Genomic DNA, 70,238 nt, shown 5'->3' on the forward strand with positions numbered 1-70,238 from the left:
ATAGTGTCCTTATATTAAAAATAAGTTAGATAAGTATACTTGGGAGCTTTTTGTAATTTTTTAATCAAAATGTTGAAATTACATAAATACACATAGTGTCCTTATATTAAAAATAAGTTAGATAAGTATACTTGGGAGCTTTTTGTAATTTTTTAATCAAAATGTTGAAATTACATAAATACACATAGTGTCCTTATATTAAAAATAAGTTAGATAAGTGTACTTGGGAGCTTTTTGTAATTTTTTAATCAAAATGTTGAAATTACATAAATACACATAGTGTCCTTATATTAAAAATAAGTTAGATAAGTATACTTGGGAGCTTTTTGTAATTTTTTAATCAAAATGTTGAAATTACATAAATACACATAGTGTCCTTATATTAAAAATAAGTTAGATAAGTATACTTGGGAGTTTTTTGTAATTTTTTAATCAAAATGTTGAAATTACATAAATACACATAGTGTCCTTATATTAAAAATAAGTTAGATAAGTATACTTGGGAGTTTTTTGTAATTTTTTAATCAAAATGTTGAAATTACATAAATACACATAGTGTCCTTATATTAAAAATAAGTTAGATAAGTATACTTGGGAGCTTTTTGTAATTTTTTAATCAAAATGTTGAAATTACATAAATACACATAGTGTCCTTATATTAAAAATAAGTTAGATAAGTATACTTGGGAGTTTTTTGTAATTTTTTAATCAAAATGTTGCAATTACATAAATTCACATAGTGTCCTTATATTAAAAATAAGTTAGATAAGTATACTTGGGAGCTTTTTGTAATTTTTTAATCAAAATGTTGCAATTACATAAATACACATAGTGTCCTTATATTAAAAATAAGTTAGATAAGTATACTTGGGAGCTTTTTGTAATTTTTTAATCAAAATGTTGAAATTACATAAATACACATAGTGTCCTTATATTAAAAATAAGTTAGATAAGTATACTTGGGAGCTTTTTGTAATTTTTTAATCAAAATGTTGCAATTACATAAATTCACATAGTGTCCTTATATTAAAAATAAGTTAGATAAGTATACTTGGGAGCTTTTTGTAATTTTTTAATCAAAATGTTGAAATTACATAAATACACATAGTGTCCTTATATTAAAAATAAGTTAGATAAGTATACTCGGGAGCTTTTTGTAATTTTTTAATCAAAATGTTGCAATTACATAAATTCACATAGTGTATTTATATTAAAAATTAATTCTTCTAATTTAAGTTATGTTAAGTATACTTAGGAGCATTAAGGCCACAAAAAATTAGATGATGTATTTGGAAGACTTCACACATGTTTTTTCCTATTAATTTGAGATTTTTGTTTGACAGCATTATTTTCACATTTAAAAAACTTGCACTGTTATGAAATTAAACTTGAGATTTTTGTAAAAATTCCAAGTTGAAAAATATTTTTGCAAATATACAATCATTTTTTAGAAATATTGTAAAAATATTTTATTATTTATAAACAATTATTTTTAAATTTATTTTTATAAAAATATAATTTTTTGTACCTCTATAGTTTGTGCAACTACCTACAATCTCCAAAAAAAAAAAATCGATGCACCTACTTGCATATAAAAAAAATTAGAAAAGTTAATATTTTCGAGAATCTTTTATAAAACTTTATTACACATTGTATTTATGGTCAAATTAACTAGACTCTTTTCAACAAGACATTTGAATAACAACAGCTAACAGAATATAACCGCCGGCTTCACAAATATCTACAAAATCCCCCAATCTATACACACACGTCACTGTATCTATCCATCTTCAACAACCTCCATGGATTTGAACGAAAGAGAACAAAACACAAAAATGTTCGCCGATCTACTCCTCCAAGCTTTCACACTCATCGTCATAATCTTCACCTTCTTATTCATGTACAAAATTCCTCAAAAATACATCGCTAAGTACCGCGCCACGTCATCAAACTCCGTGAATCTCCAAGCTCGCCGTCACTTCATCACCGGCGCGCAGCACTTATCGAAGTCGCGGCAATCTCGCGACCTCGCCGATGCGAAACTCGCCGTGGAAGAGGCGGAGAAGGCGGTGGCGTTGGATCCGAGAGACGCGGCGTCGCATATACTGAAGGCGTTAGGTTTGGAGATGCTAGGGTTTAAAAAGGAGGCGATTGAGGCGATTGATGTCGCGTTGTCGCCGCTCGCGGTGAAATCGTTGGCGGAGGATGAGAGAGGCGATGCGTTGTTTAAGAGGAGCGAGTTGAGAGTTGGAGTGAGTGGAGAGGAGCGAGTTGAGGAGGTTGTGAGAGATTTAGTTGAGTCGGTTAAGTTGAATGCGAGGAATGTGAAGGCGTTTGTGTTGTTAGGAGAGTGTTATGAGAGGATTGAGAGGAAGGAGATGGCGGTGGAGGCGTATGAGAATGCGATTCGAGTTGATTCGGATTGTATGGTTGCAAAAGAGGCGTTGAATCGATTGGGAGAGTCGTAAATTTGTGATCATTTTTGTAATTTTTGAAGTTTTGTTGAATGTGATTCGAGTTATTTTGGATCATAAGGTAACTCAAGAGACGTTGTATTGATCGGGAGATTCGTGAACTTGTGATCTTTTCCGCAATTTAAAAGTTTTGTTGAATGTGATTCGAGTTGATTTGGATCATAAGATAACTCGAGACGAGATATGTTGTTATGTTGAATTGATTGGGAGATTCACGAACTTGTGATCTTTTCCGCAATTTAAAAATTAAGTTTTGTTGAATGTGATTCGAGTTTATTTGAATCATAAGGTAACTCGAGAGACGTTGAATTGATCGGGAGATTCGTGAAATTGTGATCTTTTCCGCAATTCATAATTTGGCCGTTGAATTTTGAAGTTATCATTTGTTGCATTTTGATCTACTCTTGAAATTTTGTTGAAAATGAATTTGTTATCTGACATTCATTACTACAGAATTCAAATTTTTAAAAAAACGGAGGGAAAATAACACATGAAGTGAGAACATTCCATAAAATATTAAAATTCTGCCCAATACAAGTGTTCCATACTAAAAATTCTAATAACATCAATGTCTCCTAAACAATTTTACTACAACTATCAAGGGGAAGAAGATATAAAGTGATGGACCTTACTCCAGTCACTTCCACATTTTAGAACAACAATGTGATGCTACTTTCTGCTGCTGTCCGTAAATTTTCTCCGTAAAAGCATCAATAAGCTGCCCAGCCAAACTCGAAGGGTCCTCGATTAGGGTGTCTACGAAAACACTGATTACTCTTCTCTCTTGTGCAGTGGCTTTCAAGCTGAACCAAGTTAGAAACTTTACTCTGAAGTCTTTGTCCAGATACCCATCTTGCTCTAACTTTCTGATAACCCTTACTGAATGTTCGTAGTCGCTCTCCTTTGGTTCTTTGTTCCATCCTGCGTAACATGCTTTCTCAGATGTGAACGGAGTTAAAGGAGGATTCAGTTTGGGGCTTGTCGAAGAATTATCATGAGCAGGAGACCTATGATTCTTGCTTTCATTAATACTATTCGACGAGGGAAGCTTTTCAAGATTGGAAAGCAAAGCTGTTTTAGATTCACCACAGTTCATTGTAGGTTTCCTTTCTTTTGGTTTGTTATTGGAGGGGCTTCCAATTGATGTAGGTGTGACCCATTTAGCTTCCCATGGACCCAAAACTTCTGCATCGCTAAAGAAGGATACTTTGAACATGTATTCTGTTGATGGATCGAGATTACTCAGCTTGAATGTCTTCCCTGGCATCAGGACAATTGAGGTTGCTTCTTTAGGATATTCTATGGCAGTAGATTTTCGATGCCATAATCTGCAACCCAAGAAATTTTCAAACATATCTTTCTTGTAGTCTAGGACGACAACTACAGAGTTTGGATCGGATTCTTGGAAATGAATTCTACAGGCTGTAAAATTAGGACGATTAGGCAACGAAATTTACATACACTACATATTGGTGCAGAGGCAGAATTATATCTATTTATTAAACAAAGTTGATATGAGGCTTCCAAGTAGCACATCCAGTAATAATTAATTATGACAAAAAACAAGTTCTCTTTACAATATAACAGTGTAAATAACAGGCTCACTTGTATATAATCTAAAGCAATGTAAAGAAGCGACTCACATCCAGATTTCTTCGATTGTATTTATATCTGTTAGGATCTCACTTTTTAGTTGCAAGTATAATGTTGACAAACTTCTATTTCCAAGTCCTAATCTAAACTTTAGTCAACATAAGATTTTATTTCCACTTCCAAACTTTCCACTTATGTAAAAGATCACTGGTGACTAATTGTACTACTATAGCTGTTAAAACTGAAAAGTGTAAAGGGACCTCTCAAAGTGCATTGGTAAGCAAAAGACAAAGTGCACTCAAAATATTGACATAGATATTAAATCATTAAAATACGAATTGCACTAAATTGTATTCATCCCTTAACCACCATCGACTATCTTCTCTTAAACATTATCTACATATTCCTCGATAGGTAAGTGCTAAGTTTTGTTTATTACTATTGAAGGGATTTTTCAAAGCAAAGAGCAAGATCAAGGGTCAAGGCTTAACCGTGCTTTGGGCAAGTGCTTTCACAACTATGAATTCTACAACCCACAAATTATTTATTTCTCTGTCAACGTTAAACATTTAGCTTGAATGTGCATTCCATTCTCTAGATTAACTACGTTCTACATTTTTTAATGAAAGCTTGTATTTTTCCAACAAAATATGTAAACTGATTGCAAAAGAATAAATGGAAAACTGTGATGAAACAGAGATAAATGTAGAAAGAACTAAAACTCCATTTACTTTCGGATAGCGGAAAAGGAAATCAGCACATCTAAACTGGTTAAAAGAAAGTATTATCTTTAATTGGCAATTAAAGTTAAAATTTCAGTTTAGCAAAAAAAGTTATATATTTGGAAACCACGTCTTATTCATGCAAGGAAACTTACTTGGTGGCCCTTTTTGATCAATATGATAAAACCATTGGTCTGGTGACATGGAATCAAAGACTTCCACTGCATAAGTGCATAACTTCTGAACTTCATTACCGCAAGAGAGCCTGTTGACAATATGGCGATCCATCTTTTTGGCAGCTTCCTCAAGAGCACCCACTTCCTTCTCAAGTGCCTTCACACATGACTCAACAATGGTAAGCAGTTCCTTGTATTTCTCAGTTTCTCTAAGGATCTTGCAGCCAAGGGAGACTCGAAAACAAAGTACATCAACTCTGCGCGCCTCTTTCGCAATCAACAGTTGTTTCTTCCAGGTTCTGGATGCCATAAGATTAGCAAGTTATTTGGTATGGATTCTACTGTATCATGAATTAGCTAACTGCACAAAGGTTTTTGATGCTACAGGAATTCATATCATCTACAACCTACAGTGTACCTTTTTTTTCTTTATGTACAATTTAGGATTTCTGTTACATGTTCAATCAATTGTCATCAGTATTACTAATGAACTATCTGCTCTTCTTTTCAAGAATTAATGCCTGTAACGTCTCTCAACATATGAACTTTTTTACTATTTACATATATCACTTTATGTGTACTGTTTACTGTCGGGTCATCTTTCCTTATTCTAATAGGCTATATATTTCAACGATTAAGTGAAACATGCATTTTTTTTTTAGATTTTGATAGTATGCCCATGCAGTGTTTGTGTCTGCCATTAAAAAAAGAAAAACAAAGTACTACATTTAACTTCTGGTTTGGGTGGAGCATATACATAACTTTTGCATGAAAAGAAACATAGTACCTCATTAGCCCGTTAATTTTTCCACAGGTAAGACAGTAGAACCCTCCATCCAACTTGGAACGATATTCATTTTTATATATGCCTGTTTTTTCATGTTTCAAAGCACATTCCAAATGACATGTCACTCCACAAGATTCCCAGCTGTCTAAAGCATCAGACTCACAGGTCAACCATAGACTAGGGTCCTTATTATCATCATACCGATGACATATGCAGCAAGAGCATCTCTTGCAAAATTTGTCTCCCTGGCCCATTGCAGCTCTGCATGCTAAATTCGCACACAGTGAGATTTTAATTTCTGCTTCCATGTTTTCTTGTGGAGCATAATCAGACTTAACTGGTGCATGACATAGCTGCTCTTGTGTCCTCTGCCTTTTGCATCCATTTTCAGCTGAGTTGAGGGTATATTTATCAGTCCTCTTCTCATAATTCTTAGAAATTAACTTCAGAAGGTGCTCTATCATTTGATTTTTGCTATACCCGCTATACTTTCTCTCTTGACCCATCTCAGCACATATGATTTCAAGAAGCTCTCTGCGAGTCAATGAACTTAAAACCATATGGGCATCTTCTGCCCATAGAGCAATTTCATGAACTATTTGCCTTTTCTCCCCCAAGCTCAACTGGGGATCAAATTTAAAATCTGTAACAATATAAACATGCCTGAACATCATTTTCAAGTTTAATAGGATCTGTAAGAAGGTGAAAATTCATATTGGTCATAGATTTAGATGTCATCACAGTATCCAGATATATGTGAACAAGTTATCAGATAAAACATATAGTGCCCATTTGGAGTTCCATAAAACTCTACCTATTACCAAGTTAAGTAGACTTTTAAAGAAACCCAAACCAGCCATAATCTTCACAGTTCTGCTCCAAGCATGCTTATATATTGAAGGCCCGGGCTACACATTACTTGGATTAAAAACCCTCGACACATTTTACTATAGTATTGTAAAACTGTGTGATAATTTATTGACTTCTCTTAGTCTCTTCGTCTCTTATCTCATAAGCCCCCTAAAGTTATATTCTTTTAGATTAAGGTTACCCACAGTGTGTAACTAGAGCCTGTAAAAAATAAACTTCAGATAATCAGACTTCACACGATGACGGCCAGAGTCACATGTTCCATAGCTGAAGCATACTAAAACAGAACAGTAAACCTAATATTAATTCAGTTGGCTGTAGGACATTGGCCGTTTGGGAAATCTTAAAATAAGTAACTTATGGCTTAAAATCAATAAGTGACTTATAATTGATGAGTCGATGAATAATTATAAGTTAAATAAGGGTTTGGATAATTTTACTTAAAGTCAGAATTTTATTTACTTAAATGAACTAAAATAAATAATTTTTAAATACAATTATCTTATTTCGTGAATTTTAAATTAAAAAACATTCAAAACATAAAATTTAAAACAAAAGTTAATGAAAAACGAAAAAGCAAAATAAGTTGAGAAAAAGTACATCGTTGTTAACATTCAACTTATCAGCTTGAAAGTTGCAAATTTAACTTATAAACTGGGTCGATAAACACTCGTCAATAAGTACTTACGAGCTTATAAGTGAATAAGTAGCTTAAATCTTGTCAGCCAAACAGGCCCGTATCAGCTTATTACAGGCACAATCGACCATCCAAAAATGCTGAGGACACAGGGCATGACCATATCGTAGGCCTAACTTAAATAATAATTATTAACTACTTGTTACCCTCAAACTTGGGCACTGGCATTAGCTTACACACACACACACTACAGTTCATGCCATAACAACACTGCTTTTTAACGGCCGGCTGAGCAACTTCATCACCTTCAGATGATGCAGTTGCTTAAGCATTATGACTCATCTCGCAGGAAAACTTACGTCCTAAGGCTGAAGCTACGGACAGATAACTCAAAACCGAAAACACCACCAATCCCATAACTCACCTAAATTGGAACCAGCATTGTCTCATGCGACAACACCAATGGTTTAATGGCACAAGCCAATTTCTTCTTTAAAAAACGTAAGCAACACTACCCAATGAAACAACTTACCAATTACAACAAGTATAAAAAGGTAACCCTAGCCGTCTGGCAAGACCAGAGGTTCAAGTACTCTATTTTTCTCCTTTCCTCACTCACACTCATTCTCACACTAGAAGTGCTCTGCAACTTCCCAAATTAAGTTTCAGGCAAAAGATCAGAAAATACCTCCAGTTTCTAACTTCATATCAAGAACTTTCTTTCCCATATAATAGTACCAAAAGCATAAAAAAATTAATAATGAAAAGCCTTTTTTAATGTTAAAAGGCAAGTAAGGTTTTTTTACGAGGCCCTATCATGAAACTCACACACATGCCTCCACTAAGACTCGAACTCTCAATCTTGTAACCAAAAGAGTAAGAATACACACCACTAAACTAGGTTACAATGCAATATTACTAAAAACAAAAAATTTTAACAAAAAATTAGAAAAGCATAAAAATTTAACAACGAAAAGCCTTTATTTTTTTAATGTTAAATGGCAAGCAAGGTTTTTTACAAGGCCTTACCATAAAAAACACACATGCCTCCCCCGAGACTCGAACTCTCCAAATCTTGTTACCAAGAGAGTAAGAATACACACTACTACACTATGTTACAATGCAATATTACCAAATACAATAATCTTTTTGACAAAAACAAGCCTTTAAAACTCAAGAACATGTTCAAAGTCATATACAAAGTACTAACTTAACTGACATTATAAACCAGTATATAGTTCCAAAGACAAGATTTTGATCATACAATACAAGTATAGATACATAAATAAGCATGAAAGAACATAGCAAAAACAATTACAACCCATCTTGTATAAACCGAGAAAGACAGAGATAATAGATCCAAAGTGACCTGAGAATGCAGATTCCATACCAGAATGCATCTTTTCTTTGTAAGATTTCCACATTTGTTGACAGAAAATATGAAAGAGAAGAGGGGTGTAGTGAGAATAAAAAGAGAGCACTTTATTAAACCAAGGGCTGAGGGAGAAGACCCATATGTGTGATGTGTGCGTTTGTGTGTGAGAGAGAAAGAGAAACAGAGAGGGAGAAACAAAGTGAGAGGAAGGAGAGAGAGAGAGAGAGAGGTTAAAGGGGAAGAAACATGTAGAGAGACAGAGAGGATGTGTGAGAGAGGGAGAGAGACTGGGTTACAGAGGAGAGAGAGAGAGAGAGAGAGAGAGAGAGAGAGAGAGAGAGAGAGAGGTTAAAGGGGAAGAAACATGTAGAGAGACAGAGAGGATGTGTGAGAGAGGGAGAGAGACGGGGTTACAGAGGAGAGAGAGAAAGAGAGAGAGGAAGAGAGAGGGGGTGTGTAGGGGTGAGAGAGAGAGAGGGTGTGTAGGGGTGAGAGAGAGAGGGTGTGTGTAGGGTGAGAGAGAGAGAGAGGGTGTGAGGGGGATGAGAGGGAGAGAGAGGGAGAGGGAGGGAGAAAGAGAAATAGAAAGAGAGGGTGTGATGAGAGAGAGAGAGAGAAGGGGGGTTAAAAAGGGAAGAAACAGAGTGAAATAAATATAATGGCATGAATGTCAGAGTTGAGTAGCAATATAAATATATAAATAATAATAAAATATGTGTAAATGTATATAATCAATAATGGGGGGACGATAAAGGGCCGTGATTAAAAGATAAAAGCGTAGAAGCGAACAAAACAAGTCACCAAATTTGGATAAATAGTTAAAGATGTTAGATGCCTCCTCTCTCTCCTCTCTCCTCTCTCTGTCTCTCTCTCATATACCTCTCTCTCTCAAATCTCTCTCCCTCTCTCTCTCAAATCTCTCTCTCCTCCCCCTTGGTTGTTAAATAAAACTATACTATCTATCTACTAGGGTTTATTTTGTAACACATGGTTGTTATTTAGAAGAAATATTTAATCCGTTTTAATAATTTATTTTTTAAAACTAAAATACTGGGTCGTTAAATGATCTTTGACTATTTGCTACATAATGTATATGAAGTTATTTAGTGGACGTTTGGAAAATCTTAAAATAAGTAACTTATAACTTAAAATGAATAAGTGTTAAATAAGTAATAATTTGATAAATACTTATAAGTTCTATAAGTGTTTGGATAAATTTACTTATAAGTCATATTTTTTTTACTTAAATGGATTAAAATAAATAATTATTAAATACAATTATCTTAATTCATGAATTTTAAATTAAAAAATATTTTAAAATTTTATTTTAAACTCAAAATTTAAAAAAAAAGTGAAAAAATACAAATAAGTTGGAAAAAAGTACGTCAGTGCTAACATTCAACTTATCAGCTTAAAAGTTGTAAATTTAACCAATAAGTTGGGTCGACAAACGCTCGTCGATAAATTGCTGCGGACTTATAAGCCAATAAGTTGACTTATTAGAATCCCCAAACAGACCCTTATTAATGGGGATCAGACTTAATTTTTTTTGAAGAATATTAAACTCAAGATCCTTGCAATGAAACATTTTTTGCAAAAAATATTTGTAGAAGAGACGTTGGTGTTTGAATTAGATTTTAGAATATTTATTTATAGTGTACAAGTACAACACAGATATTTATTAATTTATTTATGGAACTTGGAAGACCGTTTGTAGGTCTATCCCCAACATTTACAAGACCCAGTAAGGCCCAATCAATAGGGCCAATTTAATAGAAGTATGATAAGGGGCCGAGCAAAATTAACAATCCGAGCCCAATTTCACAAAATTTATAATATTGGGTTTGTTGTTTATTTTATAAATATCACAAAATATAAAACTTAAAGTTTACCGGGTTTACCGGTGAAGAACACGTTACATAATTATCTAGTATAAAATTATAAAATCATAATGCTTAACAAAATTTACTACCTAATTTATTCACGTCTCCTCCTACGTGTTTGTTGGAGGCTCTCCGTATTGATTTTTCGAGTTGAATGCAGTTTTTTCCTTTAAAAAAAAATTACTACCTAATCAACATTTAAGTGGTAGTAAACCAAATACAAACATTTCAATTGAAATTTATAGTTGTAATGTGTTACAAAATACATTTACATAATGATACTTTATATGTATCGTGAAAATAATCATGATATAATATGTTGTAACATACGTTTATCGTATACCAAAAGTTTTTAAATAACAGCTCGACAAAACAACAATCAAATTATTTACAAGTATACTTTTCTTTTATGGTTCAATCAAGTTACAAAAAGTGCAGAAACATTGATACAAGCTAAACAAGATCTGGTTAATTTACAAATCAAAACCCAAAAATCCTATCAAGTTCTTTCAGATGTTTTCCATCTCCCTTGGGGAATTGTTTTATTTACACTGCCACAGAGAGAGTTTGGTCTCAAATACCATGAAAAACATCTACATTCTACATCAAACCAGCAGAAACACATTAACAAACCAACCTCTTTTTTTCATCTGTGCTTGAATCATCCCCTTCTCTTGGCAGAAAAAGAAACAAGAACCAAAGAATGTTCCGAAAAGAGAGCATGTCCGCTCTCAATATCAGCTCTCTCCGTTTCTTCGAATTGTCATGAGGCAGAAACTTTCACTAACAAATGGAATATTAACAAATTTTATCAACTTTTTTTGTCCATTTTTTCTGAAATTATTAATAGTATCTTTTTTCCATTTTCCACGATATAAACAAGTCTTCCATTGATTAGCAGCATTTGGTATAGATTGAAGATTTCTTTGTCAGCTGTTTCGTAGAGAAGAAAGCCACTGTTCCATAGTCCTGTTCTCTGCACATTTTCATGTGATATAATATCTTCAGTCGAAATATACTTCAGAGATGGAACTAAAGTTAATATGACTACTGAAAAGATGATGCAGCACTATATATAGCAAGGGACATAGAATCTATAACAAGTTACAATAATCTGTTCAACTTAAATTAAACTAGAGTTCTTATAAACATTAATCTATATTATTAAGGAATTACATACCATACTTTAGGTAAGAAAATGTTTGTGGATTAATCATAGTAACATGTAATGAAAGAGGAATTCAGATTTTCAGTATAGAGGGTGACTAGAAAGAAAAGGCGGTGATCAACCTACCATAATATAGACTCTACAGTTGCTGAGGGAAAGTGATGGCAAGGCCATTGAGGAATCTCCGTAATTATTTCAAAATGTAAAAGACTAACATTAACCAAGAGCAGGTATGAAGACGAATATCGCCTTTGGTTGATTGGAAGAGAAAGGAGGTTAGAATGAATGAAGTGTCAAAAAAAGGTAGCCTGAAAGGGAATAATGAAGGATTAGAATGAAGATGAGAGAAGAAGATGACATTGCAAGTGAAAGATGTGTAATACTTCACATGTATGATGCATACATTTGGAGAGAATAGTGTAAATTTCACGCCATTCCCACCTTCTTCCTCCCAGACTAACCACCCAAGAATCGGAAAATATCAAACAAATAAAGTTAAAACAATTACAAGTAATGACGAAAGTAACATGAAACATTGATACATTCTGGTCATCAACTTCATCTGAACCTAGACAGTTTATCTGAAAAGCAAAGATCGTGTTCTACAAGGACTTCTGTAATTGGGTTCAAGTATAGTTGTGTGAAATCTGTAATTTAATAGAGGGCCAGAACTCAGAAGTGTGCAACCCGGGATACATGATCACCATTCCATCCAAATGATCTAACAATGATGTGATATCATGTCCTGCCGATGCTTCTTCTCTTGTCCCAAACCCGTGCTTACAAAATTGACATTTTAGTTGCTAAAAACAGTAAGAACTACTGGTTTTTCCCTAATCATTTATTACAAGACATGTGAACAAGAATTTTCACTGCCAGGCAAGGTGATGCTGAGCAAAGATTCAACTATGGCTTCATATCATTATCTTAAATCAGTTATTCAAAAATAAAATAAAAAAGATTTGCTTTCTATCTACGTATATATGTTACCATTCCATGCCATGATTTGGGAAAAGGGAGCGTGTGTTTGCGAATTAAAGACACAGTTATGTCAAGTCCGGATCATGAATTTAGACCAGTAATCAATAAATGATTACCAAAATGTTGAAAGCAAATGAGATATGTATCACAAATAAGAGATATTACAGAAAGTAATTTTACCACTTACCAGCTGCATATAGATCATGGACTTTCACTGCTGGTTTCAACTTGTTCTTTGAACTGCTTTTCATTTCCCCGCGTCCATAACAAGGAACCAATACAGCAAAGCTATCGTCTGACTCATTATCACTGTCAAAATTAGGGCCATGAGGCTCTAACCATCCTATCGACCAATCAGATTTATCTGAATCATTAGACTCAGACTCCGAAGAACAATCTCCATCAGATGGCACAATCACAGCATCATACTCTCTAACAGCTTTCCTTTGCTCAAGACTTTTCGAGTTTTTCTTGACCCTTTTAGATTTGGACGCCGCATTCTTTCCATGGCCCATAGATGATGTAAACATATCTGAATCTTTTAATTCTGCATCAGGTCCAGAGTTCAAAGAAGATATATAGGAGACTCTGGGTTCTTGATGCTTCCCCCTCCGCAACCACCAAGACAAACGGGTAAATGCTACTGCCATATCCAGCGACACCAAAAGACTCTTGATCTGAAGAGAATTTATCCTTTTTCCTGAATTCCTGAACATATGCAAACAGTAGATTTACTAAGCATCAGGAGATTAATAGCCAAGGATCAAGATTCAAGTCAGAAGATTGCTAAAAAGCTTGTGTAAGTTAGAGAACCGTTTTATGATACAACTTGCAAAAAATAAACACATTCTAAACTCGGAGCTTGTCAATCATTTCCGAACACAATTTGCTTTTGCTTCTTTTTTCTATACGAAAAATGGTTCTCTTAGGGCTTGCTCCCGAGTTTTTTAATGGGAAGGTATTCAGTGATTAGGAGGTAAAGTACTTTCATCCCATTTTTAGAGTGAAAGTTTTGAAATGAAAGATTGTCAAATTTGCATTCATTAACACTTATTTTCACTCTTTTTAAAAACTCTGGAGCACGATTACGAAGGGAAGTAAACTGTAAAACTAATTTACTTAACCTCCACGTGCTTTCCTTCCTTTTTAAAACTCGGGAGCAAGGGATTACTAACGACTCGTATTAACCCCACATTCTAAATGTGTAAGACAGAAGTGCTTCCCACCAGAAACCTAGTCCAGAAACAATCCCCAATCAACATATCAAATTTTGCACAATTAATAACTCACCACTTTCTTCGCTTAATTATCACGATCACGATCACGATCTACCGTGAACAGAACATACAAATGATCCAATCCAGAACACACAATCACACGGCCAAGAGGGAAAAGAACATACATATAATTCAATAATGAAATTAACAAAGCTGTTTCTAATTTTCCCTTCTCGGATCAGTACTTTCTAAAACAAAAACTCGACAAATATTACATAACTGCAACTTTTCAGACAACACAGGTACAGATACAGATATAGACAAATAAACATACATCAACTGAAAAACTAATACAAGCAGTCAATATTAGGACAAGAATTCAGTACTTAACACAAGATTCACCATGATGAAGTAGTAAAACACACAAAAGCAATGAATATACCTCGAGAATCGATAACTTAGAATGAAATCTTGAAGGCAGGTGTTTTAGGTGTACTACGAAAGACAGCTTGTTACATATGTTTATAATATTAAATATGAAATAGTACTTAAAATCCTAATTTGTCCCTCAAAAAGAGTTCGATTATCGTTTATCCTGAAAATTTATGAACAGATATTATGAGAACAGATACTAGATTATGCAAACATTATGTTACTTCTGGTTTGTTTATGACAAAGATTTAATATTAGTTTACGTAGTAGTCATTCTTGACAAAAAAAATATTAGTTTACGTAGTAGTATAAATATACAGTTGTTGCTTCTATTAACAATTCAACCCAAGCCGACGCAGACCAAATTCTAAAGTATCTATCCGCTACATGAGCATCTACCATTACCAACGGTCCAACTTAACCAAATTATAAGTAATAAAATCACACGACAAAACTGTTACAATTAGTAATACCGGCTGCGGATCCAACTTGGAATATAAGAATAGAAGAGGGGTCGAAAAAAAAATTAACGAGCTTGAGCCGAACATTTGACATGTTCTGCTTCATTCGACTCGAAATAAGCTCGAGCTCGGCTCAAAAAAGTCAAAAATATGATATTATATATTAGATTATTGAAAATATTTTCGGCTGCAAATTCTCTATTAATTGTTGCAGTTGCAACCGTTAGAATCACCGACAATTTTACCAACATATAAACCCAAGAATATTCATTATCTTTATCAAAAGCTGTAATACGATCTGGGAAACTCGCGAGCTCCCTCGGCTCGAACTCGTTTTACTGGGTTCGGCTCGTTTCGTAAACGAGCTCGAGTCCGGGTAGAGGTTTCGGCTCCTTTAATTAAACGAGTCAGCTCAACTCGACTTATGAAATTAAACGAGCTGAATTTGGGTAGCGTTTTAGGCTCGATTTAGTGTAAAATTGAACGAGCCGGCTCGTCCCGCTCGTTAAAATCGACTCATTTAGCTAAATGAGTCGTCTCGGCTCGACTCGTAAAAATTAACGAGTCAGGTTTGGGTAGAGGTTTAGCTAAACGAACCAGCTCAACTCAATTAAATCGGACTCAATTTACACCCGGCTCGCCCCAACTAAATTACACCACTATCTTTGTGTTTTTCAACCATTTTTTAAACGAGGTCAAAAATACCATTCAAATTTTAAAAAACAACTTTGGTATTTGTCTTAACTATATAGTTAAAAAACTAATTTTCTAGTGATTAGAAGACACATTTGATTAAAAACTGATAAAGAATTATGTGAATTAAGGCATGATAGACAAAAAATCAATTTCATATTGGCCTTTTTCGAACCCTCTTGTATAGAAAACCGTAGAGCCCTTGATTTTATTATAGATTTTCATCAAATTCATTGCTAATGCAGAATAATAATTATATTTAAATATAATAAAACGCTTAACAATTGAAATTTGAAAAAAATAATTGATTTTAAATTTTATTATGTTGTGTAATATTTTTGGATAAGTGTGATTTTACTGTGATTTCACTACAGAATCACTTTAAATTATTTCATCAAATTTTAATGATTTTTTAAATAAAAAAAATTGTGCAACTTCATTTTTAATTTGGTAATTAAAATTTGTAACTATATGCGATTAAATATGAAGTAAATTATATATTTATATTTTTTAAATAATAGTTCTCTACGGACCTTTATCTGAGTGAGCTCTTCATGGATTGTCACTCCTCCATATTAACTTCATTATAATTCTATCAAAATCAAAATTAATGATGTTAAAGTGATTTAACTAAAAATGCTCGTTAAATATCTATTCTTATCATTTTTTGTTATCTATTTCTAACTTCTATTTTCAATTATAACTAATAATTTTTTTTTTTAAAATGTATAACTTTCACTTATAAATGTTATCCCAATGAAATGGCTTTTGAAAGTTATACATTTATAAGTAAAGTTATATAATTTAAATGTACATATTTAACTAAAATTAAGTAAGGTTATTTTTAATTTTTATATAATTTAAATGTACATATTTAAATAAAATAAAATTTAAAATTTAAAATATATTATTGTTATTAGTTATGGGCAAGTTATGTCCAAAATCAAAATAGGTTGGGAATCAATAATATATAATGGAAATGAGTTGGGGTTGGGTTGTGTTAGGAGTTTAAAAAGTTAAAATACGAACCAACCCAATATAATCGGCCCAACGAAAATCTAAGCCAACTAACCAATGAGTTTGGATGGTTCGATTTGGTCGGCACAATTAAGGGTTGGTTTGAGTTGGTTTGAACGAGTTTGCTAACCCATGAGCAGCCCCTGACGCTGTCATGTGTTTCTCCTGGACAATAAACTGTAGCACAGATATGGCTCCAGATATGCAGACTTGCAAATAACCCGAGACTCAAGAGCACTGATTACCGTAAACAGCATTAAGATTTAACACGTAATTTGGCATATTCGTAAAAATGTCTTAATACAGTATTAAGAAAAATATCTTGGTAACATCCTTAATAACAAGTAGAATCTCTAAATATATCCAATGGGATCAGATTAAAATAAATAATTGCCCTTCACAAATTTGATATTAAAGAATCTCCAGACTCAGAAAGCCAGCATCCCTCTATTTAGGCTGACCATCTGGCCTCCCCGAGCAGAATTATTATGGTAGCTTCTACCTGTGCCTATATACGAAGAATCTTGGTATCGAGTGCTATGATAACCCGAAGAATACCCTCCTCGTGCCTGACCACCACCATATCCAGATCCGGTGCCACTAGGTGTGAATGGTCTCCCGCCACCATATCCAGATCGAGTACCATAATTGCCTTGCCTTCCGTGTGAGAAAAGCATGTTATCTTGCCACTTACCTCCACCACCACCAGTAGCATAATCCTGACCATCCCTGCGCCTGGTAGATAACGGGTCTAGACCAACTCCAGCTATTGCTTCCACTGCTCTCTCATTGCTTTCCACAAGGACTGACAGCTTCTCTGCTAAATGGAATGCCAAAGCCTGCAGCCTAGAGTGCTCAACCTCATTAAATACTATGCACCGTGATGGTTGATCCAAACTTGCATGGAGCTCCTCAGTGATTATCATTTTGCTTATAATAATGTATGTTTGTGAATCTGTTAGATCAAACATCTCGGCAAGCTGGTCCAAGCCCAGAGACTGATATGACCGTGAATAAGTGAAAAGGTAGGTCCTCAGTGCTTCTTCCTTTATTTTGGTCTTCAGCATCTCAAGAACATTATCTCGGTCTTTAAGCAGCCTCCAGACATCAAGGGATTTGATAACTTCAAATGCCTTCTGAAAGTCACCTTTGCTCAAAGCTCTTGTGGCAGCCAACACATGGTCCCTGACATTTTCAGGGGGACCGGTGAACGTCTGCCTCTCGCTGCTTTCAAGCAACCGGCGAAGCGTCTTACTGATGAATTTGCGTTTTGCATCAAGAGTGTTGGCTGCAATGTTGGGTACCTCAAGTAACATGGCACATATCAAATGTACAGCCTCTAGAAGCTCAAGATTTATGTGCATGTGATAAGGCATCTGACGCCTCCTCTCCATTCGTTCCTGATGGTAATTCAAATGCAGAGAGTCAATTTTTAAGCAATCAAAATAAATTATACCAAGTACCAGTGTGTGTTAAAATTTTCAGCTAATACTACAAAGATAATCTGCACTGTGTAGAAGAAACAAAATGTTTAAATTCAGTACAAGTAGATGTATGGAAAGTAATACATAAATTAAAGTCTCGCCTTTATAATTACATGTACAAATCATCCTAAAATGTTGGGGGATTCAACAAAAGTACAGGGATTTTAAAGACATCTTGCTCTATCATGGCTGGCAGATAACTATACTGTTACACTTACAAAGGCTCAGCTATAGTGGCAGTTCACACATGTGTACCTTTAAAGGCTAACTTTAATGCTAAAAGAAGTTTCCAACACACTACCACTGTTAAAGTATCAACTGATGGCAAAAGTACTTGATGACAAGTTTAATTTGCAGGTGAAATAAGAAATTAACATTAATGTCTTATAAATCCTATATTTTCCATATTTTCTCTAATATTTATACATTCTACTTAAATTCAAAACGATAAATCTAGTCCCAGATAACAAGGATACCCTAACACCACATCAACTATTTAGACAGTAGTACATAGAATAGGTAAACCACTGTGATTAATTTCACAAAAAACAGGACGAAATATCCCTCGTGGAGCCTCTTTTTACAAAAAGATGCAAAAACACTTCACTATTTGTATGTGCCACACTAATACCTTTACCTTCCATAAGACCAACAAATACACTCATGCTAAGGAAAAGTTATTAATAACATTCAGAAAGGAAAATGTTCAAATTTGAGAAACTCAACTAAGTTCAGTTATTATCACTTATCTAATCCATATTTGGATGCCACGAAATATCACACAAAGGATTCATTCAGTTAAAGGCAGCATAATAGATTTTTGGGTCAACATCTTAATGAATTAATGAAATTTTGATGTTCATTATGGTTGTTGTCTTTAACATCTACATACTCTTCTAGTAGGATAACAATTTCCAAAATCATATGTTATATATAATGTCATTATGGGACGGACAGTCAACTTATGGAGGTACAACTTTTTACCAATGAATTTGTAAAAGCATAATACCATAGATAAGATAGGTTTAGCTCAAAGTTTATGTCTACATAAAAAAGGAAAGAAAAAGAAAGAGCATATATATACCTGCTCTGGAGTCTTATCATGATAACGGGTTTGGGAGACACCCTGTGCCAGCAACTCTTTCACCCTCCCACCTGAATATAGCTCAGAGAGGCAACCATGGCATTCAGAAATAAGCCCTGCCCTGAATGCGCACAGGCCAAGCTGTGCCATTACTCTATTGAAAAGTATTTGGGTCGAAATATCCATGTGATGTATGCTATCCTGCAAGTGGCTCATCAGCAGCAAGTCACGGGCAGTTGAGAACTCATCCATTATAGAATGATGGTATATGTCACAAAGCATTGCTCGGGCCTTTGTTCGCTCATCTCCATACTTGTATATGACAGAAACTAGGATATCCAACAGCATTCTGCCACTTTCTGGAAAGGTGGGTTTCCGTGAAACAAGCTTTGGAATAATAACAAATTCAGGTGGACCCTTATTTCCCTCAACTGACTTGTAGCCCCCACTTAATTCAGTGGTTCCACTCTCTCCATCTTCAGTTTGCTCAGCCAGCTTTCTCATGGCATCATATACTTCCTGCGGTTTACAATATATGAGTTCAACCCTCCTTAAGGCTACTTTAGCAGCAGCCTTATTATCCCCAACCCGTTCCAAATATTCCTGTACATTTTGTGCAAGAACAAGAAAGACAGGCTCATCCCTTAGCCTCTCAACATAATCACGAGTATGAGGATCAATGATTTGCAGGCTCTTGAAGAACTCAACATCTATCTTTTCAAGGAAAGCAGCCAAGTTTCCCCAAATCCGGATTGTCCCCTTAAACTCTGGTCCTTTCTGCGTTTCATTCTCATCAGGCTCCACTGTGTCATCAACAAGAATATTTGGATACAAAGCAAGAATGTCAAGTGCAAGAACCATATTTTGCACACACTTCTTCCACACATTGACCGGCATGTGCCCACTTAGACTTGGATTTACATCAAACTGTGCAGAGATTAAACTAAAAAGAATCTCCAGCTTTTGAGCAGGAGTCTTGGCCACCCTCGGCAAGAAGGTAAGCTGCTCAACGAGCTCAACTCTTCCTGTCCCCTTTCTTCCACGTGCAGCAATAGTCTCTTTGAACTTTTTGTTGACGAAATCCCACGTGATCTGACTTGGATCCTGGAACTGCTTATCCATAAGCTTATCTTTCTTGCTCATTTTCTTCTCCCAACCAGGACCAGCTTTATCATCTTTGTCATCATCTTCTCCTGAATCCGACCTAGGCTTCAACAGGTCATCATCGGATTCGCTACAGCTCAAACCATCATCATCCGAAGTCTTATCCGCTTCACCATCATCTTCGCTCTTCGGATTCTCTCTAAATTTATTCATCGCCTCCTCATACTCTTTGTTATGTTTTTTCACTTTCTGTTTCATTGCATTCAAGGCCTTGGCATTACTACTACTCATTTTCTTCTTAGCCTCCTTATTTGCCAAAGACTGCTGCAGATAGTCCTCAAGCATCACAAGAGCCTTAATATAAAGATTCGGAACTTTTTGCGCTTCGGTAACCCTCATAAACTTTTCAAGCTGCTTATTAACCTTATCAAAACTCTCCTGCACACTGACCCAATCATTAATCTTCATTCCATTTTTTAACAGATCAACAGCTGCAGCCAATTCATCAAGCCTCTTATCCTTGGCAGATCTAATAACACGCTTCCGCTCAATAGAATCATCATCATCACTTGAAGAATCTATTAGATACTTATTATAATCGTCCTTATGTGGCTTATCTTCCGCATCCCAATTATCATTATCAACATCAATGTCACTCTCTTCATCTTCGGTGGTACTGTTCCCCCCCTACATTACCACAAAACACCGCCAAAATAAAATTATCATTAATTCAACCATTATAAATAACATAAACACACACATTGTTACAAATTAGTAGAATGATTGACACAGACACGGAACATAAATGGTAAAACAAAAATCGAGATAGTAACCGAAATCCGAAAGTCGTTACAAACCTGAGCACTCCAAAACTTGGAATCCATCTTGTTGTTTAAAACTAGGTCTCGAAAATCAAAAATCACAAATAAAACTGCACAACACAAAAATAAACAGATATTACTAAATCAATCAAAAAACTACATCATGCAATAAATCCAGCCTCAAACATCTTCATTACTTCTATCAAAACTTGAGCGTGCGTGTCTGTGAAGAAATTAGGTATTGCCACAAGACACTTAATTAGATTTCTCTCCCTCCCTCTCTCTCTCTCTCACTTCTCTCTCTCTCTCTCTCTCTCTCTCTCTCTCTCTCTCTCTCTCCCTCCTCTCTCTCTTTCTTCTCTCCCTCCCTCCCTCCCTCTCTCTCCCTCCCTCCCTCTCTCTTCTCTCCCTCCCTCTCTCTCTCTCACTTCTCTCCCTCCCTCTCTCTCTCACTTCTCTCCCTCCCTCCCTCTCTCTCCCTATTCTGTGAGTGTAAATATGCAAATATGCATACAAACAATTTAATGGTGCAATTTTGTGAAGCCTTGATAGATCATGAAAATACATACAATACAAACATATAAGGATATTATGAAGCCCTAATTACAATACGCAAATGAGCAAGAGAAGAATCAATGATAGTGTTGTTACCTTCGCAAATTCTGAGTCTCGCCGAGAGAGAGAGAGATTAGGGTTAAGCTGATAAAAAGATCCGTAAAAATGACGAGTATATGAATGAATTTATAGTACTTCCTTTGCACCCTTGGGATGGGCCTTGGGCTAATTTTATCGTAGTCACCAAAGAGAATATAAAAATAATTTAAATTGATATGAAATAAAAACAATTAAGTTCATTCGTTTAAGGTATTTCGAAGTAATAATGTATTTTAAACATAATTCTTGTTAATAATTTTTTAATCCCTTTTTATAATGAAATTTTAGTAAGTTGATTTGAGCGTCGAAGTCTTGGTTTGTTGATGTGATGGTCGAAGTCTTAATTTTAGGTTAATGTGATGGTCGAAATTTTAGTAAGTTGATTTGAGAATAATAAGACCTAATTGTGATAGAAAATGTTACGAGAATTGTTCAGGCGCTTGAATCACTTGATTTTGATTTACGGATAAAAATTATGACCGTTTTAGTAAAAACGATTTACGCGACAAAATCTGCTACAAATTATGAACTTTGCAAATAGAAATGATCAACTTATAATTATTCAAGAATTATTCAAAAATTATGAAATTTTTACAAAGAGTAAGAAATAGAGTTTATTAAATACCATAAAAATTTCAAATAAAAATATTGATTTTCAATTTTATAAAAATGTCGAAGTCGAGATCGTGTGGAGTAAAAACACCAAACGCAACCCACTGCTTGAAAACTGGTGATTCGGGATTTTCACTCCTATTACCAGAAAACATTTTCAAATATTCTGTTCTAAATTTTGTCTGGATCGCGCATGCGAAAGCGGTACATCCATTGAGTTAACAGTTTGAGAGAAATCAACGTTTTAGTGAAAGCGGTATGAATAGTAAAACTATGTAGTTGACCGAAATTTTAAAATTCTTTTCACCAATTTAAATTCATTTTATCAAAATGAAATTTTTATGATATTAAAAGCACTAAAGAAGCTCCTCGAGATGGTTTCATATTAAAATATTAATTTTTTGATTTATTTAAAATGTTAGAGTGCGAGTCACGTAATAGTAACATTAGGTAAAGTCAACTCTAGAAGACGACTTTGACCGCCCGTTTCGACCAAGGATTGGTACTTATTTCGAGTCGGTCGAATAGTGAAAATTATGAAGTATTGTACTTATTAGAAATATAAGTTGGTGATGGGATTAAGAATACTGATTAAAATTATGATATTTGTTGATTAGAAAACCCGGAACGAGAAGAAGTCGGGAAACATATCTTGGACTTCAGGTAAGTTTACAAATCCTAAACTTTCAAAACTATTGTGCTTGAATTTAACTATTAAAAAAATTATATCTCAAAATATCAATTATTTTTTTTTTAATTTTTAAATGATTCGAATTCTGGTGTATTTAAGTTTAAATATCGAAATAAATCTATAATCTCTACATCATAAATTAGTTATCCCTTTTGATTTTTACACGTATTTTAAGATGTCTTGACCGCATATTTCTGTAATTTTTAATTTTTTTTTTTTATATATAAAAATTTAAGATTTAAATTTTTATTCATAAAAGTAAAATTTTAAAAATAATAAAAAAAAATATACAATCAAGCCACCTTTAAATACACTTAAAAGTTAAAAGTTAAATGGGACAAATAATTTGGTACAAGGTAATCACTTTAGTTTCCAATGTACTTCACGACTTTCAACAAAGTAACAATAAATTTTTAGAATTTTGCAACCCAAAAAGTATGAAAATAATAAATAAACAATTCAAATGCCACACTAAAAGAAGTGGCATCTCTGTTATAGTGATATGTGCTCGGTCTGCATCTCACAAGTACTACATACATGCACCATATATGTTAGAGTGCAATATACAAGTTATTCAATATATTGTTTACTACACAGTGGGAGAAATTCTAGAACACTGCATTTGCCACCCTTGAATATTAGTTTCAAGCATGTCTTGTGACAGGGAAGTAGTTTTTGTGCCTTCTGGATATTGATTGCGTTACCTCAATCTTTCTCGCGCTGATCTGTCCTGCGAGGAGGCTTCTGATCATCTTTGTTTCCCTTGCTCAGGGTTGTCGATCCGTTTCCTTTACGGCTTGAAGCCAGCTCGGTAGGTTCCTCGGTGGTAGAAGAGTGAGGAATGTCTTCATCATCTATTGGTAGTGTTCGTTTTGCTCCATCTAAAGCAACACCGAGTAATATGTTGTCTTCTAATAGAGAAACAGACCTCTCAGTGTCTTGCTTTTGGGGCTTTGCAGGAGAATTCTGTCTCCCAGGTTCTTGGGAAACACGAGAAGTGTTTAAGACAGATGATTCGCCTGATGTTACAGTGCCTCCTGAATTGCTACTAATTACATCACTTGGATATTGAATATTTTTCTTGGAATTACTCGAAATGGATTCTCCTGGTGCTGCAGTTAAGATCTCGGCACTTGATGCTGCTATCTCGTCGACCTTTCCATTTGAGTTGGAACCAGAGGTAGATGCTGATGCATCCTTAGCATCTGTTTCAGAATTATTCAGAGCTGATCCTTCCTTGACTTCTAGGTTGGAGTCTGACTTAGCTGAAACCTTGGTTTTCTCATCGTTGTTGATTTTAGAAGGCTCAATCAGCAAGTACGGGGGGTTCGTTGCAGGTCTGGTACGTGTGTACAAGTCAGAAAATGGTGAACGTTCTGCTTCTGCCTCACCATATGTTTTCAGCACGGTACGAATAGGCGTGGCAAGGCGGGCGCGGTGGTGACTGATAACTCTAAGGAGATCCAGCAATATAGCTTCCTACACATAAAAGACAAATCAACCTGAGCTAATGCATAAAAGACATAAAAGACATAAAGTGACAAAAATTAACAATGTCATCACCAGGAGGAACAACAAATCATCACAGTAACTAAATGATGAACATCATAGAGCTTATGCATCACGAAAAACTGATCAAAGAAACCACATATAGATACAGAAATAAACAATGTTACTTCTACAAAGAATTGCATTACGTCTTGGTAAGAATGACAAACAAATAGAAAATCGACCTTTCTTATGGCCACAATTTTACTAATATTGATTTGTAATTTTTACGTACGAAGCAGGGTTCATATTTTATACTTGTTCTTGCATCCAGGAAATTGCAAGAGTTTTCAGGATAATGCAACACCTCTGCAAAAAATCCTTGCCAAGTTTTCCCCCTTAACTAGAAGTTGATGTGCATGCCAAGTTTGGGCTATGAGAACTTGAAATTAGTTTAGATATCTTAACAGGCATGCTTCTTTTTAGGTGTATCCTCATTCACAGAATGCGCGACACATAGCAGCAATATGATCCAAACACTAAGTAAATAAACGAATATATATGTGCATGGTTTAAATCTCTAGGAGAGCTGAGATTAATCTAATTAACTCAACTTTATTTGATTATTATGAGAAATTATTACCTTGACACACATGTATTCTTCGAAGCGTGAGGTTTTGACGAAGCAAGACACCATAATCTGTGAAATAAGACGGGCAAAAAAAGAAATATTAACACTCAAGACAACTTCTATCCTTTGAAATAATTAACAGAGAAAAGGAACTGCAGATAGCTCTGTTTTTGAGTATTATAGTTTTATGATTTTTGCAATGCAAGGAACAATGTTCACAGAATCACAAGCTTAATATTGCCTACGGTCCAAGCTATATGAATTCAATAGCTGCGCTATACAGTACATAATACTGTTGCACTCTTAGGATTTAATGAAAAGAAGATATAGGGCCTTAATCGAGATTATTAAGATAAAGAATGAGAATGTTAGATTAGACCAACATGAATACCGGATTGTATCCAGTCCCTCCAAGTAGCAAAGGACATTAGAACCCTTACAATTTATATTAGGAATTTGACCCTTTAACCAATCACATTGAACATTTTTCATAAACAAAAACACAAGAACGAAAGTGAATAAAAAATAAAAAACGGTTAATGATCTCTTCTATTAGAAGACTTCACAAAGACTATAATTTGCGGAAGTTCATAGGTTTTACTCTACTACCCATGAGAAATGTATTATGGAGAGAAAATTGTATGTTAGATATGTAATTTGGCCTCCATATGATCTAATATATATCAAACTACCAGATCAACCATAATGCATTCCATCAGAGTTTTATTCGAATTTTAACTGACACTGAAATACAACTATGACAGCTATATTTGATGCATTTATTAAGTATAACAAATTGCTATTTATATACTTAATTAATAACCAGTCTATCATTAATGCAAAAAATTAATAATTATATATGGTCTGATACGCCACAAATGTAATTCAGAAGTCAACTCTGACAAGCACTTAAATGGCTAAAGTAAATAGATAGTGGCAAAACAGAAAAAAAAATTAGCATTGCACTTTTTGGGGGCATTAGCTCTTTATTCTTATGTTAAAAACTTGTAGATTGCATAATGAAAAAATCAAAGGGGTCAGCTGGTACCAAGAACCCGTAATCATTTCACCAAGTTCATTCACTTGTCTGGTTACTTGAGCAATAAATCAAGAGACTTGCAGAAAAAGAAGACAGATGACAGGCTTACCCGAAGTGCTTGGTTTTCCGGATCAATATTGTCTAAAAATATTCGTCGATGCAGATTTTTCTGTTCTACTTGTGGATTTTTAGCCAAAACCTTGCGCATATCTGCTACTATGTTCTGCTCACGGGATTAAGATTTCAGACATAAAAGAAATCACAAGGATTACAGCAAAGCATATTTTAGTTATCAATAAAATAATTAACTATTCTATGTTTCGACGCACATTTATTTTGTTGACATCCAAGTGACTAATAGCGAGGTGGGTTTTCACTCGCCAATGAGTTTTTTGAGTAAGATTCCTCACGACATTAACTGTGAATTTGTGGTTTGGAATGTGAACTGCTTCGCGATCATCGGCTCTTATAATTGTTGGGGACCACCAGCCTATATGCTGAAACAAAAAGTAGTAACTAGATGATATAAGGACATACGAAAATTACCGGATCAAAAATATTATGCAAAAATACAGAAGGGCCAAATTCTATTAAGGTACAGTAATAGACTCTGAGCATCTAACCTTGAAAAAATTAATTTAAATTATAATTTTTTTTTTGAAAAAAATGGACAAGAAAGCAAAGAAGTTAAAACTAAATAACAACCATAAGCTTTAGTTTTTCAGATATGGTGCTTATTTATGGTTCTAGAAAGCTTGCATCCTCAAATTATTGAAATGCAACAGTCAGTTCTCCAAAGACTTTGTAGGAATAAAAGTCATTGTCTTGCATTGGAGTGTAGAAATATTAACTATGATAATTAAGTTTCTAGGAAAAAATTGAGGAAGATGAGTAACTGTCAACTTCAAAATCATTGGAAACTAGTAAGGAATAAGAAAGGAAGGTAGGTATTGCCAAAGGCTTCTTCAACGTTTGAAGGAGATAAATGTTATGTTGTGGGAGATTGCCAAATATTTTCAGAGACTAAAGCACAAGAATGCTTCTCTTTTACTATTTTTAGTATATTCTGATATGTAAATGTGAAACTAGATTTGAAAAGCTAAAACAAAAAAAAAGGTGAGAGTTTCTGTATTCACTAAAATGTATATTACCAACTCCTCATAGCTACTAATTTCATAACTATAAACTTTTTTATGAGCACACAGGCATGTTGTTCTCTATCTATCTTCTGTAACCCTTTTATATGGTTTAAATATTAGATTATACGGAAGAGTGAAAATATAAGGCTTTAACACAGGGCATCAGGATCACGATTACAAACCTCAACTGTACCAGAAACTTCATAGCCCCCAATGTTGGTCTGAATCCATTCATTCAAAACAAAAGGTCTTGATGCGTGGATCATCACACTTGAAAGAAAGTTTGTGAAAATCTGAAAATTTCAAAGGAAGATATTGATGTCCGTAAACTTATTTCTTCAATGAAAGGAAGCTCTATATATATATTTTCTTGTGATTATCCAAACTTTTGCATTTATCTGTCACGGCCTTTCACCACCTTATAAAATGAACACTTTCGAAGAAACAAAAGTGAAAACACAAAGGTGGTCTGTACCTCACGTCCAGCAAGAGTAATCAACACAGTACCAAGACCCCCGGCAGTAAGCCATTTTTGGGTAGAGAAGCCCAACAACTCCATGAACAACGAAACACCAGCAACCCATACAGCAGTATAAACTGCTTTTCCAGCAAATTCAAAACCCATCTGAAAAGCCAGAACGTAGTTCAGTAATAAAATTTATTTGGAACCATGCAGTTAACTGTTTGTTTGCAAATTAGGGTACCATGCTTGTCAATATAAATTATAATATTGTAAAATAAGTCTAAAACATAAGGAACCAAAAATAATTAATTATAGATGTCTCAGAGATCGGAAATATATAATTGCAATTTAAGGTTCAAACCAGATTTCTACATCAAGAGATTCGCATTCGCTTATTCTATTAATGGTAAAAAACAAAAAAAAAACTAAATATTCTTCTGAGCTACTTCGGGAAGCTGTGTACTGGCTGCGGTAGAAAAAAATCTCAAGCGATACGGGAAACCCATTTGCAATAACCCTTATATAAGGAAATGCATTATCACACCAACACCCTCAACATTTCTCCTTAATACTCTCAAGTTTTTGCAGATTGGAGGTGTTTGGATCCTCTAATCCTTATAATCTTCTTGCCTCTAATAAGAGGTAAAATAGATTAGCTCTACAGGCACTATATATATGATTGCTGCTCTTTTTATGTTAAAACACAATGCACACATGTCACATTTGACACTTCAATTCTAAAGCTTTTAGAAAATAAGGATACATAATTGTGAGACAAAGTTATATAAGAATGACATACATCTCTTTCATCGCTAATATCTTTCGTTTCCATGAAAAACTTCTGTGTTTGTTGAATCAAGCTGCCAAAACAATGTATAAACATTACAATCCTTTACCATATGTATCTTGTTCAACATGAATGATTGAATAACTCGCATTCTATCTCACTATTAACCTCAACATTGTAGAAAAAAATATAGTTAAATAAATAAATAGACATAAAATTGAGAAAAGTTTGTAATAATTATCAAAAACAGTAAGCAGACATTTTATCTAAATCTAACCAGATATGTAGTAAAACTAGAGGGAAGCTCATGTCCATCACCAACTCCCGGTGATAAATAGGACATCTGGTCTAAAGTATTATGGGTTTTTAATTCATACCCAGACTGATAAGTAATATTAAGGATACCTCTGGCTTGTGTTACCGCGCTCATGCCATTTTACAATTATGGTAGAGGTCCTTTAAACTTGGCTTGCCTTTCATATTGAACAAAAGAAAAAAAATATTTTGCAAAGGGACAGACGTCACAGACCATAAATATGTACGTTTCCTTACCTTGAAAAACAATAGGCAAAAGCCAGCACTGCAGATAATGACTGTACGAAACTGAGAAGTCTTTGCTTGACGACCTGGCTTGCAACTGAAGGTAGAATAACAGGATCCAATACTCTGAAAGTTTCAAGGCGTTAGTAGTTAGTACTAAAATGGTCAATGGTCTAGGTCTTTGGCTGTGTGTCTAGTACAGTACAACTGCCATGCTACATATTACATAAATTGACTATGGAGTGTGGACTGTGGACTCTGGTAATAACCTGCAGATTAGTGCTGCACCAGACCATAAAAGCAAAGGTCGAACATACGACGTCAAAACATAGTGTGTGCTGCTACTTCTCCAACTATTATCATTTTTCTGCATCAGATTGTTCAAGTGAGTTTCAAAAGTTGTAGGCCTTCATATTTTTTTCAAAAAAAAAATGTGATTTGGTTGAAATGTACATGCATACCTGGAAAAGAGCTAGGCATGATCTCACTAGTGGAACAAGTCCCCATGCAGCAAAAGCAAGGATTCCAATTGCTGGTAATAACTGAAGCACAAGGGATCCTCGAGGGAAAGCATTGTATGACCTGTGATCATATATAAAAGTTATAAGTTTACAATTATTCTGCGATGGAGGGAAAAAATGGGTATCTTGTTATCAGTTCAATATATTTTAGTCTGCCATTAACACATACTCCTTTTTAGTACAGAGTACAATATAGCCTCATCATGAGGTTTTATAATCATTTCATAGCATCCAAATTTTCATATAAAATCACAAGTTTGAGTTTTTAGAAAATGAGTAAAACCTTTTTTTTGAAAGGTGAAGTGGATCCCGTAACTTAACATTAAAGTGCTAGATGTTCCGAAAATTCCGAATAAAATAATCGAAGCACAAAAACAAAACAGTGGTATATTCTATAAAACAAATGTAACTTATGAACTCTTGAGATAGAGCAGTTATACTTCCGATACATTAATGTAGTTAGAGCATCTCCAATAGCCTCTTTATTCTAACTTTAACTAAAAATTTGAGGAGTGAGAACAAAATTGATGCTCCAAGAGACTCTTAGTGGCTCTTTATATCACTAAGAGAACTCTCCTCAACTTTAAGAGCATAGTTACACTCTTAACTATTATTATATTATATATTCTTAACCCCACTATCTTTCCCTCACCATTTACTTTTGTTCTTTTGTGAATTCAAAATATTTTTAATAATAAAATATAGATTAAGGAGTTAATTTAAAGAGCATTGTTGGAGATGAGTACATATTAAATCACTAAGAGTCAATAATTTATATTATTTATAAAGAGTGAGCTAGGAGTCTCTTGGAGATGCTCTTATAAAATAGGCAGACCACTTAAACACGTATGCAACAAGGAGGCTACCTTACACAACTTGAAAAGAATGTATTATCTTGATTTTAACCAATATACATATAGAAAAAACATTACTTGACATTTAACATGTCAATATCAAATCATGTAACACATTTTTTTTATTAAGTGTCATTTAGTTCCAAGTATTCGTTAAGTAGGATTTAATATATAGGAAAAACCCAGCACAACAAAGGTATGTAGCAACCTCACTATGTTCCTTCCTTGGAAGATTTTGGATTTCACATCTGCTGTATCCATATATGCTTCTAAGTTCGACTACATCATCTTATCTACGACCCTCACCGAGATGAACTTCTAAATAATTCATTTAGACAAATGTCCTCCATCACTTTCTATATTAACATATATCGTCAATGAAGTAAAAAAAATATGTATCGAAATTCAAGTTCTATTCAATATAACATCCATATGTAGTACAACAACATTCTGCTGGTAACAAATTCTAGTTGTGTAACAAATAAACCATAATTGCTAGAAGTTGGACAATTGTTACCTTGTCAACACTGTGGCAATTTTTTTCACAAGTGGAATTTCATGTCCATTGGTCGGTGTAAGAGTGGAGCGGCAGAAGAAGACACTATATCTAGAAAGTACAGGACTTAGATGCCGTTTTACTGAGTTCACTAGATGAATACTCCAAGCATCCTGTAACTGCAGATGTAGCAAAATAACAAAATGCCATAAACAAAACTGAAAACGATCTAATATTAATTCGTATCGATCACACAAATAGGGGAATTTTTCCTGTCAAAAAAGACAATTAAATCGGACAGAATGATATGAATTTTGTATTGAAAAAAATAAGCAATCCTTAATAAGCTTCTTTGCTATCAGACAGTTTAATAAACAAGACTGTTCCAATTGAAAAAGTAAAATCGATTATTTAATCATCAGACTTAGTTCTATGAGCAAATTACTTGTATCTTAATTGTTGCCCCTTGTCACTTGTAACCTAATGTATAATTTCAAATATGAAATTACTATCTTAAAAACACGGTTAGTAATTAAAAGCTTGTCTTGGGTTCAATTTGGGATAGTTTGATTAAGGCAATCACTTGTAGGCTGTAGCTAACTACTTTTTGGTGGAAATTATCCTTACTTATCATGTCATCTTGTTGTAAGGATTTGATGGGGGTTTAGTACATGTTTTTTCACATTACAAATTGTATAGAAGAACTCAAATTATAGGTTCAAAGACTTAAATAACCTTCCAAAAAGAAGAGTGGAGGTGTTTGTCATCATTTTAGATGAGGTACTCAAACTCACAAGGGAAGTTTTAAGTCAATTTTCCTCTGAATTTAGTTGGATTATCACTTTCTGCAATAGTAAATTGAAGTATTCAACAGAACAATACACACTTGAATTGCTAGAAGGATAAAACAAGATAAAAAAAACAAAAGAAATGACAAACTTCTTCAACGACATTATTAAAGCAATAATGCAAACACATTTTAAAGCATTTATGCAATAGTCAATTGAATAGAACCATACACGCTTAAATTGCCAAGAGGATAAAACTAGATGAGAAAACAAATGAAATGACTGAAACAACGACTTTCTTCTACGCCATTCTTAAATCATGTCCAAACATTATATGGAACACTATGACGACATCAAGACCAGGAATACTTTGATTGAATAAATCCTAATTCAATTAATAAAACAAAGTAAACATACATTGCATCATAATTAAGAAAAGCAAGAAACAATATTAATACGAGTGAAGTCTACAAACACATACCGCAGCATGGGAAGAAAGAGCAATACTAAATACACGAAACCGATCCTTTCTTACTGTTCCCTACATTAAACCAACTAAGACTAATAAGCGAAAAAAGAACAAATCAGAGCAACATGGATACGAATACGATCAATTAACGAATGCAGCCTACTGTCTCCTGACCTTGTAACGGCTCATAATCCGTCGATTATCATAAGTACAACGCGCATTTACTTCCCGCACGAATAGCAGGGAACTGGAAGCAGCCATTATCACAAAACAAAACAATGCACATCCACATGTAGCTTAAACTTGCATTTGTAAACTACTACAGAACAAGTAAACACAGAGTATCAAAGTCAATTACACAGCAATTTAACACAAGTCAAGCTAATTACTAATATCAAAATCAATTACATGTAATTTAATTATGTAATCAATTTATCACACAACGTAAATGCAAACACGTTAACTTCGAAGTCTATTATATAAAAATTAAATATAGTAACATATACTATTGAAACAGTATTATTAAAGTCGAACGAACAAAAGATAATTCGTTGGTCGATATAACGGAATCGAAAACTTACGGGATGAGGTTGCGGAAAAAGTGGGGGAATGATTGTGTAGAGGTTAACACAAGTGTAGCGTGTTGGAATAGAATGGCAATTGGTTTTTGGAATGTGTAGTGGGATTGAAACACGTGAGTTTATCTTAATTTGGTACCTCTTGAAATTGACGTTGTCGAGTCTCCTCGATTTTGGATTAAAATAATTTACATTCTACTTTCTATTATATCCACAAGTTTGCTTTGCTGCTCAAAAACGTGTATTTGCTGTGGATATTCCATTTGTTTGTTTTTATGTCCGTTTTATTTAAATAATCAGATATTAATCGAATTTGGTTATTTGAATCCTTCCACTTTGATCTAATTAAACTTTACTGATTTGAGGTTACATACATATATATATATATAGTTCATCTACGAGTAAAGACAAATATGTAAAATAATCGAATAATCAAGTTACAAATCTGCGAGGTGAACATGTTAAGATGCTGTCAAACCTCATTAAATCGCAACTGCGAGGTGAACAGACAACAAGATGCTGTCAAACCTCATTAAATCGCAAAATCTAATCATCAAAATACATCGAAATACATATTGAGCTGATCTTGCTCTCATTACAATCCTAAAATAAATTTCATTTTATTGATTAATTCATTTTATTTATTTTGAAATTTGATTGCACCGACGTAAATCTCACATAAAATGATAAAAATAACTAAATGTTTAAATTTTTCAATAAGTTGGATTAATAACTTTATAACAAAAGGTGTACATTCAATCTATACTCGCTCTTCGTACTAAGAATATACTGGGAAACAAATTACAAGCCTGGGTAATTATATAATTGCAATTAATAATCATTTCAAGAACGAAAATAGGGATAGAGGAATAAAATGCCCAAACACCATTTCAGAAGAAAGGATTGACACCTTCCTTGGTACTCAGGAATCACACATAAAGAATGAGCATGATATCATCTACCAAAAACAAAGAAAGCCTTACAAGATTCACTCTTTCAAAACTCAAACGAAGGAATGGTGGTACCAATAGGGAGAATTTGTGTACACCTGTCTTCAAGCCAAAGCACGGTCTAAGGCGACAGTGTAGGTTGGCATGTGTGGTCAGTCCTGTGTCCATATGATTTAACCCGCATATGACCAACCATTTGCTGATATCAGTTGAATGTCCAAATGACGTGTTGAGTTGAATCTGTAATCTCAATAGTAAAGACCCATTTCCAAGCTATGTTTGCTACTTTTGGCTTCTATGTTTACTGGATGACATATATCTATGTCCATGTGCGCATGTATACTTAAATTAGGAACAAATCTCTAATATTACTTGGCTCAAGCAGTCGCATGTTCTTAATTCTTGCAGCAGGTGACTTCACAGATTAAGCTTGACACATGCAATCAGGAGCAGGATAAGTATATATGGATTGTTTCTCCTTTCTTAGCCTTAATTGCCCTTGCCTGTTTTTATGTCCATTCCGTACTGCTTGCTGGAATTCTGTCCAATCCATGCCCGTTTTTAGAAAGAGTTGGCCCAACAGGACCATGTTGGGTCTAATAGTCTTCATGTTATTGTATGCCCGATGCGCTACCTGATGAGAAATCAACAAAAAATCATTCTTTTTTATTCTACTCGATAGGGAAATAATGAACTCATAGCTACAAAAAAAAAAATTAAAGTAATATGAAGGTATTGTTTGCAGTTTGCACATCCATATAGTAAAACACATTTACATAGACTTGCCATTATTACAAGGAATAGTATTACAGATAACCATTCAAGCTACACTTAGATCAGACACATTTCTTCTAAGTGATCCCTCATCATTTATCTGATATCAATTGTTGAGGAATAAAATACAAGGGTAGTTTGGTCTTTGTACTGAGTAGGTACTGGGCTATATATAAAGCCCCGCTTAGTTTCATTTATAGATAAAATTCATCAACAATGTAGCCCTTTAATGAATACAGTTATACAATTGTGTACATATTTATCTTCCTTTCTTTTTCTTCCTTGTTCATCTATAAACAACATGTGTTTGTTATCATGGGATCAGAGCTTAGGCTGGCGGAAGAACTAAGATTCGATTCTCAGCCACCCCCAACAGTCTCACAATTTATCGTGGACATTTAAGGCAATTAATGCCCCAAAATTAGGCGCCGATGTTCCACTCTTCGACCCATAAATGGGCTTTCGAACAAGGGGGAGTGTTAACTATATGATCCTATTGGGGCCTTCCTCTAAAGGAAAGGAAGGCCCCAATAGTATCATATAGTTAACATCAATTTATAATACATACTTAAGATTTAATACTTAACAACTTTCATCAGTTCAAGTGATTGTACATACAATTGGCATGCCTTTTATCACTTAGAGGAAGGACGACATGGGAAGTTTAGTAAAACAGTGAGCTTAGCTCTAAATCATGATTCATATTGTACAAATGAATGTTGAAATGCCTTGGATGGAACAGTGTTTGATCAAAGATTATCAATGAATACATTGGCATGTGTGGGCACTGGCAGGTTAAGGATTTTGACCCAAGGAGGGCCAAATTAACCACCCTCTTCTGAGAGATTTTAAAAAATGTATGCTTCATGAAGAATATTTTATAAAAAAAATGTTGAAAATCTTACCAGTGCATTGTGCATATTGCCTGGGGAAGCAGAAATAAAGATTTCACTCTGCATGCTAACATAATAATCAACTGCTGCTGACAGTGAAGCCTTTCCTTCAATTACAGCCCTCTCCTCGGGAGAAGTAAGGCTTTTTTTATCCTCCATAAGTGGAAACAACTCTCTCAGTGTTGATATTCTAGCCTCTCCTCCATAGACCTGACAATAGAAGTTGTATGTAAAAACGTCAAATGTGATAGTTGGATTCTCCAGAAATTCTAAGACATATCTTGATGCCAAATATTAATAATTCTTAAGTTTAAAAAAAAACTGGTAAATGATTGCTCCAAGGAAAGGAGGAATCTGTGAGAGTATGATAATATGAGATACCTTGTGGGAAGCAAGATATAATCGGGTACTATTGTTGAATCCCAAAGCTACCAGCAGCAGTCCAATCTCTTCAGGAGTCAATGGACAACGTCCTTGACCTCTCAATTCCTCATCAGTAAACTGTGACTTGAGGACTCTCCCTTGCCAGATTACTTGGCGGTATTTGGCAAGAGCTAGCCTTTCAGCTTTACCCCCGCCGAAGTTGCATGCTGAATGGGCAGCCATATCCTGAGCAAAAGAACAAATCTAAATTCACACTCTAAATCAATTATTATCGATTAGAATTTCACTGAACAGAAAATTTTGATAGAATAATTTTATCAAGTCTACACTAATATGTATTATCTATAGAACGACATTGTATCTTGTCAAGTTATTACTGGTAGAAGTCTTGATCAGTATCAAGTTTTTAATTCCAAAATAATAGCCGTACAAGGACTCTCATTTTGACAACCTAATGTGTTGCATATATCCAGGAAATTAACATGAGGGGCAGTTGTCATGATATCACTAACATATGAGCCACAGTCATGTGCTACATAAAGGTTGAAGAAATCCACCATTTTAAGTTATGTCTGTTGAAAAAGATGGATTAAAAGTAAAATCCAACCCCTATGACTACGAAAGACTCTGTATCTTAACCAATAAATCAACTGCTTGTCATAATGTATTTAAAACTGAAATTTAAAGTTCGCAAAAATAAAATATAAGTTAAAAAGCAGAGTATATCAGACCTTGTCAAATCGAAGATGTAACACGACAAACTTTCTATTTTCCCCTTTGTCAATTAAATCTATTTTCTCATGGAAGGACTTGGTTCCTACAGAACTGCTACCGGTAGGATGACCCCGGAGACGACTGATGAGGGTCTCTCCTAACATCGTGATCTGGGGAGTAAATACCAAAGCTTGAAAATTTACCCGACACCGAAGATGCTGAATTTCTGCAGGCATATTGTCAAAAGCCAAACGGTGCGAGAATGGGGATATAGCAGCAACTCCGTAACTGAGATTTTTCAAAACAACATTCATCAGGTAGATATATCACGAGGATGATCATGCATTGTTCAGTTCTCTATACATGAACATTGATGTAATGATGCGGATAAATGAATTAAATTACTATTTTGTCATCACTTAAAAATAGACTAGCTTATAAGCCTATTTTGTCATTGATGCAATGCACGGTTTTTTTTTATATTTCTAGTTATCTTAATTGAAAAAAAAAATTTAATCACGTATAACTTAAATTGATTTCCTTATTAAGTTATAATTACTCTTTATTTTAGATTTTTGGAAAATCCAATTCTCATACAACCCTTTTACCTTATAGTAGGTTTCCTTTCAAGATAATAAGTTCCTTTTTATATGATATAATCTTGATCGTCTATGTTTAAAGATATGAGATTCTTTTGGCAAAAGAGAGGACCAAAATTTTTGGATTAAATCCTTCTTATGCTTATTACATATAACAATATAATTAGTTGTAATTAACTATAAAGTCAAATTATATTGATATTTAGAAATTACAAGGTATACTCTGATTAGCTTAGAAGAATAATGAAAGGATTTATTTCCCATACTTTACTAGTTTCATTATTTTAAAATTTTATTTGTTACTCAAGTATAAGATTTTAATTTTCACACCACTCTCAGTGTTGGAAGACTCTGATTGAATTCATCTAAGAAGCAGGGACCCTTGGGTCACATGCCGAGTCAGCGTGTCGGATACACGTCACATATCCGGTATGACACGCAGATTCTTTCACAACAATAAGTTGAAATTTTATTTTCAGAAATTGTAGTCAGAATCTACGTCAACTAACGACTTTCACAAAATTAAGTATCCATGTGATGTGCATTAGGTATTAAAAAGGTATTGATTCCCATATTCATTTTTGCATAAACTTAAAGATTTTACTTGTATTTGTGTTTTAGATTAATAAATTATACACCCGATTCATTTCTCATGCAATTTTTGGTTTGTTGATAGGTTTTAATATGATTAACATAAAATATATATGATTTTTTTAATATATATATGTCGTGTCCCCCGCACCCATATTATTATATTTGTCGAATTCCCGTATCCCCGCACTATGCACTCGCACTCCTGCAACCGTATTCATGCTTATTTTATCAATAAATTAGAACCTGCCCTATGAGGATTTCATCCATAACCGCAACAGATATATCTTAATAATGTTAATATAAGTTGTCTTCACATAATAGACATGGTGTATATTTTATAAACAATCCGATCCCCTAATGTTCTAGGTGGAAAATATAATTCCAAGGAAGGGTTATGTTTAAGTGTCTCAATTAAAAATTAATGAACAAACAAAACAATATCAATTAGAGGACGAAAGCAGAATATGGATATATTCATCCGAAAATGATGACAAAATTCAAGACGAAAAAATCACAGACAAACCTCTGCAATACGGGCATAACATTTTCAAGGTACCAGTCTGCAGGAGCATGAACTGGTGCTGTTTTAATTCTAGTAGCTCGTATGCCTGTGGCATAATACTCTCGAGTGCTCCATGAGTATTGTTCGGGAAGCTCTTTGACTATAGAAACTTCATCCTTCAGGGTATTGATGAAATGATCGATATCAAATATATCTGCAAAGGAACTGCAAGATACACTTTCAAGTCCAATACAAATTAAGAACTGGAAAGCAAGAAAGAAAGCAACGATATCCAACTCATATAACCTTGAATCTTGCCAAACGGGATTAATTTCAAGGTATGGGATCACAAGTGTTGCACCCATGATTTTAGCGACAGCTACTGCGTCACAAATCTAAAAAAAATTATGATTGAAACAAATATCAATTATTTATTTACTAAATGAAAATAATAGATATAATAAACATACTGCTATACTTGATATAACCAATCTGTAAAACATGATAGAGGAACATACCCCCATCCTCTGTTGATTTAATCCTCCATCAAGAAATACCTGAATATACCCTTGAAATTTCTTTGGGAGGGCTACAAAATAAATATTGTAAAATTTCACTTCTGTTTCTAAAATAAAAAAGTTCCTGGATTTACCATATATGTGTATGGTGTATGACATCCACCACATATTGAGCTTGCATTTCCATGAAGAGGCTCAATTTATACTAAAAAGTTCGTTCTTATTTTCAAACTCCTGTTGAAAATTTTCAAAACTTTAAGCAACAAACTGGAGGACATATAAGGAGAAGTAAAACAGTTCCGGATATATTGTCTTTGAAATTTGGTTATTTACTAGTATATTTCCAACGCTATTTGAACTCTGTTAGTCGTATAATTCATATCTAACAGAGTTCCTAACAGTGCTCAGCACCACATCCTAACCAATATAGTGTCCCACATTTTTGCAAAGGTTATACGAGGAATAAGAACATATTCCTTATACATTGCGGAAAAGTAAATGATAGAAACGCAAGACAAAAGAAACTCACAAGGGACACTGGTAGAATGAATACAAGCTTCCCATCCTTGCTTGGGTAAGGGAGACCACAAGTCAGCTTGTTGCTGATCAGACTGAATAGCCAAAAGAGTAAAAATTCATAATCAATGATCGACACTTTCCATCCCCTAGATTACACCAAATTATACTTTAGTATCTGTAACTTTTTAAATGTCGATTAAATAACATCTTGTATTATAGTGTCATGAACTGAAAAGTGGGTACAACTATTAAAAAATACAAAGTGCCAGTTACTCATCAAATATTTCAAAAACATGTTGGAAGTTTGATGGGAACCGCAACAAAGTAAGAAAAGCTCAAACCTACTTACAATTCCATGCACCAAAGCCTTTTTGAGCAGATGCAAGTGCTTAGGTCTTGGAGCATTCCATTCCTAAAATACATATCAGGAAATCCAAAAGAATTGGTTCAATAAATACATTTGCAACGAAGCTTAGTGGGTAACTTAAATAAACATTTAGATGGGTAAAAGATACATAAGAGTCCCAGCTCATCAAGACAGATTAAATCAATAAGCCTCATCACAATGTCTACGTGTCATCGTGGTGTTGACTTCATGTGATTGCAACAAGTAATATAGTTATTACAAACATACACAAACATTTTTACAAGAAGTTTAATCAGTATTCATGAAAATAAGTGTAATCCACAAGATATGTAACATAATTCAGGAACAAGAGCTGACACTTTAGAGTAATGTAAAAACTAGCATAAAATTAACTCAAAATGATGAGCCATGCTCCAAAAGTGTACATGACCTAAGGGAGAAAAAGAGCACATATTTAAGTAAACCGTCTTCAAATATATTGATTCAAGCTATGGCATGTTTCACTCCAGATCCTATAGGAAGCTTTATACAGACAATGCACAAGGTAAGGCCAAACCCCCTACACGTGTATTCAAGGCATGGACTTTCTCATAGAATTGTTTGACATTCTAACAATGACACAAGAACCTATGAAGAGTGTATGTGACATCTCACATCAAAAGATCAGCTAACTGTGGATGTTTTATAAGGTAAAGTAAAACCAACTACAAGTGCTACCAAATCAACTTGGAATTCTCGGGTCCACCTAAGATAAAGCCATCCCGGATACACATTGCAAGTTACTAGTTTCCAATGCGCATTGTGAGTTACATACCTAGGTGTTTAGTTTAGCTTATTTTCATAAAAGAAGTACTTATCTGATCAGTTTTCATAAAAAGTACCAAAATGTAAGTACCTTATTCAAAAGAAAATGCTTATTTTCTTATAATCCTGTCATCCTATTTTACTGTTCAGGAAAAATATTTTATGTTTTATTCTATCACATTAAATTATGACTACAAATAGATATTGCTTATATAAGGAACAGGGAGTTAACAAACTAATTTGTATATCTTTTATGTTTTAATTTAGGAATAAATTGATTACAATTAATTACGTATTTAGTTATATTATCTATTTAGATAATAGTAGTAGAATAAAATAAATTATTTGTTTCCTTTAATTAATTATGGTAGTATATATAAATAAGTATTTAGGTTTCAGGAAATTAACTGGCTTCCTAGTAATAGTTTTCTAAATAATCTCCTCTAATCATTCATTATGGAATAGTTAAATTATATGGACTGAATCTGCCGATTTATTATGCTTCTTGCTTATGCTGCACCGAGAGAATTGTTTTACCATTTATCCGTTGTTGGGGGGAGATGGTAGAGGCTGGGGAAGGGTGCAACAGGGGATAAAACACCTATCTCCGCAGAGATTCGGCAAGAAATGCAAAAAATCCACATATTCAATTCATATTATTGAACAACTTCATTCCATTATGAGAGATTTCAAGAGATTAGGTAACTATTGCTTAATTAAAGGAACAATGATGCCAATTCTGACAGATTCGGAAAAGTTTATCTGTTCATCCGTATTTTGCTATCTACTATAACATTTTACTAAGATCCTGCATCAAACAAATTATTTATTATATTCTACTATTATAGTCTAAAATCTCGAATGTTCCTAAAGATAATATAACTAAAATACCTAATTAATTATAATAAATTTTATTCTTAAATAATAACATAAATATACACAAATTAATTTGCTAATTTCTTGTTCGGCATCACTGCTGAGTAAAGTTTAACCTTAAATGTCTACTTTTTTTAGTTATATGTTATATTGGAGTTTAATTGTAATGATAAGAAAGACGTTAGAAATGCCGTATTAGTTCTGGAGGATGGAGAAACTAATTAGTGGACTGTCTTCTTTTAAATTATAGTTGTAGTTAAAATGTAGTTAAGTACTAGTGTGTTGGATAGGGTAAAAATGGATTAGTTTATTGGGTTTGTTTCATGGGTTTGTTTTAGCTGATTAAAAAAATTATGTTTGGATTCCTGTTAAACAAACACCATATGTCGGTTTGCAACTACTATGATCATATTTTTACTACACATGCGCTAATTCGCTAACAAGAATCCAAACAGAAATTTTTTTAATCAGCTAAAACAAACCCAATAAAGTGATCACTATTTCCCTATCCAACACACCAATACTTAACTCCATTTTAACTACAACTCTACCTCAAAACAAGAACACTACACTAATTAGTATCTCCCTCTTCCGCAACTAATACGACATTTCTAACACCTTCCTTATCATTACAATTAAACTCCAATATAATAAATAACTCAAACAAACTAGACATTAAAGAGTAAACTCTGCTTACTCATTATTCGCAGCTGAATTCAAATATATCCTAACGCAACACGCGAGCTCACAATAATTCTATGTGTTTCTACATCAAACAGTATAAATTATATCAGACTAATCTCAATAAAAATTATACACATAACAGCACAGTATTAAATTAAATAGTCATCATCCAATTCCAATTATGAACAGAAATTGTACAATCATTTGTATAAAAATGTAATCAAACTAAATGTAACTAAAACAACTGTAAAAACCTTAAATTAATTCAAATTGGAGAGAGAGAGAGAGAGAGAGTCATTTATACAAAAGAGGTAATTAAACTAAAACAACTGTATAACATTAAATTAAACGAGAGAGAGGGAGAGAGAGAGAGAGAGAGAGAGAGAGGGAGAGATTTACAGAGAATAATGAAGGATAAGCGCCACTTAACGGAGTGAATAGATTGGGAAAGATACTAGGCAATAAAACAACGAAAATCGCAGCAAATGCTAATTTTTGTGGCTGATTTTGTAAGTGTTTGAGCTTCATGATTCGATTTAGAAACTACAAATGAGTTGGTTAAAGGCGTACATGGAGTTTTGAGCTCTAGTTATACAATTCCATTCCATTCCTATTTTTATTTATTTTTATTAGCGGATCGGATCCAATTTTTGCCGGAGTTTTTACTCTTGGACCTCCTTTTGCTATTGTAAACTTGGGCTTCGGCCCTAGTAAATAAGGCTAAGAATTTATATTGTACTACTCGGGCCAGTAAATAAATTTAAAGTACAGTATCATCTTCGGCCCATAACACTAAAATAATGTTATTTTTTAACTCTACTTCTTTCTTTTTCTCTCACCTCTCTTAAACATCAATGATGGGCGGGGCTTTCGCCGATTTATCCGGTGAAAACCACCAAATCTTTTTATTTGTTTTGTTTGATTTTTTTTCTTTAATAATCTTCCTCTTAGGTGAAGAATTTTTATCTTTTTTATTAAATTTGGTTTGTTTTTCTGAATCTACTTTTTCGTCATTTGTCTTATATATATATCTCTGAGATCTCTACTAGACCTGGTAATACTGGTATACGACACATGAATACGGTACGAAACGGCACGAATAATTAGTGTTTGAATTCGAAAATTTGGTACACGAATACGAAAGCACACGAACACGAATAAACACGAATGTAATTAGTGTCGGGTATGATATGGTTTCCAATATAGGTACACAACACAGAACGAAAATATACATAATAAATAAATAATTAAATTTTTAAAAATACATAATATACATATATGTACTAAATATCACTCCTCATGTTATATGTTGATTTCTTTTTAAGACATTTTAATGGTAAACTAAATCTATACTATCTATTTTTAGATCCGTGGTCGTTGATGCAAAAAGAAACAAGCAAGATTAAGATCAAGGTGTTGATTTTATGTTTTTAATGTTGAACAATTTGTAGTTTGTTGTACGCTAGAACATTTTCACTTGTTTCATGTATTTGTATTTTTTCACAATTGATTTTTTTCGTTTATAGTTAGTGTACTTTAGTGTACTGAAACGGGTAAACAGGAATATATTATTTCCGGGTTAGCGTCATCAAATTGGTACATGAATGCAAATCTGGGTCGGGTTAAGGTTTGGTACACGAAAATACGAAAATACACTGAACGTTTATACACAACACGGAACGTTGCCATGTCTAATTTCTACATGTAAAAATGACTTGTCGATATCTTCAGTTCTCTACATCTTCATTTAACTTGTCGATATCTCTGCAACTTCTGTATAAGCCATTTTGGATTTCTCTACAACTGCTCGAATGATTTCTCGATATAACTTGATATGTGAATTGTCGATATTTTGACTTAGAACATTTTTCATTGAATAGCTTTATTCAACTCCAAACTTCTACACTTTTCTCTGAGACATGATCATGACTTGATCTTCTTTCAGAGTTTATTTCTTTAGTCTAATCTTCAACCATTTTTACAAACTTAAAAAATATAATAAAGAATACATACATAGATTATCATACAACTTAATTTTAGGGTTATCAATATGACTTAGTCTTGTTATTATACATGTATATCTTGCACAATACGTGTGAACATAATTTTAACTAAATATCACATCAGTGCAACTTGAATGCTTAAAATTCTTTTTAGCATCATATCATTTTCATCGATATTCATTATATATTTATACTATTTACTTTAATAAAGTCGTTAATAATCAATGCCCCTATTTATTTTTCTAATGGCGTGTATCATTATGTGATACCAATGTAATTTCTTTACATTTTTCAAGAAAAAATACAATTTATAATATTTTTGATGATAAAATACAAAAAAAATAACTTCCTGAAATGACGTGTTGACACTTCATCTACTATTAGTGATTAATATCTTAAGTGTTAATTAGGATCTCGGATTAGTCTAGTAAAATTATTCTACATTTGTAACGTTTTTTCTTGTCCATTCATTGTTAAAAATCATCATTATTATAAGAAAAATCAATTTTAATAAATAATGATGTTTAAATTTAGTTTCATAACAAAAATGATGCATTTGATTTTATATTCCAATCTTTTTCATAATTTTAAAAGGGTTATATAAAATATTTTTAATTTAAATAATTAATATAATTTTAAGAAATTTAAAATAAAAATGACCTAAAATGGTGATTTTGCATGTGGTGGCCATATGTGTTTCCTTTGTGATTTTGAAATTTGAAAATTATTTGGGCGACAAATTTTCAGCTCAGTGACAAAGGTATGGAATGATTGATATCAGTCATTTTATAATTGCGATCAGTTTCGATAGATTTTAGTTTCTAATAATTTAAATTATTATGAGCGGGAATTTTCCCACCGACGCCAATAAATATATGCGACTATTATTAGTCATTTCAAAATGACCAACTGTAGTCATTTGTGTTTTAACTTAATTGCCTAATTGTGATCTTTTTTAGCCGCGGTCAAAACTTGTTGGTCGCAAATTTATTTATCTTGTTGGATTATGTGAGGTGACTTTATAAGCGACTCATTTTTAGCGACAGTCACTTTTAATCTATCACTTTTAGCGACAGTCACTTTTAATCCATCGCTTTTAACGACAATCACTTTTAATCCGTCACGTTTTTAGCCATATTTTCTATTAGTGCATACTGTTTTACCATGCGCTGAAGAGAAAACTGAACACTAACTTAAATTAAGGAAGAATTGCGAATGTCAAACAAATTAAACGTTCTCAAATAATAGTAAAGAATTTCGTAATTATAATCTTATAATTAACAAAAATTATAGTACTATCCGTCCCCCTTGTTTATTTACAGTTTTTTTCACATGTTTGACACGCATTTTAAGGCAACTATAGAGTATATTCCCGTAATTTAATTTTTTAATTTTCTTTTTTTTTTATCAAAATTTGAACATTATATTTTTATTTAGAAGATTTTTTTTAAAAAAAAAGATTTATACAACTACATTTAATAATAACTTTAAAGTGCGTGTCAATTAACCCAATATATAAAATTGCAACATCAATTAAGATTTCAAAATATATAAAATTGGACTCCATACATTAAAAAATTGTACCAATTAGCCCAATATTATTCTATTAGTGAAATCAAATCATAACTAAAGTTATAACGTATAAAAAATGTGTGAGTCTGATTCTCGCTTTTAATCATTCTTTAATCGTGTGCTCCCGATTTTGTGTAAAAAGGGAGAAAAAGTGACCAGAAGATCGTGTCAGAGAATCTTTCCAAATTTTCCCATTTTTGCGAAAAAAAATTTGACGAAAATTATAGGAAATTTTCTCTTCCGATCATTTCTCTTCTCTCGCCAAAAAACTCGGGAGAACGTCTCAGAATTAAAATTTTAAAATTATCTTTTTTTTCTCTTCTCTTCTCTTCATTTTCAAACGTTGAAGCACAACCGAAGGATGATGTCTTAATTTTTTCAAATATATAGTTGAGACTATTTTATGATATAAAGCATTACATTTAATTTTCCACACATCTCAATTTATTTTTAAAAATATAAACAAAAAAAAGAATTTCAATTTTTAAAAGTAAATGAAAAGATGGGCATATACATCTATATTAAATATTAATACAAACTTTTTAAAAAATATTATATTATTAACTATATATATTTGAAAGTTACTGAGTGAAAAATTAATGTGACTTCATCAAGGCTAACGAGGAGGAAAAATATTCAAATTATATTTAAATATTATATAAATTAAGTACAAAAGTCAATAATTTCATTGATTTTTTGAATTTATTGAGTAAATGCATGGATATATACAAGAGTAATGCTACTTTTTTTCGACAGGAAGAGTAATGCTACTTAAATCCAAACTTGTACCAAAATATTTATAAAATAATATAACATAACATATGTCGAAATTTAATTTGTGACCGTATATGAATATATGTCGATCCCATTTGGGATCTCAACTATTTTCTTATATACAAGCCTGTTCCACCCATCCCCATTCAGAGACCTATCCCAAAAGAAACGATGGAAACTCACGAAAACAAAAACCCTAACCCTAATCGTCCGAAAGAAATCAAATTCGGTTGCATATTCGCATGGCTTCCAAAAGAAATCATTCACGACATACTGTTCAGGCTTCCATTCAAGACTCTTTTAACATTAAGGTCAGTTTCCAAGTCATGCATGTCTCTGATTTCTAGTCCTGATTTAATCGATACTCGCATCTTCAAATCGAATGATGGCCTATTCTCCATGCTTCCAAAAGTTATAGTAAAAGACTTCCGGTAAAGACTCTTTTGCGGTTAAAGTTCGTGTCTAAGTCATGGTTGTCTCTTGTTTCTGATTCCGATTTTATCAAAACTCATCTCTTGAAATCAACTAATGACGCGCATTTTAGTCGTTATAATCTCCTTGTGAGCAGTAATCGTTTTATGCCTAATGGTGAGCATTATTCGGACCATAAACTTGACCTGGAGAGCTTGTCTTTATATTCTCTTCTTAACGAGCCCGATACTGAAATAATTAAGCATGATCGCGATTTCGATGATTATGACGATTATTGGGGTGATATTACACAGGTAGTAGGTTATGATAATGGGTTGGTTTGTTTAGCATCTAAACGTGGTGATGTATTCTTGTGGAACCCTTCTACCGGAGAATCAAATGGACTGCCTGATTTGATACCCGAGTCAAAATATTTTCTTGCATTTGGGTTTTGCTATGATGAATTGAATGATGATTATAAAGTATTTTCTATCTGTGATCGTTATAAGGTCTCCGTTTATAGCTTAAAAAATGATGAATTGAGGATGATTGCAGACTTCCCTTATGAGATTCGATCGTATCATATATATTATAAGGGGATGTTCGCAAATGAAGCTATGCACTGGGCTTGTAGACCAGTTGGCCGGGAATCTAAGATTATTGTTGCCCTCGACATAAAAACAGAGACGTTTGGAGAAGTTTTGCCCCCGATATATGGTGAAGGTGAATGCCGGTGGCTGTTGGGCACTTTTGGCACAAGCCTTTCTTTTTGTAGATTTGACAGTACTTATGCTGATTTCTGGGTAATGAAGTATGGCACGGAAGAGTCTTGGACAAAATTGTTTACCATCCCATATGTTGATGGACCTAAAGATCAGTTCTCAAGTGAAGATTTATTGTATCCAAATATTGACAGAGAAGCAAACTTAATTAGACCAACAGAGTTGTCGTTTCTAAAACCAATCAACATTACTGTGAATGGCGAGATTATTATGATGTTGAACTCACATATACAACTATACAATCCAAAGGACAGCATTTACAAGGAATTATTTGATAGAGGGGAATGTTACGAATATCATCGTGATACAGGACCTTTTATTTTTACTCGTGGATTTAATTGTGATGTGAATGCTTATGTCGAGAGCTTGATTTCGCCCTATCTCTAAACAGTAGTAGCCGTAGTTTGCAGCCAATAAAAAGTAGTGCAAAAGAAGGGAATTGTGATTTATTGGTAGTTGGTTTTCTACTCTTTTAGATTTGAGTTCTCTGTTTAAGCTAGTTACAAATAGATATTGCATTTTCTGCTGTTTTGAATATAGAAGTTTGGGAAATATGAATGCCTTCGTTTCTTCTTCTTTTTGCTAATTGATTACACTCGCACAAACCAGGAATTGAACACCTGACCATCAGGGAGTACAAGAGCTCAACCACCACACCAACACTTTAATGGTTATGCCTTCGTTTCTGTCTTGCAAGTTGTGAAACCACCCCCCCCCCAAATCACTTTCCGCAAATTGTGTATGTAGAACGGTTAGTAACATGTCTCATAACGTTTAATTGCCGACGGTGAGTTTTTAGTTTTTGATCTTTGGAGCGGCTAGATTGTATTCGCGAGAAATGGAGAAAATGTGATGTACATTCAGTTCTCCGATCAGCAAGTGACATACTGACGCTGCTATATGTTGTTTAATACAGGCGCTGATTACTCATCTGTTGCTGCATTTGACAATTTGATTCCTTCTTACCTTGTTACAAATTCTCTTTGCAAACGAAAGATAAATGGTTCTCGAAGCTATACGTGCTAAACACTAAAATTTATATTTTGAAATATTTTGATTGTTTCAGTTGTTGTGAATATTGATGTCCATCACTGTTAAAAAATATAGATCAATTAAAACAAGACAAAATTATAAAAATTTGTGCTTATTATGTGCATGTCGATCCACCACGTAAAAATCGTATTAAGAAATCTTATGACTATTGATTGCTTGCATTGGATAATTTTGATTAGTTTCTTGCGTTATGTCATTGTTTTTCAATGATTCACTGGCTCTGAACTTCATATTAACTTTGTTGAAATCCTGTAGTAAATTAAATTAGAAAATTATCCTAGGCTTGTTTGACGGTTACTCAAAAAGTAACTTATTCACTTATAAGCCCGTAAGTACTTATCGACGATTTTTTGTCGACCCAACTTATAAGTTGAATTTACAACTTATAAGATGTTAGTAGAGATATGTATTTTTTCTCAACTTATTTTGTTTTTTTCACTTTTTTATTAATTTTAATTTTAAAATATATATGTTTTTAAATGTTTTTCTAATTTTAAATCCACAAACTAAGTTAATTGTATTTAAACATTATTTATTATAAATTATTTAAATAAAAAAATTCTGTCTTTTAAGTAAAATTATCCAAATACTTATATAACTTGTAGATATTTATCTACTTAACACTTATAAGTCACTTATTCATTTAAGTCGTAAGTTACTTATTTTAAGCTCGGTTAATACAATAATTTATTGATTTAACATAATTTATAACAATTTTTTTAAGTTAAAAAAAAATATAAATAATGGCTTTAACTTAAATTCACCATAATAATATTTATATTATAAAACATTTTCATATATACATTTACAAATTTATACAAAAGAGTTGGACCTCGAAAACTATATAAATTAATACATACAAATTTTAAGTGTAAGAAAGTTAAATCTATGTCGCGAAAAGAAAAAGGTAGAATAAAGAAAAGGTAGGAATTGAATATTCAATAAATCAATAATCTCATTAAATAAATAAATTATTCCCGTTCCAAATAATACAACATATTTATTATCTTGATATATAAAAAATCTTGTTAAAAAATAAAGATTTCAGATTCCGAACAAATTCATTTATCGAGATTTATTTTTTTTTCAAAAAAGTTTTTTCGAAACGGACATATGCCATAAAAGGAATTATAAGTGTAAGAGTATCTCCAACGCTGTCCGCCGAAAATAGTTGACTAGAATGACATAAAATAGTGATTATATAAAATTTAATAAACCTGTTATCTCATTTATTTCGGTGGAATTGATTAAAATAATTGGTAATATTTTAAAAATATTATATTTTTATTATTCGAATTTTTTGTCAGGATTGTTTATTATTATTTAAAGTTATTATAAATAAAATGTATTATTATAATGTGGCACATAGTTATGTACTCCCTCCGTTCCAATAGATTCTTTATATTGGAAACGGGGGATCGGTACGCATTTTAAGACTCTTGTAAAGTATGGTTCCTTAAATAATTTTAAATATTTTTTTCTTTTAAATAAAAATATAATATTTAAACTTTTATATTAAAAAAGAAAATTCTAAAAATAAATTATAAAATTATATTTTATAATAGTTTTAAAATACATGTCAAACATATAAAGAATCCATGTGACGAAAAGAGTATAATTTAACCGCATACCTTACATGTTCCGAAAATATAGTTAAAGAATAGCTAAAATTTTAGCTAACAAAAATACACCATTGGAGTGGATTATATTTTACACGATTTCTAAAGTATTTATAAATAATATATTTGATACATTTTTTTACTACAGATTTTTCACCATAGCAGATGCTCTAATATAATTAGATTTATGCAAAATACATCGTAGTCAAAAAGGGAAAAAGCTGAAAAGTAGAGATAAATTATCGATAAACGAATATTTATTATTCAACAAATAAAGTATTATATTAAATAATAATTTATTCCGATTCAAACATAATATATCTATTATTTCTATATTTGCATAAATTAATCTCGTTAAATTTCTGATCGTAAAAACTAAAAAGTACCCTACTTTCCTGAATCATCTCCACCAGATTAAAAACACAAACACAAAATATTTTAAACAAATCGAAAATGACCGCCGACGAACGGCGATCGGAATCTCAACGGCTCCTCGGAATCGCCTCGAAGCTTCTCGAAACGCGAGATCTCGCCGGCGCCAAAGGCTTCGCCACGTCAGCACAAGATTCCGATCCTTTACTCGACGGTTCCGACCAGATCTTAGCAATCGCCGACGTTCTCCTTGCCGCCGACAACAAAGTCAACGGCAAAGTCAACTGGTATGCAATTCTACAGCTTAGTAGCCGTTGTAATGACCTAGTTTTGCTTAAGAAACAGTATCGTAAACTAGCTATTTTGTTGCATCCTGATAAGAATAAGTATTCGTATTGTTGTGAGGCGTTTAAACTGGTCTCTGATGCTTGGGATGTTGTTTCGGACTCGTCGAGAAAGGCGGTTTACGATAAGGAGGTGTTTGGGGAAATTGCGGTTAAATTAAATGATAGTAAGAGGAAAATTAGGTCAGGAAATGTGGAATTGAAGAGGGATAATGTGAGTTTTTGGACTGCGTGTCCGTATTGTTATAATTTGCATCAGTATTCTAGGGCTTATATTGGTTGTGTGTTGAAATGTAATACGTGTGGGAAAGTGATTCACGCGGTGGAGGTTCCGTGTTTGCCTTCGGTTGTGAAAGGGACGGATGGGTTTAATTGTGCTTGGGGGTGTTTTCCGATGGGATATGCGGGAGGGAGTGGTAAGGGGTTTGGAAAGGAGTTTCCGAATTGGATGCCTCCGATTTTTCAGGATGTTGGGAATGGGAATGTGAATGTGAGTGGTGGGGAAGGGGGAGGGTTTGGGAATTTGAATGTTCCGGAGGCGGGGAATTTGAATGTTCCTGAGGCGGGGAATTTGAATGTTCCGGAGGCGGGAAAGGGTAGGAAGGCGAAGGTGACTAAGGTGAATGGTAGTGCGAAGGCAGATTTTCGGAAATTGAATGTAGAACCAGATGAGTATGTGACTCGAGCTCCGGTTTATGATGTGGCGTCGGTTCAAAAAGCGGGAACTAGAAAGAGGGGAAGGCCTCGGAAAAATCCGATTATGTGAGGAAGGATGTTTATGATGAACAAAAGATCTATCTGCAATTGATATGGATGTAAACAAAAAGAAAAGATTGGATCTTTGATAGCATGGAGCTGTTTAGAATGAGGGAGAGAGTAGATTTTAAGAAGCTGTTGCTTTATTGTAGAAGTATTAAGGCCATGTTGATTGTGAAGGTGGTTACGAAGAAATTAACAAAGCTTCAAGCCTCATCGGTTAACAGGTATTTTCAAATAGTTTCTTATAGTTATGGCAATGTTGTGTGTTTTGCAACTTAAAATTTCTGTTGGTTTCATGACTTTCGCCTTCGAATTCGAATCAGGCTTTGTAAGTTGTGATTTAGGATATTGCTTTTGTATGATTACATAATCATCTAGACAGCGTTAATGTAACTTTTAACTTGTGACTGTAGGTTTTCTTTTCCGTGTTATTTATGTTTTTATAACTGTGCTTTATGGTTAAAATACAGGGTTTCTATTTTTAAATCGTAAGTTGTTGATGATAAAGAATAGTGTTACATATTATTGATATGCTTGAATTTAAGGCTTTTCCATTTCCTCAGTATTCTATATCTTCGCTGCAACTTGTGTATTTTGATCGAGTTAATGTAACGAGTTGTACACTTATGGTATCAGCAATACATGCAAATAGATACAATTTGCCCTTTCTTGTTCAAACAGAAGAGCGTGATCAAAATCGAAACAAAGACCAACGAAGTACAACTTCAAGGAGACCGATATTCAGATTATGTCTGCAATTTCCTTTCTGTTCTAGGGTTTTTTATTATCGTTTTTTATGGTAATCGCGCAGTATATATGTTCTGGGATTAAAGGTGTACTTGCATTTAATACGAACGAATTAACTTTGAGATCTTAATTATATCTCTAAAATCTTTTAGCGGGCAGGCTACTTGAGATGTAGCGAAAATGTTGTGCGCTGACTTCCTTCGATTTTATTTGGTCGATTGTATGTCCCTCTATTTTTTAATAGCTGGTTTTAGTTTCTTTTTCAATTATATGTTTCTAGTGACTATCATCGCCCCCCTCCATCCTAGCGGATACCCGTTTTCAACTTTTTTATTTCATCTTTTTACAACGGTCAAACCCTTTTAACTAGCTTTATCATATTTATACTTGAATTATATGCTTTCATAGGTTGTTGCATAGTATCTGATACACTTAGGGGTCACTTGGTTCATGGTTAATGAAGTCCGGTTAATGGGAGTCGGGACCTCAATGGCTCAATCCATGCATTGGTGTTTGGATTAGTAATTTTGGTATATGGAATGGGAACCTCATTCCCTCATGTGGGTAAATCATACCTTCCCCACCCCTTGGGATTGCATATCATTCTCATTCTCATTAACCCTTTGTACCCTTTTTTTCCATTCCCGATTCCGATTCCCAACCACCATCCAAACGCCCCCTTAGGAGTGCAGCATAGGGGTGTCCGCACTGAATTTGCTGATGCAGTTTTTGATAGAATATTTAGAACTGCTCACTATTGTAATGATACATTGTGTTGTGTTCACAGCAACCTCACTGTACTTTGGTAGTTTGCTTAACAGACGGTTTTGTGGATAGGATACAAGGATGAGTAATATAAGACTCCGCTGAAATCAGGAGTCTTAAGGTTTTTATACTATCTGAAAGTTAAAACAAACCAGTAAGCAGCAAGACATCACATTTTCTCCCTTTTGGTGGAGGGATCAAGTCTCGGAAGAGACCGGTGTGTTACCCTGTGAACATCAAAACATCAATTTACTCGCACAAACATACGTGTCGGCATGAAATAAAAAAAAGATTGTTTTCTACAATCACCTAGCTCTTATTCTCTAGAGGTCCTGAGGTCGTAGGTATAATATAACAAGTTTGTTTTGTTTATTGTGAAAGTTTGTTATGTGTATATGATTTATCTACAGAATTTTAACAGAATATATGTACCAACTTTTTAGCCAAATGGTTCCCTATGACCCATGTCATACATATTAACAGTTTTACGCTTGTTATATGTACGGGGTTAGGTTCTATGGAGTCCCCTTTTCATTGGAGTACATATATGTTCAGCAAGTAAAATATAATTTAAATTGTTGCAAAACGTATTATTTTTCGAATGATATTCTACAAATATCACAATTTTATTGAAAATCTTGCAGATTACATAGATTTTACAAGTAAAACGTTGCAAAATATATTATTTTACAAAACATGTTTAGTTTGCAGAACATAAATGTTCATGTTGCAGAAGATACATATTGTACCTGTAAAATATATGAGATTTGCATGATTTTATTAAAGTAATGATATTTGTGAAACATATTTTGCAGGATAACACGTTTTGATGGACTGGACTTCAATTAAAAGGTGTACGACCATAGAACTTTACTCTATGTATAATATAGCGTCGGTGTATACATGTTTATGTAAAAATAAATTGTCAAAAAATTCAGCGCACCCTTTCTCCTTTTTCCAGCCCCATTTTTTGTTTAGCCTAAATATTATTATATTTCAATTTGTTATTGTACATAGGCAGTGAGAATTTAAATTTGATTTCTTTTAAATATATATATATATATATATATAGATATATATATATATAGAGAGAGTAAAATTCTATGGAGTCCACCTTTTAATTGGAGTCTTAGATCTACTACAATTTGATCGGCAATATCATCGATAAAATTTTGTACAAAATAGGGTTTTAAATTAGCCTACTGACGAGAAGAAGAGTTTAAGTTGTGAACAGATCACCATACAAAAAAATGACATAAGCCAGAGTTAAAACTGCAAACAAACGCTTGACCAAAAAAATGCAAAGTTATGCTCAAGTTAGTGTTTACCAAAGAGGGGAACGACAATGATGCAGTATTACAACAGAACGCGATTGAAATCTACTAAAGAACCGGTTTTTATGACTAGACGAACTTAAGAAGACATTGAAGAAATATGCTAATTAACAAAACATAGGCAAATTATCATAGTAAAAATGCGGATAAATTGTTAAATGACAAGACACAATCCTTCTCATATTTAAACAAATAACACGACTGATGTATTCCAAATCCTATTAGTAATGCAAGATATGGATATCCCGAGAAAATCAGGCAGAATGTGATCAGGTTTCAAGGCTTTTACATTTTAGCAAATGAACGCGGAATGCTAAACAACATCAGAATGAGTGTTATGATATTGTTGCTGAAGAACTCGATAGCCTGAGGCATTCACTCTGGCATCTCTTAAGGCAGGTATCATTCCAATTGGGAACTTGGTGTTGATTAACGCAAACAGTCCGGGCACACGCATCAGCACAAGCATCAAGTTCAGAAACACCACAAACAGTAACACAGGTATCAGGAGTTGGTTCTTTAGAAAATGCACCAACCTTTTTTAGCATTCGCTTAGATGTACACACCCTTTCACAAACAAATAACTCATCAGAGCTCTTATCTCGCCCTCTAGCACTTCTCAACCTCTGCTCCTCAGCTCGCCTATTCTTCATCCTCCATGCTTGACCTCCCACTACTGCTGGCACAGCAGCACCCAGTACTGACCACCACCAGTCCACCATTCGCTTAATGAACAAATTACCAACTTCAAATCCTTTCCTTCCTGTTGATAGAAAACCTGAGTATGTGTATAAGATTATTTACCGCATAATGTAGAACCAATACAAACAATGGTATTTTGCATCATATTTGAAACCTAAATGTACACCGTCCATCTTAAAACTAGGGACTATAAAAGTAAATATAACTAGGCTAAAAATATTAAGCCATCCTCCTAACATCATATCAATGCAATTTTAACCTAGCTGTCTCAAACTGAAACATAATATGCATATCAACCATAGAACATAAGGTTTCGTGCACTGTGCGCTAGTAACACACAAACTTTTCCAATTTTTATCGAAAGAAAATTTTAAACCGGACAAATTGCGTCCAATAAATTTGAGCTAATGAAACGAAAACAATTTAAAAAGATGATTTCTTCACTTTTATGTTCTGTTTTTTACAGCCAACCCCGAACTTCGATACGAAATGAATAGTACTTACTACTAACAACTCAAATTATACGAAAAACGCAATGCCTATTCAAGAACCATTTCTCACAATGCCTAAAACCCTAGTTCAAAAAAATTCTAATTTCGCAAAATCGAGACTTAAAATGCTTAATTCGATGATATACACAAATGGGCTCTGTCAAAAAAGCAATTACCAAGAAAAAATCACATAACTAAACACACACACATATGTCAATCATGTATTAAAACCCTAAAATTAGTGAGTTGCATAAGAAAAAAAAACTAATAAATTAAACAATAATGGAACATTATGAGATTATAAACTGAACAAACAGTGTGTGTTTGTGTGTGTGAAAAATATATACTTACAAGTTATTGAGAGAAGGAGAAAGGGGGGCAGGGTTTGTGAAACACTGCAGGCTTGAAGCTACAAGGAGAGGGGGTAATCTTGGGCAAATGCTCTAGTTAAATTACAATTTAGCCCTTTATTTATAGGAATTTACAAAAAATATCATTTCTTTCATAAAAATATTTACAAAAATATGGATGCGGATTGTATACGAGGTTGAAATGGTTGCATACGACGTTAATCCGTATTTTTGCAAATATTCACTGCAACTTGGATATTTATGCAAAAATCTTTTATTTATATGTTTATTTATTTCAAATTATGAATTTATTTTCATAATAGTATTTTTGGAAAATAAAATAGGTAAAAATTGTTATTAAGCAACCTAAACACGTGGTATATTTGGATATCATGATTATAATTTATCGTTAATTTTAGTAATAATAAAATGTACATCATGTATTTAAATTAAAAAGATATATCTTACATGACTTTGATGTAACTTACGTGAGTACGTATTTTAAAAGTTTTAATTTAAAAACCTTGATCATTGAAAGGGAATACCCATTTCCTTATGTCTTGCATTATTTTTATTTTTTACGGTTATAATATTTGGGATTACAAGTCATTATATTTTTGTAGTTTTCAACTTAGTTTTCTGTATCTTTTTTTTATTCAGATATAAGTCGATCATTTGTATTAAATTCCGAAGCTAAATCGATCATTTACAAAATTAATCTGAAACTTATATCATATTATGAAATCATTCTAAGTCGAGATACCGAATAATCCGAATTAATCGAATAAAACACTATGTAATTAAATTTTTTTAATTAAATTAATAATATATATTCTATTATAGACATTTCCGAAACCATTTGTCGAATATTTTGAAATTTATGTTTCTATGTAGACATTATTAAATATATAATTCATTTAAAACAGGGAAAAGGAATCTAAAAACGAGAATACTCCACAAAACAATATAAGTGATCTTCACGATATTGGGCCCTAAATAGCCCGATAAATACAATATAAGTGATAAGCCACAAAAATTTAAAGAATTTATGGAGTCCAATAAACTGTGGCCCGTAAAGAGTCTTGGGCCTTCCATGCGAACTCCCGAGGCCCAGGAAATTTTGATACAGAATTTATCACTTTTTTTTTGAATTTGTAAGTAATGGTTGAATCAGTTAAGTTCAATTCAGCAGGAAAACTATTTGGCATAAAGGTCTAAAAAATTAGGATAGTGACAATAGTTATAAATTTGTGATTTTCTCAACACTTCGAAATTTTGAAAAATTGGCATTAAATTTCGAAAACAATAACTAACAATTGTTTTCACATTTTTTAACTTTCTTTTTCCTTCATTTAACAAACCCGTCCGATGTGATGAGAGTCGGTCATCCTATCTTTCTCTAACCCCTAGCCATCACTCTTTTTTCACCCCTACCCTCGGAGTTTCACCGTGAACTGACTTACTATAATACCCCATATTTTATTTAGTACATTGTTGATACAATAACTTAGTAAATATTTTATTAATTGATTTCAGAATTCAAAATTATGGATAATGTTTTATGTAGATAATTGGCTGTTAAAAAATTGAATTTTGTAAACTATCTTTTAGTTGTTTAAAATTTGAATACGAGTCAACCCGGGTGATAAGAGTTTCATAGTTTGTTATTCTAATTATTATATAAAGAGAGTCACCATGTTAGTGCTTTCACACAAAAACTCATCTAAGAGCGACAGCTAACGAAATGGAAAAATAGTTGTATAATATAACTTATGACTGAGATAAAAGAGTTGGTGCACAAGAAAGGAAGCTTTGGAGAAGAGCTGGTGATAGGGTATAAGAGACCCGGCTAGGATTCAACCAGGATCTAAGGGATACCAGACTCGATCGATGGACCGAGACCCCCCTCTCCCAGAACAATCAAATGGAGAGACCAGGCCCGAGCCTATCCAATTACCTGGATCCGGATCCATTTGCATACCCGAATCCGGATCAAGGCTAAGACCACCATGAGGGAGGTCCCAGTAAACACATGCACATCCCACAACCCGCCAAGGAAGGGTACATGGGCACGTGACTATGACAGCTATCAACAACCAACACACCAGACAAGCACAGCGCGTGTCAGAAGGCCGTTAGGACACTCTGGAGGTGGTCCTCCCCTCGACACGTGTAACCAATCCACCCAAGCCAGGCGTCCTCCGCTCCCAGGATCCAACGACCCAGATTTAGAGGTAACTACCCCTAAACCCTACCCTGGGGCTATATATACCCCCAAGGCTGAAGGGTTTAGGGGTTGGAAAAAATTCACACTCTTGCACACTCACTCTCTCTCTCTCTCTCATATCCATACACACACAACAGCCTCTACATTACATTACATACATACATACATCTTCATCCTCTCCAAAAAACATGTTCTTATTCTTACACCGGAGACGCTGTGGGAGCCAAACCCCCCTTCCGGTGTTGTTTTGCAGGCGCCCAATTAGCAGCTACACCTCATCCATACCCAAAGAAGGTCCAGGAACGGCATCGGACGGAGCCGCCCGCTCACCGGAATTATCATTTGGCGCTAGAAGGAGGGGTGCTCCATCCTTGGGTCTCGGTGCCCCTAGATTCATCTTCATCAGCAAACTCTTGAGAGAGTCAACTTTTAAGCTTGTAAGAACACAAGCAACCAAACCCTTTCTTAAATATGAATGTTCATTTTAGCAACGTTTGTGTGAGCTCGTTATTTTAGGCCACGTTTGTGTGAGCCCTCTCTTGTTTGTTAAGTTTTGGTTGTTTAGGGTTTGATAATCTTGATAGTCTTGAAGCCTGGGGTTTAATAGTCTTGGTAATTTTAAAACCCATAACTGTTTTAGCTTGCTTATTTTCTTTTGTGTTCTAGAGCCTGCTGTTCTTGTTTGGTATGGTTGTTAGCAAAGCCCAAAAAGTTTGTTTGCTGTTATTCTGGAAATTTTTTATAGTCTTCAAAAAAGCAACCTCAGATCCACATTTGTAGCCTCAAATCTTGGTCAGTTGTTTGTACAATTGTGGTAATGGTAAGAGCAGGAAAAAGTACGGCTGGTAAGCCCTCCGCCAGTACCCATATTCAGGATCAAGACCCCTCTCAAGTTCAAGAACCTGGAGGAGACAGGGAGACCTTCCAGGAGCAACCACTGACGCAGCATACCCCGGTCAGGGATGCTAGAAATATCATAGAGCTCAATCAGTACAAGTACACCAATGTTCCAGTTGCAGAGGAACATATGGCTAACTTAACAAGCCATGAACTCGCTGAAGCAATCAGGCTCTACAGAGACGAACAAGCCCGGGCTCAGATAGAATTTGAACAAGATGATGAGCAAGAAGAGTCCGTGGACACTCAGCAATCCAGGAGATCTGTCTTCGACCGAATTGGGGCTAAGCCAAAGAAAAGTCAGAAAGAGCCTAGTAAGAAGGAGACGTAAGCAACCAGAAAGAAAAAGTTAGAAGAAATCAGAGAACAGATAAGAAAGGAGGAAGAGGCAAAGCTGGAGCAAAAAATTCAGAAAAGAATGCAGCTGGAGGAGGAGAGGCTCCTAGCTAAAACAAGAGGCAAAAGAACTCGGAGGGACCCTACCCCGGAACTCATTTCTGATGACGAAGAAGAGGGTCAGAAAGATCTTAAAGACATGATTTACGAGCTCCAGAGAAAAATGGAGAAAGATTCCGGGTTGGAAGTTGGGGAGACCCTCACGCCCTTCAGTCACTCCCTATAAACCATCCCTCGACAGAAAAATCTCAAACACTACAACTTCGACTCTTTCGATGGATTGGGGGATCCGGAAGAGCACCTCAACTATTTCGAACAAATATCTCTGATATATTATTACAATGACTTGACAAAATACAGATTCTTCGCCTCGACCCTCAAGGGGGGCTCAAAGATGGTTCAGCAGAATCCCATCAAGAAGCATTCACTCCTGGAAAGAATTCAGAGGAGCCTTCCTTAGAAGATTCAGAGCCAATAAAACACATGAAATGCACATGTGCCACCTGGAGACAATCCGCCAGTATGATAACGAAGCACTCTCAACCTATATGCGGAGGTTCCAGGAAGCCATCAACAAAGTTTCGAATCTCGATGAAAGGGAGTCTCTAAGCATATTTCGAAGGAACCTGGATCCAGAACACAATGAGAGGTATATTTTGGAGTTGATAAAAAAAGAGCCCTAAAGCCTGGCCGCTGCTTATTCTATGGCAGCCCGGTTCATAAAAGAAACAGACGTTCTCCAGGCGATGAGAATGACCCGGAATGGAGGAAACAGAAACAAATCTTCTGATGACCGACCGAAAGGGGGTTACCATCAGGAGAAAAAATTCAAACAAAGCAACCAAACCCAGCAAACAAATGTTGTACAAAACACCCCAATATTCCAAAGATTGGGTAATAAAACAGAATCCAAAAGTGATCTTGGTCCACCTAGGCAGGCAAGGGAGCCTAGGCAAGAGCCATAGTGGACATCACTAAACAGGACCCGGGAAGAAATACTGAAAGAGATCAAGGGAAAGCCATTCTATTATCCTCCAAAGCCAATGCAGACTCCCCTAGAGAGCAGGCCTTACAACGGGAAGTGCAACTATCATGAAACCCATGGGCACAAGACTGAAAATTGTCTCTCTTTAAAATACTTCATTGAAGATCAAATCAAGAAAGACAACCTTAATCAATACATCTCAAGGTAGACAAATCAGAGAGAAGAAAGGCAAATGAAGGGTAAGAATATAGTAAATGTAGTCCTAGGAGGGTCACACTCTACCCCTAGGAGCCCGGGCTCAGGAGATGAGGTGTTCTCCGTCCAATCCTACCCGGACATGATGATCTCATTCAGCAGCAAGGATTATGAAGGAGTCAACCCGAATCACAACGAAGCCTTGGTTGTAACACTTGATATCTTTGACAACGAAGTAAGAAGGATGCTGATTGATAATGGATCTTCAGTAAACATACTCTTCAAGCATACTGTGGATAGGCTGAAGCTTGGGAGCGTACGCTCTAATGAATGCCAAGAGGACCCTCTGTATGGGTTCGGGAACAACTTGGTCCCGATCCAGGGAACTTTATACTTGCCAGTCATATTTGGATCGGGCCCAAACCAAGTTACCCATGTGATAAAGTTCTACGTGATCAATACTCCTTCATCCTACAACGGCATAATCGGGCGCTCAGCCTTGACCAGGATCCAAGCAATCACCTCCATATCGTACTTGAAAATCAAGTTCCCAACCCCAACCGGGGTACGAGAAATAAAGGGAGACTATGAGGTAGCTGAAAGATGTTATAGCCAGGCTCTGGTGATGGCTAAAACACATCAAGACAACAAGAGAAAGGTTGTGGTACTCCGGAAACAACAAAGTATTAAGAAATATCGCCCCCACTCAAGGGACGACGCGAGAAAAGAAGTTCAGATCATAAAGTCCCTCTCAGATCAGAAAGCAATCGAACCAAGCTCAGAAGAGCAAAAAAGCAACCAAGTCACAGAAGGGATTGAATTGAGCCTAGGCATTGGCCAAACCAACCCTACTGTGCAAGAAACCAACCCTCAAACAATTGAAGTAGGGGAAAGCAACCAAAAAGAGATGACAACCCAGGGTCAAATCTATATGAAAAAGAATGCAGAGGCCCAGATCCAACAGTTGGTATCAAATATGGATCAATCCAAGATAGAGGCCGCTGTAGAAACGGAAATAATTCTGATCAATGAAAGCGACCCTTCTAAGAAGATAAAGATAGGGTCCGGACTCGAGACTAATTTCAGAAAAGACCTGGTATCACTACTCCAAGGGTACTCTGATATATTTGCTTGGACCCCAAGAGACATGCCCGGGTTGGATGAATCCATAGCAATGCATAGCTTGGACGTCAACCCAGAGAGGAAGCCAGTCAAGCAAAAGAGGATAAATTTTGCCCCAGAAAGGCAGAAAGCAATCGATAAAGAAATTAAAAAACTACTCAGAGCAGGGAAAATATGTGAAGTCAAATACCCGGAATGGTTGGCAAATGTTGTGATGGTGAAAAGAGCAAACGGGAAATGGATAATGTGTATCGACTACACAGATTTGAACAGTGCATGCCCCAAAGACCCCTACCCCTTGCCAAATATTGATCAATTGATCGACGCAACTTCTGGGCACGTAATTCTAAGCTTCATGGACGCCTACTCGGGGTACAACCAGATCAAGATGAATCCTAAGGACATCCTAAAGACAACCTTCATAACCCACGGGGCGGTCTACGCCTATGTGATGTTGCCTTTCAGATTGACTAATGCGAGAACAACATATCAAAGAGCAATGAACAAAATCTTCAAGGACCAGATTGGAAAGAACCTGGAATCATATGTCGACGACATGATTGCAAAGTCTACAAACATAGGAGACCTGGGAGAATGCTTTGACAACTTGAGAAAATACTCATTCAGGCTCAATCCATAAAAATGTACATTCAGAGTAGGGGCATGAAAATTTCTTGGATTCATGATAAGCAACCGAGGGATTGAAGCCAACCCAGAAAAGATAAAGGCAATCCAGGAAATGAAACCTCCCAGAACACAAAAGGATGTGCAGAAGCTAGCAGGATCACTGGCTGCACTCAGAAGATTCATCTCAAAATTAGCCAAAAGATGCCTACTCTTCTTTGACCTGTTAAAAGGAGTAACCAACAAGAAAGAAGTTAATTGGAGCCCAGAATGCCAAAGCGCATTTGAAGAAATCAAAAGGTACCTTTCTCAGCCCCCTGTGCTAACAAAAGCCCAACCTGGGGAGCCCCTATCCCTTTACCAATCAGCAGGGGCCCTGGCAGTTGGAGCAGCCATGATCAGGGAAGTGAACGGCAAACAGCAACCAGTTTATTATGTGAGCCAAGTGCTAAAAGATGCGGAGAACCGATACCCAAGGCTAGAAAAGTTTGCTTTTGCCTTGATCACAGCGTCCAGAAAGCAAAGACACTACTTCCAAGGAAGGGAAATCAGGGTTGTAACCAATCAACCCTTAAGGAAGATAATACACAAGCCAGATGTCTCAGGGAGGTTGGTAAATTGGGCAGTTGAGCTAAGTCAGTTCAATTTGAGTTTCGTTCCTAGAACAGCAATCATAGCCCAGGCTCTAGCTGATTTCATCATAGAATGCAATTTCCCAGAAGAAGAGCATGTGCCCATGAACATTGACCCTGAGAGAAACACAGATCAAGAAACAGAAGCCTGGGCTCTCAAAGTTCATGCTTCCTCAACAAATGAAAGATCGGGAGCCGGACTCATCCTAAAGAGCCCGGAAGGATTCACGATCCAAACAGCAATCTCCTTTGGATTCTCAGCAACAAACAACCAGGCAGAGTATGAGGCCTTGATTGCAGGGTTGAAGCTAGCAAAAACACTCAGGATCCAGAATTTCAAAATCCACAGCGACTCCCAGATTGTGGTAAAGCAAACAAACGGCGAGTACATAGCCAAGGATCCAGTCCTAGCCAAGTACCAGGCTCTGGTCCAAAGCTACCTCGCCCTGATACCAAAAACCCAAGTCATACAAATCTGCAGAGAGGATAATTCAGAAGCTGATACATTGTCTAAACTTGTCCAAAATTCATCAGACCTGGATTGCTCCGTCTACTTCGAAGAATTGCAGAAACCAAGCATAGAAGCTGAAGTGGTCATGGAAATAGATAACAGCCTGAATTGGATGACTTTGTTTATTAACTACCTGGAGAAAGGAGAGCTCCTGGAGGATAAAGGGAAGGCTCAAAGGTTAAAAATAAAAGCTTCAAAATTTTTCATTGAAGAGGGTACACTCTATCGCCGAACCTTCTCCTCCCTAATCCTGAAGTACATAGGCCCAGGAGAGGCCCAGTACTGTCTTATGGAAGTTCATGAAGGAATCTGCGGGGACCATATGTCCGCAAAGGCTCTAGCCCACAAAATCATAGGACAAGGGTACTACTGGCCTACTATCCAACATGATTCAACAGACTTTGTGAAAAAGTGTAAGGAATGCCAGTTATTCAGCAATGTCACCCGGATGAGCCCAGTCCTACCCTCCTCTGTCTTATCACCAATCCCATTTGCCGTATGGGGAATCGATATCATGGGACCCTTCCCCAGGGCCAGAGGAGACCTCAGGTACTTACTAGTCTCAATTGATTATATGACAAAATGGGTAGAAGCAAAGGCCATGAGAACAATAAACCAGCAAGATTGCATCAAATTCATGGACAACATTCTGATGAGGTTCGGGATCCCGAGAGTTCTGGTCTCAGATAATGGTCCATAGTTCGTTGGTTTGGAATTCGAATCATACCTTCAAGAACGGGGTATCCGGCACAAGAAGTCATCCGTAGCCTACCCTCAAGGAAATGGCCAAGTTGAAGTAACCAATCGATTACTTCTCCGGGGTCCGGGGAATCGAGAAAAGACTCAGGGAAAGCAAAACCAAATGGCGAGAAGTATTGCCTAATGTACTCTGGGCATACAGAGCAAGCCCCCGAACAAGCACAGGAGAAACCCCCTTCAAACTCGCTTATGGAACTGAAGCTATGCTACCAATTGAAGTAGGATCCCCCTCCCATCGAGCAATCAACTTTGATGAGATAGCAAATGAGGAGGGGCTCAGGACAAATATTGAGCTAATTGATGAAGTCCGAGACCAGGCGGTGGCAAGAATGGAAAAGTATAAAGAGAAAACCAAAGATCACTTCAGCAAGAAGTCCCGGGTCAAAAACTTTCAAGTTGGAGACTTGATCCTTCGAGACACGGAAGCTTCAGATCCTACCAACACCGGGAAGCTAATGCCAAAGTGGGAAAGCCCATATAAAGTCAAGGAAGTTCTAAGGCCAGGAACATACAAGCTAATGAACATGGATGAATCTGAGATACCAAATACATGGCATGGACTCAGGCTCAGAAAATTTTACCAGTAAAAGAAACAACCAAAAGCAGCCAAAACTTGTAGCCTATGGCAAGCAACCAATCTATGGTCATATATTATGTATGAAGAAAATTTGCAATTCAATGACAAGAATTTTCCTTATTACTTTTAAAACACTAGTAAAGAAAGCAAAAAACAATCCGGATATAGTCTAATATCCGGATTCAAAGCAACCACTATTTGCTTAGAAAGTCTCTAAGTAAATAGAAAAACCATCAATCCGGATACGGTATAATACCCGGATTGGGAGCAAATTCAAAAGCAAAAGCCACCCGGATAAGCTTTCGAATCCGGGTTAAAATAACCATCATGTACTTATAATTATCTAAGTACATAAAGCTAACAAGCAAACATCAACCCGGAAGGGTATCATACCCGGATTGAGAGCAAATTCACAAGCAAATATCAACCCGGATAAGCATTCGAATTCAGGTTAAAACAACCATCATGTACCCATATTTTCCAAGTACACAACGCAAAAAACCATACGGATTGAAAGCAATTTCAATAGCAAAAATCAAGTTACAAGAATTCAGATCCGGATACGACTTCATACCCGGAACAACCCGGATATAAAGCCAATCCGGATTGGGGGCCTCAGCCATAGACCGGATCAAGAGCATTTGTGCAAGGATCCGGACAGCTCATAAAAACAAAAATTGCAGATCGAAACTAAAGCAAGAATTTTTTACAAATTAAGGTAAGGTTCGAAAGCAAAATTAAAAGCATGATCCAGATTGCCACCAACCCGGAACATATCAAAACATTACAAATTGTTCAAATCAGAGTACGAGAATCACAAATCCTAGTAAAAGTAAAATTACAGGGCTGGGCCCGAGAAGCCTATCAGTTCTGGTCCGTATCTAGAGGAAGCTGGGGCTCAGACTATCATAGGGTTCCGGTTCCCCATGACCCTGCTCAACTGCGGCCTTGGCAGCAAGGAACTCCTGCATGAAGCTCTCCCAGGACGCCAAGGGGTCGGTCTTAATGTGGCGCTCAGCAACGACCCAGGATCTGCGGACTTCAGGAACCCCGGCCTGAGCAACCTCAAAGTCATAAACATCGATGGCCTTGAACTCAGCAATTATGGCCTCCTTGTTCAAGTTCTCCTTTGCAGCGAGTTCGGCCTTGAGCCTCTCTACCTCCTGAGCAAGTCCCTCAGCCCGGTCCTCTGCAGCCTTGAGCTTCTCATTCAGCCTGGATTCCACCACCCGGAATCCCTCCCGGGCTTCCTCCAGCTCTCAATTCAAAGTATCGGCACGTATCTTCTCGATGTTATTTCGGTTGTTGGCCTCCCGGATCTCAGTGAAAGCAACATCAGAACATATGGATATAGCACTCCCGAGCTGAGAAAAAAAAAAAGATAAGCCAAGTAAAGAATGAATTGGGGGGCATAATCCGTAACTAAGAGCATAAAGATTCAGAAATCACCTGCCCCCATTGACCTGTGACCCTCTTCAAGGCAGTCGTCATGCTGTATCCCTTAACCTCCTCCCAGTCATCTTCGGAGGGTATACTGGACATGAACCCCTCCAGGTCAACCAGGCTCTTTGTCCCTATCCTGATGAGACCCCCGTCCGGGGCCTTCCCTTCCGAATCACAAACGACCCGGTCCGCAACAACAGCTTTCCCGCGGGGAGGCTTTTCCGGGGCAGACTTCCTCTTCTTTGAAGGAGGATCATCTTCTGAAATTTCTTGGATGTCCGGATCCTCGGCCAATGGTACATTGACCGGATCAGCCACATTCCGGGGGGCAGAAGACTCGGCCCCACCCTCCGCGTCCGCAGACCTGGATCCAGTCCCAGGGGCCCCTTTTGTTATCTTATACGCCAATCCAAGGGAGTTAAAAGCTGCTGCGTAAGCTGAACTAGACATTATTGCTCTGGATGAAGGGTTGTAATGAGGCAAACCTGAAAAATGGGAAAAGAGAAATATCAGCGCAGGATAAATATACTGGACAAAGCAACCAAAACCGGAAAGAAAGTACTACAGCAAACCCGGGCCAAGGGAAAACAAAGCTAAATATACCATAATCCAGATCATGGGAAAATAATTGATTCAAACAAATAAAAAAGCAGGACGGACTCCGATCCGGATCATCAGGAAAAACAAAAAACCCGGATCGAAGAACAAGCAGATATTTTGCAATACTAATTACAAGTTGAAAGAAAAAGGAAACATAATTTGGATCCCCAAGCAGGGATGGAGACCGGATCACAAGCAGAACATGATAAAGAAAAAACTTACATCCGAGTTGGAATAGCAGTTTATGATTCATAAAGGTATCCCGGGTCGGCTGAAACCCGAGACTACTACAAAATTTCCTAATCTGATCTACAGCCTCCCCCTCTAAGATCTCCAGATTGAACTTTGTCTTGACTTCCCCGGTTGTAAAATAAGGGAGAAACTCCAAATCGAAGCCCTTCAACATGATGATCTCCCCATACCAGTATTTCAACGAGGTCTGGTGCATAACGGGTTTGGACTTACCCGGACCAAAACTGCACTCTGATGCCCGGAACCTCAGCTCATAAAAAGGTTTCTAGCTTGATCTAGATAGATAAAAAATCTGGTGGAACAACTTTAAGGTTGGCAGGAGCCCGGCCTTGTTACAGCAAGCTATGAACCAGGTCATAGACTTAATTCCGTTTGGAGTTATCTGCATTGGGAATATCCTGTAGACATACTTGCACAAGTGCTTAATAAAAATGTGGCAACGAGGGCTCCACCCAGATCTTAGGTGCTCCTGCCAGACCGGAACAAAGCCATCTGCAGGGCGATGGAAAATCCTCTCATGGGGCTCGGGCCACCTCCAAGTGATATCAGGAGTTAATTGAAAGGCAGCCCGGATTGCTTTGTCCATATCACCCGGGTCAGCTTCAGCATAGAAATCCTTCAGCTGGTAATGATCCCGGCTGATCCCAAACGAAGCAAAAGCTGCTTCCAGAGCACCTTGGTCATAAACACCCGGGTGGCCATCCTCGTGCCTCTCGTATTTGATCCGGGTATAATAAATGCTATCTTCAAACCCGGGTGGCTTTCTCACGAAATGATATTTAATATCGGACCAGCGGCCGTCTGGCGTAAAGATAACCGAGTTCTCCGGAAGCCTCTTGAACCGGAAGCTCTTAATTGTTCCCACAGACCCGGACCCCTTCCTCACCATCTCGCCCCGGATCTGTTCTCTACCAGATGAATCCGGGATCACTCTCCTCGTCAGAAAAGTTGGGGTAGCAGTTATAGACTTTCCTAGCTCGCTCCTTGGTTCGGACCATATACCTATTAAAATGAAGGTCAGTTAGCCTGGGCCCTACAGGTTTTATTTCTTTTGCTAAGCGGTCGGATCAGGTACGTTATGTTAGTTTTACCATAACCTAACGATCCGGACCACCAATGCAAGTTCAACCCGGAAAAACATCAACGATCCGGATCATGTTAACTATAAATAAATAACCAAACAACCATGGACCCGGATCTTGGTGGCAAATAACCAGATCCGGATCCATAGCAACCAAAAACTTAAAATCACCCATGCACCCGGATCCTCACGGCAAACACCCGGATCCGGATCAAGAGCGACCAAAAACAGCTTAAAAAATCCAAGTCATATAATTCTAGCCAAAAACCTCCCCCAGATCCGGATCATATACCCTCAACCCGGATCAAAATCAAAACCCTAACCCACAAAGAGTTAACCCAAGAATCAAACAGCAAAAACCGCCCTTTTTACGTATATATACACTTATTCAACCGAAGAACATCAAGAACATGTATTGCAAAACCCAGAAAAGTCCAACCAAAAATAACCAAAATCGGACCAAACCAAACAGAAAATCTACAGATCTAAACGTAAAAACCACAAAACAACAATACACAGCACAAAAAGAGACTAAAGAGGCCGATTTGCACCTACAATTCATGATGACAAGCAGAACTCGAACATGCATCAATTCAAAGAAAAAGCACAAAACTGAAAATAAAAAGGCAAGAAGTAGGTGCTTACAGATTGGTCGAAGACGAGAGCAAGGGAAGACCGAACAGCGATGAAAAATCAACCAGCAAAAACCCCAAAGCTCCGAAAGATTTCCAAGGAAATTAAGAGAGAAAAGAGAAAGAAGAAGCGGCTTTTCATTTTTGGGAGAGAATAGAAAAGAAAATAAAGGAGGGGCTCAGCCTCTTATAGGCACAAGAGGAAGAGAAGTAGTCTCTGCCACGTGGCAGAGCAGGATTGGAAGAAAAAGCAGTTACAAAAACAAAAAAAAAAACCCTTGTTATATCTATATATTTATATACACGAATATTAAAGCACATTTAAGCCTCAATGATCGTGGGGCGGGTTTCTAGGAAGTAACTACCCAAAATTCAAATTCGAAGGGGGAAAATGAGCAAAACCGTTTGAAAATCCCAAACCTTTCGAATTCCACAGCCCAAGACCCGGATCAATAGCAATAATCCGGATCATTGTAAACCATATACATTTTTGGAGAAACTATTCCACCTTAATCCGGATTGGCATCTACTACACCAGATCCGGATTGGGGGGCAACCAGGAGCGGAAATTTTTCTGAAGCAACTATTCTACCGCAACCAGGAGCGGAAATTTTTCTGAAGCAACCATTCTACCTTAATCCGGATTGGCTTCTACTACACCAGATCCGGATTGGGGGGCAACGAGGAGCGGAAATTTTCCTGAAGTAACTATTCTACCTTAATCCGGATTGGTATCCATTACACCATATCCGGGTTGGGGGCAACCAGGGGCAGAAATTTTTCTGAAGCAACCATTCTACCTTAATCCGGATTGGCATCTACCACACCAGATCCGGATTGGGGGCCAACCAGGGGCATAAATTTTTCTCCCAAGGAAAATATGTAATTCTACTCTACTCCCTCATCCAGAAAATTTGCATAAGGGAGTGGGGGGCAAATGATAGGGTATAAGAGACCCGACTAGGATTCAACCAGGATCTAAGGGATACCAGGCTCGATCGATGGACCGAGACCCCCCTCTCCGAGAATAATCAAATGGAGAGACCAGGCCCGAGCCTATCCTATTACCTGGATCCGGATCCACCTGCATACCCGGATCCGGATCAAGGTTAAGACCACCATGAGGGAGGTCCCAGCAAACACATGCACATCCCACAACCCGTCAAGGAAGGGTACGTGGGCACGTGACTATGACAGCTATCAACAACCAACACACCAGACAAGCACGGCGCGTGTCAGAAGGCCGTTAGGACACTCTGGAGGTGGTCCTCCCCTGGACACGTGTAACCAATCCACCCAAGTCAGGCGTACTCCGCTCCC

The 70,238-nt window shown here is 35.5% G+C and overlaps 9 protein-coding genes across 15 annotated transcripts; 3 read left to right on the forward strand and 6 right to left on the reverse strand.

Moving 5' to 3' along the window:
• Window positions 1–1,802: 1,802 nt before the first annotated feature.
• Window positions 1,803–2,468, forward strand: LOC141692097 (uncharacterized). Its single transcript, XM_074496835.1, has one exon. It carries the CDS (start codon window positions 1,803–1,805, stop codon window positions 2,466–2,468), a length of 666 nt encoding a protein of 221 aa, XP_074352936.1.
• Window positions 2,469–2,958: 490 nt separating this feature from the next.
• LOC141689542 (VIN3-like protein 2) lies at window positions 2,959–9,293 on the reverse strand. 2 transcript variants are annotated; one of them, XM_074493881.1, is made up of 4 exons: window positions 8,650–9,293; window positions 5,753–6,395; window positions 4,945–5,264; window positions 2,959–3,896 (listed from the first exon to the last, which is right to left on the reverse strand). In XM_074493881.1, the coding sequence occupies exons 1-4, from the start codon at window positions 8,681–8,683 to the stop codon at window positions 3,112–3,114; spliced, it is 1,782 nt and encodes a 593-aa protein (XP_074349982.1). In that variant the 5' UTR covers window positions 8,684–9,293; the 3' UTR covers window positions 2,959–3,111. The 2 variants fall into 2 exon arrangements, with proteins under 2 accessions (XP_074349982.1, XP_074349981.1); XM_074493880.1 differs by having other exon boundaries at window positions 8,629–9,293.
• A 1,608-nt stretch (window positions 9,294–10,901) lies between these two features.
• LOC141689251 (uncharacterized) lies at window positions 10,902–14,611 on the reverse strand. Of its 2 annotated transcripts, none has more exons than XM_074493490.1 (3): window positions 14,326–14,611; window positions 12,854–13,374; window positions 10,902–11,493 (listed from the first exon to the last, which is right to left on the reverse strand). In XM_074493490.1, exons 2-3 carry the CDS (start codon window positions 13,314–13,316, stop codon window positions 11,447–11,449), a joined length of 510 nt encoding a protein of 169 aa, XP_074349591.1. In that variant the 5' UTR covers window positions 13,317–13,374; window positions 14,326–14,611; the 3' UTR covers window positions 10,902–11,446. The 2 variants fall into 2 exon arrangements, with proteins under 2 accessions (XP_074349591.1, XP_074349592.1); XM_074493491.1 differs by lacking the exon at window positions 14,326–14,611 and adding an exon at window positions 13,957–14,299.
• A 2,131-nt stretch (window positions 14,612–16,742) lies between these two features.
• Window positions 16,743–21,726, reverse strand: LOC141688799 (eukaryotic translation initiation factor 3 subunit C-like). Its single transcript, XM_074492911.1, has 4 exons — window positions 21,631–21,726; window positions 21,016–21,089; window positions 19,055–20,845; window positions 16,743–17,886 (listed from the first exon to the last, which is right to left on the reverse strand). Exons 2-4 carry the CDS (start codon window positions 21,040–21,042, stop codon window positions 16,915–16,917), a joined length of 2,790 nt encoding a protein of 929 aa, XP_074349012.1. The 5' UTR covers window positions 21,043–21,089; window positions 21,631–21,726; the 3' UTR covers window positions 16,743–16,914.
• A 1,646-nt stretch (window positions 21,727–23,372) lies between these two features.
• Window positions 23,373–32,895, reverse strand: LOC141690053 (mechanosensitive ion channel protein 3, chloroplastic-like). Of its 2 annotated transcripts, none has more exons than XM_074494638.1 (14): window positions 32,733–32,895; window positions 32,326–32,467; window positions 32,164–32,223; window positions 30,916–31,073; window positions 29,485–29,605; window positions 29,293–29,390; window positions 29,036–29,149; window positions 28,496–28,556; window positions 27,709–27,858; window positions 27,416–27,526; window positions 26,424–26,591; window positions 26,204–26,317; window positions 25,068–25,124; window positions 23,373–24,415 (listed from the first exon to the last, which is right to left on the reverse strand). In XM_074494638.1, exons 2-14 carry the CDS (start codon window positions 32,410–32,412, stop codon window positions 23,642–23,644), a joined length of 2,073 nt encoding a protein of 690 aa, XP_074350739.1. In that variant the 5' UTR covers window positions 32,413–32,467; window positions 32,733–32,895; the 3' UTR covers window positions 23,373–23,641. The 2 variants fall into 2 exon arrangements, with proteins under 2 accessions (XP_074350739.1, XP_074350738.1); XM_074494637.1 differs by having other exon boundaries at window positions 32,326–32,470.
• Window positions 32,896–33,546: 651 nt separating this feature from the next.
• LOC141692926 (O-fucosyltransferase 31) lies at window positions 33,547–42,504 on the reverse strand. 2 transcript variants are annotated; one of them, XM_074497887.1, is made up of 10 exons: window positions 42,307–42,504; window positions 39,526–39,588; window positions 39,187–39,268; window positions 38,658–38,728; window positions 38,446–38,534; window positions 38,161–38,364; window positions 36,462–36,732; window positions 35,728–35,955; window positions 35,359–35,556; window positions 33,547–34,313 (listed from the first exon to the last, which is right to left on the reverse strand). In XM_074497887.1, the coding sequence occupies exons 1-10, from the start codon at window positions 42,433–42,435 to the stop codon at window positions 34,104–34,106; spliced, it is 1,545 nt and encodes a 514-aa protein (XP_074353988.1). In that variant the 5' UTR covers window positions 42,436–42,504; the 3' UTR covers window positions 33,547–34,103. The 2 variants fall into 2 exon arrangements, with proteins under 2 accessions (XP_074353988.1, XP_074353989.1); XM_074497888.1 differs by having other exon boundaries at window positions 38,658–38,891; window positions 39,187–39,322; window positions 42,307–42,325.
• Window positions 42,505–46,561: 4,057 nt separating this feature from the next.
• On the forward strand, window positions 46,562–47,999 carry LOC141692708 (F-box/kelch-repeat protein At3g06240-like). The gene has a single exon (XM_074497629.1). It carries the CDS (start codon window positions 46,835–46,837, stop codon window positions 47,834–47,836), a length of 1,002 nt encoding a protein of 333 aa, XP_074353730.1. The 5' UTR covers window positions 46,562–46,834; the 3' UTR covers window positions 47,837–47,999.
• Window positions 48,000–50,474: 2,475 nt separating this feature from the next.
• LOC141692777 (uncharacterized) lies at window positions 50,475–54,093 on the forward strand. Of its 2 annotated transcripts, XR_012562908.1 has the most exons (2): window positions 50,475–51,820; window positions 53,924–54,093. XR_012562908.1 is itself a non-coding variant. In XM_074497716.1 (1 exon), exon 1 carries the CDS (start codon window positions 50,575–50,577, stop codon window positions 51,601–51,603), a length of 1,029 nt encoding a protein of 342 aa, XP_074353817.1. In that variant the 5' UTR covers window positions 50,475–50,574; the 3' UTR covers window positions 51,604–52,020. The 2 variants fall into 2 exon arrangements, 1 of the variants encoding a protein (XP_074353817.1); XM_074497716.1 differs by lacking the exon at window positions 53,924–54,093 and having other exon boundaries at window positions 50,475–52,020.
• Window positions 54,094–54,532: 439 nt separating this feature from the next.
• LOC141688970 (uncharacterized protein At5g64816) lies at window positions 54,533–56,080 on the reverse strand. 2 transcript variants are annotated; one of them, XM_074493124.1, is made up of 2 exons: window positions 55,987–56,080; window positions 54,533–55,220 (listed from the first exon to the last, which is right to left on the reverse strand). In XM_074493124.1, the coding sequence occupies exon 2, from the start codon at window positions 55,162–55,164 to the stop codon at window positions 54,778–54,780; it is 387 nt and encodes a 128-aa protein (XP_074349225.1). In that variant the 5' UTR covers window positions 55,165–55,220; window positions 55,987–56,080; the 3' UTR covers window positions 54,533–54,777. The 2 variants fall into 2 exon arrangements, with proteins under 2 accessions (XP_074349225.1, XP_074349226.1); XM_074493125.1 differs by having other exon boundaries at window positions 54,533–55,205; window positions 55,987–56,075.
• Between the last annotated feature and the right edge of the window lie 14,158 nt (window positions 56,081–70,238).

Source organism: Apium graveolens, chromosome 10, assembly GCF_009905375.1.
Source record: "Apium graveolens cultivar Ventura chromosome 10, ASM990537v1, whole genome shotgun sequence".
NCBI lineage: Eukaryota > Viridiplantae > Streptophyta > Magnoliopsida > Apiales > Apiaceae > Apium > Apium graveolens.

Excerpts from the sequence above, each read along its gene's own strand:
- LOC141692097 (XM_074496835.1), top strand. The coding sequence starts at position 1,803 with ATGGATTTGAACGAAAGAGAACAAAACACAAAAATGTTCGCCGATCTA.
- LOC141689542 (XM_074493880.1), bottom strand. The coding sequence starts at position 8,683 with ATGTGGAAATCTTACAAAGAAAAGATGCATTCTGGTATGGAATCTGCA. Across the intron at positions 6,396-8,628 it reads TATGGAATCTGCATTCTCAG|ATTTTAAATTTGATCCCCAG; the intron begins GTCACTTTGGAT and ends ATATTGTTACAG. Across the intron at positions 5,265-5,752 it reads AAAATTAACGGGCTAATGAG|AACCTGGAAGAAACAACTGT; the intron begins GTACTATGTTTC and ends TATGGCATCCAG.
- LOC141689251 (XM_074493490.1), bottom strand. The coding sequence starts at position 13,316 with ATGGCAGTAGCATTTACCCGTTTGTCTTGGTGGTTGCGGAGGGGGAAG. Across the intron at positions 11,494-12,853 it reads CCATGATCTATATGCAGCTG|AGAACAGGACTATGGAACAG; the intron begins GTAAGTGGTAAA and ends GAAAATGTGCAG.
- LOC141688799 (XM_074492911.1), bottom strand. The coding sequence starts at position 21,042 with ATGGATTCCAAGTTTTGGAGTGCTCAG. Across the intron at positions 20,846-21,015 it reads CCAAGTTTTGGAGTGCTCAG|GGGGGGAACAGTACCACCGA; the intron begins GTTTGTAACGAC and ends GTGGTAATGTAG. Across the intron at positions 17,887-19,054 it reads ATGATAAGACTCCAGAGCAG|GAACGAATGGAGAGGAGGCG; the intron begins GTATATATATGC and ends AATTACCATCAG.
- LOC141690053 (XM_074494638.1), bottom strand. The coding sequence starts at position 32,412 with ATGGCTGCTTCCAGTTCCCTGCTATTCGTGCGGGAAGTAAATGCGCGT. Across the intron at positions 28,557-29,035 it reads TTTGCCTATTGTTTTTCAAG|CTTGATTCAACAAACACAGA; the intron begins GTAAGGAAACGT and ends TTGTTTTGGCAG. Across the intron at positions 25,125-26,203 it reads CGGAAAACCAAGCACTTCGG|ATTATGGTGTCTTGCTTCGT; the intron begins GTAAGCCTGTCA and ends CTTATTTCACAG.
- LOC141692926 (XM_074497887.1), bottom strand. The coding sequence starts at position 42,435 with ATGAAGCTCAAACACTTACAAAATCAGCCACAAAAATTAGCATTTGCT. Across the intron at positions 35,956-36,461 it reads TACATCTTCGATTTGACAAG|GATATGGCTGCCCATTCAGC; the intron begins GTCTGATATACT and ends TCTTTTGCTCAG. Across the intron at positions 34,314-35,358 it reads GCAATATGCACAATGCACTG|GTAGCGCATCGGGCATACAA; the intron begins GTAAGATTTTCA and ends ATTTCTCATCAG.
- LOC141692708 (XM_074497629.1), top strand. The coding sequence starts at position 46,835 with ATGCCTAATGGTGAGCATTATTCGGACCATAAACTTGACCTGGAGAGC.
- LOC141692777 (XM_074497716.1), top strand. The coding sequence starts at position 50,575 with ATGACCGCCGACGAACGGCGATCGGAATCTCAACGGCTCCTCGGAATC.
- LOC141688970 (XM_074493124.1), bottom strand. The coding sequence starts at position 55,164 with ATGGTGGACTGGTGGTGGTCAGTACTGGGTGCTGCTGTGCCAGCAGTA.